This window comes from Hyla sarda, chromosome 1 (assembly GCF_029499605.1).
Source record: "Hyla sarda isolate aHylSar1 chromosome 1, aHylSar1.hap1, whole genome shotgun sequence".
NCBI classification, from domain to species: Eukaryota; Metazoa; Chordata; class Amphibia; order Anura; family Hylidae; genus Hyla; species Hyla sarda.
In genome coordinates, this window is record NC_079189.1 from 285,885,324 (window position 1) to 285,957,412 (window position 72,089).

General features: G+C 44.1%; 1 protein-coding gene across 1 annotated transcript; it reads left to right on the forward strand.

The window, feature by feature from the left end:
- The first annotated feature begins 558 nt into the window (after positions 1-558).
- Positions 559-39,303, forward strand: LOC130369308 (histone H3-like centromeric protein A). Its single transcript, XM_056574402.1, has 5 exons — positions 559-660; positions 15,095-15,286; positions 35,852-35,988; positions 36,066-36,143; positions 38,906-39,303. Exons 2-5 carry the CDS (start codon positions 15,106-15,108, stop codon positions 39,038-39,040), a joined length of 531 nt encoding a protein of 176 aa, XP_056430377.1. The 5' UTR covers positions 559-660; positions 15,095-15,105; the 3' UTR covers positions 39,041-39,303.
- Positions 39,304-72,089: the final 32,786 nt, after the last annotated feature.

A 72,089-nucleotide genomic window follows, 5' to 3' on the forward strand; every position in this document is an offset into this window, starting at 1 on the left:
GGTTGGGAACCACTAGCATACACACACATATAACAGGGACTACAACTCCCAGCAACCCCTGGTTGGGAACCACTAGCATACATACACATAACAAGGACTACAACTCCCAGCATTCCCTGGTTGGGGACCACTAGCATATACACACACAACAGGGACTACAACTCCCAGCATCCCCTGGTTGGGAACCACTAGCATACACACACACATAACAGGGACTACAACTCCCAGAATCCCCTGGTTGGGGACCACTAGCATGCACACATAACAGGGACTACAACTCCCAGCATTCCCTGGTTGGGGACCACTAGAATACATACACATAACAGGGACTACAACTCCCAGCATGTGCCCCCTCACATAGAAATCCTCCCCAGTCCCAGATTTATTCCCAGCCCCTGCAGTCTATAAATCTCCCCCTGCTGTGGCTTTTTTCATCCCGAGCTGAGGGAGGGGGCGTGTACTCTCTCCCCGTGCAGAACTGCGTAGCTGAGGGAGGGGACATGCACCTCCTCTCACCCCTTGCTCCGCCCTCCCCCAGCTTCGGTAATCTTTGGAGAGCTGGGGGAAGAGCAGACGCACATCTACACGGGGGCGCAAATTTTCACCTCATACCGGTACAGCGAACAGTGAAGTACGAGACTGGTACGGGGGTCGGTAGAGGTATGACCGCAGGGTGGGGAGCCCTGTATACGGTGTGACGGACTGACGAGCCGTCCTCCTACCTTACTACCCTGTAGAGCAGTGCGCGATTGTGGCACTACAACTCCCAGCATTACTCACGGGCCGAACGAGCACCGTACAAGGGTCACAGAACAAGGGTCTGCTCACAGCACGTGGCCTGCGTCAGCTACAGAGGGAGGAAAAGCGCGGGCTGTAAGACGCACGTGACCATTTTAGGGATCTTTTCTCTTTTTTTAATGCGCAATGGAAATCCTATCGGCCGGACATGAAGTTCCGGGCACCAGGCAGGTACATTAGCCCTGTATCGGGTAAGCAGGGCCGGTGTGAGGTGCAGAATGGACGCAGTTCTCTCATCACACCGGACCTCTAATTGTGAGACGCCGGCTCCTGACTCGTGCCCGCCCCATAGCCAGAGCCCCCAGCTCCAGCAAATAGTCCACTACTAACCCTTTACATCCACTATACTGTACAGGTAGCCAGGAGGGCTACCTCTCATCCCATGGATCTGGACCAGGCTCAATGATCACACAGATTAGTGGAGTTCTATGGAACTTCATTGTTCTGTATGAGGAATCTATTGATTCTTCCTTTAAATGACATCTGCAGCAAAAAAAAAACGTATCCCCTATCCACAGGATTGGGAATAAGTGTTTAATCGTGGGGGGGTCCGACTGGTACCCTGCAATCTCCCAAATGGGGCCCCGCATTGCTGCTCTATATGAGCGGCTAATGTTCTTAGTGTCGACCTCTCTGAGGTTGGCGGTACGCCCCCTCCCTATACAGTTCTATGGGAGAGACTGGGAGGCACGAACACTGCCTCTCCCATAGAACTACATGGAGGTGGTGTGTCGGCCGCAAGGTCACGCTACAGCCGGCATGCCTCCTGCATGAAAGGGCCTTGGCGGTGCCAGTGTTAGGACCTCCCACGATTGAACACTTATCCCCTATAGGGGATAAGTTGTTTTTTGCTGCAGATGTCCCTTTAGTGTAAAAAAAAAAAAAATAGATTTAACCCCTTAAGGACCAAGTCCCTTTTGACTTTAAAGGAGATATCCAGTGGTGAGAGATCGTGGAGGGCCCCAGCGGTTGGACCCCACACGATCTGAAACTTATCTCCTATCCTTAGGATAGGGCAGTGATGGCGAACCTTTTTGTGCCCAAACTGTAATGCATGTCAACTTTTTTTTTTACCTCAAAGTGCCAGCACAGCAATTAAATACTGAGGTTTAAGTTTAGAAAAAAACAATGCATACTGTTGCCATAACTAACTTATTTTGTTTTAAAAGAAGAACTCAACAACAGAGTTCAATGATCCAAACTTTTTTTTTTTTGATAGTTTACAGTTCCCCCACATTAGGTTGGCAGTACAGGTCCCCCACATTAGGTTGGCAGTATAGTTTCCCCACATTAGGTGGGCAGTAGCGTTGCACCCTTGTGTCTGTAGTATACACTAGGATGCAATGCTCTGCACATACCACCATGTGTATAGCAGTGTGCATGTAGTACACACTTACACTACTATACACATGGGGCTATGTGCAGAGCATTGCATCCTAGTGTCTGTAGATGATACTAGGGTGCAATGCTCTGCAGATCCCCCCCCCCCCGTGTGTAGAAGTCATTAGTAGCAGCCCCTCCAGTAGACTGCAGCCCCCACCCTTGTAGACAGCACTCACCTGCGGCTGTCCTCTGCCCCGTTCTCTCGTCCGCATCATGTCGTCCTATGGAGGAGCATGTGAAATACACGTCACTCTGCTTCCTCCTTAGCGTTACGCTGGGAGGAGGTGGAGTGACATGTATGTCACATGCTCCTCCATGGGACGGGAGAAGCTGGTATCGGGGACACTGAACGAGTCCTCGATACCATGCAAATTGCTAGTATTGGCCCGATACTTCCATTCACCGCCGCCCGATATATCCCTGCTGCTGCTCTACTGCTAGCGCAATTAGCGCAGTGCCAGGACATGTCTATTCTCTGCTGCTCATCTCCATCGGGTACAGAGATGAGCAGGAAAGAATAGACATGTCCTGGCGCTGCGCTAATTGCGCTAGAAGAAGAGCAGCAGCAGGGACATGTCGGGCGGTGGCGGTGAATGAATCCTACATGTGGGACATGTCAGCTTCATTCATTCACTGCCGCCACGGACAATGCATCGGGCGATTATTCGATAACGGGATTCGTCGACAACGAATTCAGTTATCAAATTTAATCGGTTTATCTATTAATCGTTGCAGTTCTACAGTATAGTTCCCCCACATTAGGTACAGTATAGTTCCCCCACATTAGGTGCAGTATAGTTCCCCCACATTAGGTGCAGTATAGTTCCCCCACATTAGGTTGTGGCAGTATAGTTCCCCCACATTAGGTTGGCAATATTTCCCCCCACATTAGGTGCAGTATAGTTCCCCCCCATGTTAGGTTGGCAGTATAGTTCCCCCCCCATGTTAGGTTGGCAGTATAGTTCCCCCCCCCATGTTAGGTTGGCAGTATAGTTCCCCCCACATTAGGTTGGCAGTATAGTTCCCCCCACATTAGGTTGGCAATATTTCCCCCCACGTTAGGTGCAGTATAGTTCCCCCCCACGTTAGGTTGGCAGTATAGTTCCCCCCCACGTTAGGTTGGCAGTATAGTTCCCCCCCACGTTAGGTTGGCAGTATAGTTCCCCCCCACATTAGGTTGGCAGTATAGTTCCCCCCCCACATTAGGTTGGCAGTATAGTTCCCCCCCCACATTAGGTTGGCAGTATAGTTCCCCCCCACATTAGGTTGGCAGTATAGTTCCCCCCCCCCACATTAGGTTGGCAGTATAGTTCCCCCCCCCCACATTAGGTTGGCAGTATAGTTCCCCCCACATTAGGTTAGCAGTATAGTTCCCCCCACATTAGGTTGGCAGTATAGTTCCCCCCACATTAGGTTGGCAGTATAGTTCCCCCCACATTAGGTTGGCAGTATAGTTCCCCCCACATTAGGTTGGCAGTATAGTTCCCCCCACATTAGGTTGGCAGTATAGTTCCCCCCACATTAGGTTGGCAGTATAGTTCCCCCACATTAGGTTGGCAGTATAGTTCCCCCCACATTAGGTTGGCAGTATAGTTCCCCCCACATTAGGTTGGCAATATGTTCCCCCACATTAGGTTGGCAATATGTTCCCCCACATTAGGTTGGCAATATGTTCCCCCACATTAGGTTGGCAGTATAGTCCCCCCACATTAGGTTGGCAGTATAGTCCCCCCACATTAGGTTGGCAGTATAGTCCCCCCACATTAGGTTGGCAGTACAGTATAGTTCCCCCACATTAGGTTGGCAGTATAGTTCCCCCACATTAGGTGAAAAATTGTTCCCCCACATTAGGTTGTGGCAGTATAGTTCCCCCACATTAGGTTGGCAATATTTTTCCCCACATTAGGTGCAGTATAGTCCCCCCCACGTTAGGTTGGCAGTATAGTTCCCCCCCACGTTAGGTTGGCAGTATAGTTCCCCCCATGTTAGGTTGGCAGTATAGTTCCCCCACATTAGGTTGGCAGTATAGTTCCCCCACATTAGGTTGGCAGTATAGTTCCTCTACATTAGGTTGGCAATATGGTGCCACACATTAGGTGCAGTATAGTTCCCCCCCACATTAGGTGTAGTATAGTTCCCCCCACATTACGTGCAGTATAGTTCCTCCCGCATTAGGTGCAGTATAGTTCCCCCCCACATTAGGTGCAGTATACAGTGGTCCCTCAAGTTACAATATTAATTGGTTCCGGGACGACCATTGTATGTTGAAACCATTGTATGTTGAGACCATTACTCTGGTAACCTGGTAATTGGTTCTAAAGGCACCAAAATGTCATCCAAAAATAGGAAAAAGTGATGATTGAAGAAAAATTAGTAGATAACTAATATAGATAAAGCAAGTCCTTACATATAAAAGTAAGACAGATCTGCTGGGAGCTGTAAATCACTGTCTATGTCAGTGTTTCCCAAGCAGGGAGCCTCCAGCTGTTGCAAAACTACAACTCCCAGCATGTTGTAGTTTTGCAATAGCTGGAGGCTCCCTGCTTGGGAAAGACTGGTCTATGTAGTAGGGATCGACCAATATCGATTTTCTTATCATGCCCGCGCGTCCTCCTCCTCGATGCTCCGCTCCACTCGGCTGTTGCTATGGGCGCACGCACAGGACGTCAGTGACGTCCCTGCGTGCGCTACCTCCCGGCGGCCCTGCGTTTTTAAAGTTTACACGGGGCCGCAGAGAGGTAACAGGGACATCCTTGTGTCCTGAAGAGATCTTTCGGGACACAGGGATGTCCCGAATGGGCTGGTGGCGAACTATGGGCATGTGCCCACAGAGGGGGCTCGGGTGCCACCTGTGGCACGCGTGCCATAGGTTCGCCATCACTGGGATAGGGGATACGTTTTTCACTACTGGACTACCCCTTTAAGGCCAATTTTACTATTGCATTTTTTGCTTTTTCCACCTCGCCTTCTAAAAATCGTAACTCTTATTTTTTCATCCACAGACTAGTATGAGGGCTTGTCTTTTACGCGACCAGTTGTCCTTTGTAATGAAATCATTAATTTTACCATAAAAAATACTATGTGTGGAGAAATTAAAAAGAAAACCGCAAATTTTGGAAGGTTTCGATTTCATGCTGTCCAATTTATGGTAAAAATGACATGTGTTCTTTATTCTTTGAGTCAATAAGATTTAAATGATACCCATGATTGCATACTTTTAGATTATTGTTGCACAAAAAAAAAGTAAACTTTTTAACCAAATTAGTCCTTTTAAAATATCTCTATTTTGACAACCTATAACTTTCATTTTTCCTTATAAGCGGCGGTATGAAGGCTCATTTTTTGCACGGTGATCTGTACTTTCATACCACATTTGTGTATAGAACGTTTTATAATTTTTATTAATTTCTTTTTTAAATAAAATTTGACAAAAAAGCTGCAATTTTGGACCTTTTTTTAATGTTCACGCCCATTCACTGTATGGGATCATTAACATAATAATTTAATAGTTCGTACATTCACGCATGTGGTGATACCAAATATGTTTATTGGGGGTAAAATAGGAAAAAGGGACATTTTACATTTTTATTGGGGAGGGGATTTGTCAAGTTTTTTTTTTTACTGCTTTTTATTTTTTACACTTTATGTCCCCATAGGGGACTATTTATAGCAATCATTTGATTTCTAATATTATTCAGTGCTATGCATAGGACTGATCGGTGTTATCGGCGATCGTCTGCTTGATCTCAGACTAGAGCAGAAGAAGGGGGTGGAGGCAGGTGAGGGGACCTCTGTCTGCCTTGTTAGCTGATCTGATCCCTGTGGCTGTGCCGCAGACGATCAGATCAGCATAAAATGTAGCCGCGCTGCCGCAGATGCCGTGATCTATATTGATCACGGCATCTGAGGGGTTAATGGCAGACATCCGGGTGATCGCGAATGTCGGCCATTACCGTTGGGTCCCTGGCTGCTATCAGCAGCCGGGATCTGCCGCACATGACCCGTTCATCCCTCTGATGCTCGTGGTCATGTACAGGACGTAAATGTACGTCCGGGTGCGCAAATTAACTCCACACCAGGACGTACATTTATGTCCTTGGTCGTTAATGGGTTAAAACACATACATTAACCCCTTCCATGATAAAAGTTCATATCACCCCACTTTTCACATGTTTCATATAAAAGCATGTAAACAAGATAAGAATAAACCTAATTGGTATTACATCATATATCCTGTAAAGTCAATGGCGTTAACGTAAGAAAATACCAAACTTAGAATTGCATTTTTTCAGAACAGAAAAAATTAAGTTAAAAGCAATCAAAAAATCCGATCAATACTAAAATGGTACCGATACAAACAGCAGATGGCAATAAAAAAATACAAATTTTAAAAACATTATAAACTTTTTAGTAACACATGACTGAAATGATACAAATGTGGTATTGCTGTAATCAAGTCGACCTAAAATATCACAATAACATGTTTGACCACAAGGTGAAGGGCGTAAAAAAAGGAAACCCCCAAATTAGCCAAACTACATTTATTCACGTCCCAATTTATTTTTATTTTTTCGGAACATATGTTAGGGAAAAATGAAAGATGTCATTACAGTTGGTCCTGCCAAAAAAAAAGCCCCATATGGGTCTGTAGAGGGAAAAATAAAACAGTTATGGTTATTATAGGGGGGGGGACTAAATAAACTAATAAAGACCTTATTTACTTGCTATTTTGGTTAAAATTCCTTTGTGTACTAGGACAAGTAGATTGTGCTCCGATTAGAGTGTTAACCCCTTATATAGTCTTTCTGTGTCACGTGTGGTGGGTGAGGCTGACGTGATAGGGTCCTGTGTACATTTATTTGTGCGCTCTGCTATGGTGCCACCATGACCAGTATCGCCCTTCATTCCCGGACAGACCACTGGAGAGACAAGGTTGCTATGGTCAATTGCTATTCAGTCTGGTTGCTATGGTGAATGGCATCACTCTTCCTCTACTCAGGTTTTGATAAATTTTCCCAGTGTTCTACTGTATTTCGTACAGGTGAACATTTCCAATACAAGGCTGGTGATGGAGAGATGCACCGTGGGGTTTAGGGGAGCTGGTACTAGAAATACCACTCTTACGTTGTCACATGACTCAACTCCACTGACCGCCTAATGGTCTGCTGCAAAGCCAGTCACGTGATGTACCTTCTGAGCAAAGTCAGGTTGTGAGGCAGCAAATAAAAACCTTTGTCTCGCTGCATTCTGACCCCAATAACTTTTCTTTTTTTTCATTTATAAGACATGACAGGTGTGATTGGTGATTTTATTTTTTTGTTTGTTGCCGTGATCTGTAGTTTTTACCGGCATCCTTTTGGGGTAGATGGGACTTTTTGATCATTAAGGCATTTACCATGTGAGGATCAATAATATTATATTTGAAGAGTTTGAAACCTTTGTACGTGAGGAGATATCAGATAGAAATGTTAATTTTATCTATTGTTTTAGTTCAAAAAAGGAGAAAGGGTGAGATTTTTAATGTTTTTTTTTCTTCTATAATATAAAAAAGGGAGAGAAATGTGTTTTTATTTTTTTATTTCTAATAGTGTATTTCTAATAGTGTACTTTTAAACCTCCAATCTCCTAGTACAGCCTGTGTAGAGCAGGAGATCTCAGTTGTACCCACTTTGTGATGATAGCGATAAGATCCTTGACAGGACTGACACCTCAGATAACCTCTTGGTGCTGCAGTTGCTACAATGTCATCTAAGGGGTTAACCTATAATAAACACCAGGCACACACCGCGTGTGGAGTGGGCTCAGCTTCTGCACCATATCACCCCTCTACACTTACCGGATCCTAATTGGTTGCTATGGATGACTGCTCCATTTTGCCTTTGAATCAGTTTTTACCCCTTCCCGACCCATGACAGACATGTACGGCATGGGTTGGGTGAGCGGACATGGCACGGGCCCACGGGTCTCTTCCCCGTCATAACTGGGAGATGGCCACTGCTATCAGCAGCTGTCACCTGCCGGTAATGACGGACCGCGGAGATCGCTCCGATGTCTGTCATTTAACCCCTTAAATATGGACCCATTTTTTACCTTAATGACCAGGCTCTTTTTTTTTTTTTTTTTGACACGTGTCACATTAAAGGAGTAGTCCAGTCCTGAAAAATGTATCCCCTATCCTAAGCATAGGGGATAAGTTTCAGATTGCGGGGGGGAGGGGGGGCATGTGTTGACCACTGCACAAAGCATTTTTATTAAAAAAAGTTTTTTCCTATGGTGTTCACTGTGCGATAAAAGTGATGTTATACTTATTACAGGTTAAATTATGCTGCAATACATTTGTACTGCAGCACAGTATGACCTGATCAGCTGCAAACAGTACAGCCTGTGGCTGGATTCCACAGGCTTCCGTAGCTAGCAGACAAGAGGTCATCATCTGACCACCTGCTGCCATAGCAACCAACGGCGACCTGCGATCTTATTGCAGCGCCGCTGTTGGTGAACAGGGGGAGCCCCCTTTTAACACCATACATTCTGTGATCACGGCATCTGTGGGGTTAATGCTGCTGGGACAGGCTTGATCGCGGCCCCGGCAGCTGCGGCGGGTCCACGGCTGTGATTGACAGCCAGGTCCCGCCAGCGAACTCCTAAGCTGCCCGCGTGGACATATGCATACGTCACAGTGCGCGAACATGTCGGTTGCTGGGACGTATGCATATGTCCTATAGCTGGAAGGGGTTAACTGATAAAATGCCGTAGTCTGTATAGAACACAGTGTTTAAACATTAAATGCTGCTGTTCCCTGGTGTCTAGTGGTCCCATAGCCCCCACCGCGAAGTAATCTACGGGTTGCTAGGGAAGCCCAAGGCCTTACCTGGTCTGTGTCTTCCCTGAATGTGTGATTGCTTAAGGCAGCCCTTAGCAATCGAGCACAGATTTCATGGAGCAATGCAATAGCATTACATTGATCTATGTAAGCCATCTAATGATGGCCAAAAAGTGTGTTGGAAAAAAAATGTTTTTAAAAATAAGATTTAATATATTGTCCGAATTACAGTGATCCCTCAAGTTACAATATTAATTGGTTCCAGGACAACCATTGAATGTTGAAACCATTTTAATGGAACCTGGTAATTGGTTCTGAAGCCACCAAAATGTCATCAAAAAATAGGAAGAAGTGAGGATTAAAGAAAAGTAAGTTGATAACTAATATAGATAAAGCAAGTCCTTACATATAAAAGTAAGAAAGAGCTGCTGGTGCTGTAAATCACTGTCTATGTAGAGGACAGGAGCTTCTTGGGATTTTCCCATAGCAACCAATCACAGCTCTGCTAATGAGCTTTGGTAATGTGAAAGCTGAGCTGTGATTGGTTGCTGTGGGAAAATCCCTCCACATTTTCTCTCAAACAGATGGATAAATCTGGGCCAGTGTCCTAAAAAGTAAAATGGAGCTGCCCTCACCTGGTGTCCAAAGGAGCAGCTAACTGTGGCATAGGTTAAAAGTAGTAGAGAACATGTAATACCTCCCTGTACTGTAGGAGGCGCTACCAGACAGGATTTCAGTGCATACGCTTCAGTAATACAGGTGTTTTATGAGTGAATTGCCATTCTAATTGGTTGGTTCTTCCAGCCACTTAGATGTTTCGCAGATCTAGACTGTCCGTAGCATTGTATGCTGAGTCTGGTCTCAAGTTACAATGGCCCAGAGTGTACAGGGTGGGCCATTTATATGGATACACCTTAATACAATGGGAATGGTTGGTGATACTGACTTCCTGTTTGTGGCACAATAGTATATGTGAGGGGTTAAACTTTTCAAGATGGGTGGTGACCATGGCGGCCATTTTCAAGTCGGCCATTTTGAATCCAACTTTTTTTCAATAGGAAGAGGGTCATGTGACACATCAAACTTAGTGGGAATTTCACAAGAAAAACAATGATGTGCTTGGTTTTAAAGGGGTACTCTGGTGCTTAGACATCTTATCTCCTATCCAAAGGATAGGGGATAAGATGCCTGATCGCGGGAGTCCCGCCGCTGGGGAACCCCGTGATCTTGCACGCGGCACCCCGTTTATAATCAGTCCCCGAAGCGTGTTCGCTCTGGGTCTGATTACCGGCGACCACAGGGCAGACGGCGTGTGATGTCACGCCTCCGCCCCCGTGTGACGTCACGCTGCGCTCCTCAATGCAAGCCTATGGGAGGGGGCGTGACACAACCATAATGTGGTGGTGCACCAACTTTCTGGAAAAACTCAGGGAACGTGCCGGGTCCGGGCATTCCTAGATGAACAGTTTCCTGGAAAGTGGATTGGTCATCGTGGGCCAGTTGAATGGCCCCAAGGTCTCCCGATCTGACCCCCTTAGACTTTTATCTTTGGGGTCATCTGAAGGTAATTGTCTATACTGTGAAGATACGAGATGTGCAGCACCTGAAACTACAGATACTGGAAGCCTGTGCTAGCATTTCTCCTGCGGTGTTGCTATCAGTGTGTGAAGAGTGGGAAAAGAGGGTTCCATTGACAATCTAACACAATGGGCAGCACATTGATCATATTTTATAAGTGGTCAGAAACTTGTAAATAACTCATGAAAGAATAAAGTTATGTTAAAACCAAGCACATCATTGTTTTTCTTGTGAAATTCCCAATAAGTTTGATGTGTCACATGACCCTCTTCCTATTGAAAAAACAAAAGTTGGATTCAAAATGGCCGACTTCAAAATGGTCACCACCCATCTTTCCCCCAAGTTTCCGCCCTACCTCACATATACTAATGTGCCACAAACAGGAAGTTAATATCACCAACCATTCCCATTTTTATTAACCCCTTAACGACGCAGGACGTATATTTACATCCTGCGCCGGCTCCCGCGATATGAAGCGGGATCGCCGCGCGATCCCGCATCATATTGCGTAGGTCCCGGCGCTCATCAACGGCCGGGACCCGCGGCTAATACCACACATCGCCGATCGCGGCGATGTGCGGTATTAACCCTTTAGAAGCGGCGGTCAAAGCTGACCGCCGCTTCTAAAATGAAAGTGACCCGGCTGCTCAGTCGGGCTGTTCGGGACCGCCGCGGTGAAATCGCGGCATCCCGAACAGCTGACAGGACACCGGGAGTGCCCTTACCTGCCTCCTCGGTGTCCGATCGGCGAATGACTGCTCCGTGCCTGAGATCCAGGCAGGAGCAGTCAAGCGCCGATAACACTGATCACAGGCGTGTTAATACACGCCAGTGATCAGCATGAGAGATCAGTGTGTGCAGTGTTATAAAAAAAAAGTGTTAATAAAGGTCATTTAACCCCTTCCCTAATAAAAGTTTGAATCACCCCCCCTTTTCCCATAAAAAAAATAAGTGTAAAAAAAAATAAAAATAAACGTATGTGGTATCGCCGCGTGCGTAAATGTCCGAACTATAAAAAATATATAATTAATTAAACCGCAAGTCAAAAAAAGCGCATTTTTTGGTCACTTTTTATACCATAAAAAAATGAATAAAACGTGATCAAAAAGTCCGATCAAAACAAAAATCATACCGATAAAAATTTCAGAGCACGGCGCAAAAAATGAGTCCTCATACCGCCCTGTACGTGGAAAAATAAAAAAGTTATAGGGGTCAGAAGATGACAATTTTAAACGTATAAATTTTCCTGCATGAAGTTATGATTTTTTCCAGAAGTGCGACAAAATCAAACCTATATAAGTAGGGTATCATTTTAACCGTATGGACCTACAGAATAATGATAAGGTGTAACTTTTACCGAAATATGCACTGCGTAGAAACGGAAGCCCACAAAAGTTACAAAATGGCATTTTTTCTTCGATTTTGGCGCACAATGATTTTTTTTTTCCGTTTCGCCGTGCATTTTTGGGTAAAATGACTAATGTCACTGCAAAGTAGAATTGGCGATGCAAAAAATAAGCCATAATATGGATTTTTAGGTGGAAAATTGAAAGGGTTATGATTTTTAAAAGGTAAGGAGGAAAAAACGAAAGTGGAAAAACCCTGAGTCCTTAAGGGGTTAAGGTGTATCCAAATGGCCCACCCTGTATGTTGAAACCATTGTATGTTGAGGACATTGTAAGTTGAGGGATCACTGTATTAAATTGTTTCTGATCCTGCATGGTGAACAGAAAAAATTCCAAACACCAAAATTGCTGATTTTTTGTTACATTACAACCCAAATAGAAAGTAATAGAGTGATCAAAAAGAACGAACTACACAAAAGTACTGTTAAAGAGTACCTGTCATCAAACCATATTTTCTAAACTAACTTGGATTATATTCCCTAACTTCTCCTAACATGCCTCCTCCCCTTAAATTTTTTTTCCAAGCTTTAAAGGGATATTCCAGGCAAAACCTTTTTTTTATATATCAACTGGCTCCAGAAAGTTAAACAGATTTATAAATTACTTCTATTAAAAAATCTTAATCCTTCAAATAGTTATTAGCTTCTGAAGTTGAGTTGTTGTTTTCTGTCTATCTGCTCTCTGATGACTCACGTCCCAGAAGCTGTGCAGTTCCTATGGGGATATTCTCCCATCATGCACAGCTCCCGGGACGTTACATCATCATTGAGCAGTTAGACAGAAAACTTCAGAAGCTAATAACTATTGGAAGGATTAAGATTTTTTTAATAGAAGTAATTTACAAATCTGTTTAACTTTCCGGAGCCAGTTGATATATAAAAAAAAAGTTTTTGCCTGGAATACCCCTTTAACTAACTCTGTAACATACTTATCTCCTTGCTCACAATGTGTGAGAGAAAGTGGGCGTTCCCCAGCAGGCACAACGTCATTGGGAGCTGAGCATCGCTATGCCCCTTACGCACTTGCCAGGCCAGGAGGAGACCAAACTAACGGTTTGACTTGTGGCAGGGAACGCTTTGCTACATTTCCAGAGACCTTATCTGTATTTTGGATAGCACCCCATGATAGGATCCACATTTGTTTAGGCCTTTCAGCTAGCTGGACGTTGGGTCAGGTGTACGGTGCTGGACTGGCTCTACAGTGTTTGTAGAAAATTTTTTGCTTGCGCCATCTTTTTCTTCAGCTATCTTCCGGCGGAATAGCGGTCACAATACCGGATGCAGAGAATCCCATTCAAGTGAATGTTATGCTTCCCGTTGGGCTCCGTCACACTAAGGAAAAATAAAAAAGCCTTAACGGCCGTTTGTGGCGGAGCCCAGCGGCAATGTGAAAGTAGACTTAGAAAGTAAGTAAGGAAAAACGTGAGCCAGAAAAAAAAGATTTTCCTGGTTATGAAGGGGTTAAAAATCTCCCTCAGATAAATCTAGAGTAATACAAGCTTTGGCTATCAGGTGTCACTGTTATTTATGCTTTTGTCTACTATATCTCAACCCTTTCCCTATCTACATCTTACAATAATCCTCGGGATCTCAGAGTAAAATCTAATACCTTGTCTCTTCTCACACAACAGTCTTTCTTAGAGAGAAGCTGCAGCTCCCTCCTTCCGTACCGTAATATTACAGATTGTGGTTACTGTTACTGAGGAGGCTTCAAAACATTTGCATAGTGAACTGCTTCACTGCAGTGTCAAATACCAAGCTGGTGCGCTGTGTGACTCTACCCTTAGGCAGACAGCTTTACTATGTTCCCTTTACTCCTTCTAACCTCATAGTTGTAGCCCATTGGTAGCTGGCATCTATGGCGGCATTGGGGAATGTTAAAGGAAAACTGTCACCCGTTCACCCACACTAAACCAGACACACCAAGTTATAGCGCGGGTGAACAGGAGACCGATGCAGGGTTTCTGACCTATATACATACCCTATATGAAGGACACACTTGAGCCTGCACACCACGCCAAGGTTTCTCAAATCGTGCGGGACCTATCAACTAACCTACCTGGCCAGATAAATAAAACCAGGAACCATATTACGGCAGCCATAGACCCGACTTGCAGATTGCTCCTCAGTCACCTCCAGTGTGACTCTAAGCACACATACAATGGGAGGGAGTAGACAAGCTACAAGCCCCACCCTGGTTGGTTCATTTATAGCAGGCCTCACAGGTGAAACCCTAATGCTACCCAGCAAGATGAAAGGGTGCATTAGTATAAGCCTTAAGCAAAGACATAACGGCTTATATTTGCATGAACATGGTTATTGCAGGAAAACTCAACCCCAAGTGCAGTTGTGCACCTTTGCTGGGGCGGAGGTCCTGCATTTGTAAACCGTTGCTAAGGGCGATCCCCAGCAAAAATTGGATACAATGGAGGATGCCTGCAAACGGTCACAAGTACCACAATGGCATCCTGACACCAGATAAATGTGTATATACGTACCTGCATTCCGGCACCCGCACTATAACCTGGTGTATCGGGTTAAGTGTGGGTGAACGGGCATCAGTTTTCCTATAACTGCCTGAATTATGTTCCCTCATCACATCCATTAGTTTTATTGCAACCACAGCTCCTCATATATAAACCCCAGCCACCTACAGTATGATGCTGCAGTTGAGGCATACTGAGGATTGTAGTTTTATGCAGAAATTTTTTTTTGCTTATTATCATATTTTCTCATGGAAACCACATTGGGTAGCCAGGACATAAATTATCCCTATTGTATTCTATATGGCTAATCCACAACTAAAACGGAGGCAAAATCTCTAACACATGAAAATCCACATCAGAAATCCAAGAGTCATTTCTGACACTAATACCCTACAGAAAATATATCTACATACAGGGCTTTATTTTGTGTATACATTCACTTCATGTGCTCTGTTACAGTCATCTCAATCACGTCATTGTGGGGTATTTCATGTGTGGGTTTTTTCTGCATGCTTTAGCGGTAGACATGAGGTTGGGAGCACGTGTCCTCTCAGTGTAACCTATTACTGATTTAGTTAAACTGTCCCTGAGTCTTACATGGCTGTACTTGTGTCTTAACAGATCTTTTCATAATGAAAGTGCCTGAAAAGCCCGCCTCCCGGAGCAGGAAGTCTAAGGCGCCACGGAAGAGGACTGCGGAATTGCCACCGCCACCACCAAAGAGACCTAGAGCCTCAGCAGCACCAAAGGAACCTAGAGCTTCGGCTTCACGGCAGAATCCTGGTCCGTCTCCCCGATCTGCGCGCACTACTGGTAAACAACTCAGCCCTGGTGCTACCCCCTCAACTGGAGAGAATGAGAAACAGCTGTGCTCCATGGAGAGGATGAAAACACTAATATCACCATCACCTCTGAAGGGTTAATATAAGTAATCCTTGCAGACCCCCTCCATACAGCTCTATGGGAGAGGCAGGGATGCACGAATGCTGCATATTCACCTCTCTCATAGAGATAAATAGAAGGGGGGGGGGTGTCGTCCGGGGCATTCTGCTGCGGCTGACACGCCTCCTGGACGGGGGGGGGGGGGGGGGCGCAGCAGAGCCAGGGCCTCATACAGGAGATCATGGGGGGTCCCAGTGTTCGGACCCCCCACCATCAGACTCTTGTGTCTAATTCTGCAGATCTCCTTTAATTATAATTAAACATGACAAAAAGGACATATAACACATTAAAAACTATTAAAAAGCTTCCACCAGCCTTACTCCACATCCAGGGGGCACATGCACCCCCAACCTCTGGTGCCCGTCCCATGTTGTAACTATACGCCTGAACAGAGAGTGTACAGAGATTTCAACAGGTGAAACACAAGAAAAGTGGGGGCTTACAGTATCCATAGGATATGTGAAATGGTGAACCAAAGTAGGGCATGTAGGTAGTACATTCTGTTCCTATCTGAAAGTGCAGGCAGAAATTTAAAAAGTATTTAAAAGTATTACTGCATACAACGTACCGTATTTTCCGTCGTATATGATGACCCCCAACTTTTACAGTTAAAATATAGAGTTTGGGATACACTTGCCATATAAAACTACCCCTCTACTGTGATACGGTACCTTACCATAGTTACCCCACACTAGGTTGTCAGCATAGTTCCCCCCACATTAGGTTGTCAGCATAGTTCCCCCACAATAGGTAGTTAGCATAGTTCCCCCACAGTAGGTTGTCAGCATAGTTCCCCCCACATTAGGTTGTAGTTCCCCCACATTAGGTTGGCAGTATAGTTTCCCCCACATTAGGTTATCCGCATAGTTTCCCCCACATTAGGTTGTAGTTACACCACATTAGGTTGTAGTTACACCACATTAGGTAGGCAGAATAATTACCCCCACATTAGATTGTAGTTCCCTCACATTAGGTAGGCAGTATAATTCCCCCATATTAGATTGTAGTTTCCCCCCACATTAGGTTGTAGTTCCCCCACATTAGGTTGGCAGTATAGTTTCCCCCGCTTCAGGTTGTAGTTCCCCCACATAAGGTAGGCAGTATTGTTCCCCCACATTATGTTGGCAGTATAGTTTCCCCCACTTTAGGTTGTAATTCCCCCACATTAGGTTTTCAGCATAGTTCCCCCCACATTAGGTTGTCAGCATAGTTCCCCCACAATAGGTAGTTAGCATAGTTCCCCCACAGTAGGTTGTCAGCATAGTTCCCCCTACATTAGGTTGTAATTCCCCCACATTAGGTTGGCAGTATAGTTTCACCCACATTAGGTTGTCCGCATAGTTTCCCCCACATCAGGTTGTAGTTACACCACATTAGGTAGGCAGAATTATTACCCCCATATTAGATTGTAGTTCCCCCACATTAGGTAGGCAGTATAATTCCCCCATATTAGATAGTAGTTTCCCCCCACATTAGGTTGTAGTTCCCCCACATTAGGTTGGCAATATAGTTTCCCCCACTTAAGGTTGTAGTTCCCCCACATAAGGCAGGCAGTATTGTTCCCCCACATTAGGTTGGCAGTATAGTTTCCCCCACTTCAGGTTGTAGTTCCCCCACATTAGGTTGTCAGCATAGTTGCACCCCACATTAGGCTGTAGTTCCCCCACATTAGGTTGATAGTATAGTTTCCCCCACATTAGGTTGTCCGCATAGTTGCCCCCACATTAGGTTGTAGTTACACCACATTGGGTAGGCAGAATAATTACCCCCATATTAGATTGTAGTTCCCCCACATTAGGTAGACAGTATAATTCCCCCATATTAGATTGTAGTTTCCCCCCACATTAGATTGTAGTTTCCCCCCACATTAGGTAGGCAGTATAATTCCCCCATATTAGATTGTAGTTCCCCCACATTAGGTAGGCAGTATAATTCCCCCATATTACATAGTAGTTTCCCCCCACATTAGGTTGTAGTTCCCCCACATTAGGTTGGCAGTATAGTTTCCCCCACTTTAGGTTGTAGTTCCCCCACATAAGGTAGGCAGTATTGTTCCCCCACATTAGGTTGGCAGTATAGTTTCCCCCACTTTAGGTTGTAGTTCCCCCACATAAGGTAGGCAGTATTGTTCCCCCACATTAGGTTGGCAGTATAGTTTCCCCCACTTTAGGTTGTAGTTCCCCCACATTAGGTTGTCAGCATAGTTGCCCCCCCACATTAGGCTGTATTGTTCCCCCCACATTAGGTTGGCAGTATAGTTCCCCCACTTTAGGTTGGCAGTATAGTTCCCCCCTCAATGTGTTGGCAGTATAGTTCCCCCACATTAGGTTGTCTGTATAGTCCCCCCCACCACATTAGGTTGGCAATATAGTTCCCCCACATTAATCAAAAAATCCCATAGACTTGAATGGGATTTTTTAACGGACGTTTTTAAGGGTTTTCTAAACGGGACATTGTAACTGGTCTTTAAAGGGTACCGATGATAAAAAATAAAAAAATAAAATAAAACTTTTTATATATTAAAAATCGAATCCTAATGAATAACTTTCTAATTGCTTTTAAAGGGTAGCTCCCACCAAGTACTATATAATCTAATATGTCCCTACCTAGTAGTAATCTAGCCCTACCTGGCTTCAAAAAAATGTTTAATCGCTTTAATAGAGCAGATTTAGTGCTTCTAAATCTGCTCTATAAAGCAGGGCAGGAAGCAGCGCTTCCCAGCAGGCGTGACGTCACTGATGCCCTGCTGGGCGCTTGCTTCCGCCCTCACATCGTCTATGCATGAGTGTTTTATTTATCTAATAGAGAGTCTCAGGGTACGGGAATAGATTTAAAAGCCTCGCACGCGGCTAACGTAGTACTGCGCAGGCACAGCACTACGCAAATAGCGTAGGGCTAACTTAGGCAGCGCTAGGAGCCTGGCGTTAGCCCTACGCTATTTGCGTAGTACTGCGCATGCGCAGTACTACGTTAGCAGTGCGCAAGACTTTTGAATCTGTTCCCGTACCCTGACAGGGACGGGAAACAGAGCCGCGCTCAGCATTCTTGTGACACCGCTAGTGGGCACAGGGACCCCGCTAGCGGTGATGGTAGCGGGGCCGTGCTTGTTTAAAATCACTTTTTTTAATTAAAGTATATTAGAGATATGTTGTAGTACTTAAGTACTACAACATATCAATTTTTTTACTTAATACAGTGCCCATTTAATAAAAAATTTTGGATCCCTTCATGTGTACTTTACGTTTAAAAAATTCACCACTAGGGGTCTCCCTAGCATTCCTGGATTAGGCTTTCTTTTAAGGGGTATATTGCGGAACACAATTTGGCCCCTATCCACAGGATAAGTATCGGAACACCCCACATTATTTCCTTAACTTTTTTTCTTTTTACCACAACATGTACTCCTTTAGGTTCGAGTATATAGAGAAGACAATAGGCCTCACCTTTTTTGTAGAACGGCCTGTGCACAAGGTGCTAAGCAGGCTTACAACCCTTAAACATACAAGAAAGGAGTTTGTCCTTAGTTATACATTATATAAATATACATTAATGTGAAAAAAGGACATACATGTTAAAACTGCTAGCATTTTAAGTACAGAGAGTGTACAGAGATTTCAACAGGTGAAACAGAAGAAAAGTGGGGGCTTACAGTATCCATAGGATATGTGAAATGGTGAACCAAAGTAGGGCATGTAGGTAGTACATGCATTCTGTTCCTATCTGAAAGTGCAGGCAGAAATTTAAAAAGTATTTGAAAGTATTACTGCATACAACGTACCGTATTTTCCGGCGTATAAGACGAACCACAACTTTTACAGTTAAAATATAGAGTTTGGGATATACTCGCCGTATAAGACTACCCCTCTACTGCGATACAGTACCTTACCATAGTACCCCCCCCACTAAGTAGGCAGCATAGTTCCCCCCACAATAGGTTGTCAGCATAGTTCCCCCACATTAGGTTGTCAGCATAGTTCCCCCCACAGTAGGTTGTAGTTCCCCTACATTCGGTTGGCAGTATAGTTTCCCCCACTTTAGGTTGTAGTTCCCCCACATTAGGAAGGCAGTATAGTTCCCCCACATTAGGTTGTCAGCATAGTTGCCCCCACATTAGGTTGTAGTTACCCCACATTAGGTAGGCAGTATAGTTCCCCCATATTAGATTGTAGTTCCCCCACATTAGGCAGGCAGTATAATTCCCCCCTATTAGATTGTAGTTTCCCCCCACATTAGGTTGTAGTTCCCCCACATTAGGTTGGCAGTATAGTTTCCCCCACATTAGGTTGTCAGCATAGTTGCCCCCACATTAGGTTGTAGTTCCCCCACATTAGGTTGTAGTTCCCCCACATTAGGTAGGCAGTATAGTTCCCCCATATTAGATTGTAGTCCCCCCACATTAGGTAGGCAGTATAATCCCCCCCTATTAGATTGTAGTTTCCCCCCATATTATCTATAGGCTGTCAGGGCATGCTGGGAGTTGTAGTAGCGAAACAGCTGGAGGCACCCTGTGTAGATAAACTATAAGTTAGTGCCATGCGGCGCTACGGCGCTAGCCCGTTCCCTCCGTCAAAGCCCCCCCATACCCCGTTCCCTCCATCATAAATGTCCGAACTATAAAAATATATAATTAATTAAACCGCCCGGTCAATGGCGTATGCGCAAAAAAAATTCCAAAGTACAAAATAACGTATTTTTGGTCACTTTTTATATCATGAAGAAATGAGTAAAAAGCGATCAAAAAGTCTGATCAATACAAAAATGGTACTGCTAAGAACTTCAGATCACGGCGGAAAAAATTAGCCCTCATACCGCCCCATAGGTAGTAAAATAAAAAAAAGTTATAGGGGTCAGAAGATGCCAATTTTAACCTGTCCAGGACCCATGTAGTACCTATACGTCATGGGACCCTGGTAGTTAAGGACCCATGATGTACATGTATGTCCGTGGGAATTTCGGTCCCTGCCGCGAAAATCCTGGATTCACTGAAATTGACTATTTCAGTTATTTTTTCAGTGACAGTTTTGACAATCTGATGGTGGAGCAGACGAATCTGTATGCCAGGCAGTTCATCGCCCACCACCCTGATTCTTTTTTGGCCAGGTCCAATGAATGGTACTCCATTGATGCAGCAGAAATGAGGACATTTTGTGGCTTCTTGCTGCATATGGGCCTGGTCAAAAAAGCCAAGTGTCAGACAGTACTTGAGTGGGGACATCCTATACAAGACCCTGCTTTACAGTATGGCCATGACACGGAAGCGGTTCGAGGCCATTTGAAAATGCCTTAATTATGCAGATAATGCGGCATGTCCACCCCGAAGTGATCACGCCTATGACCGGCTTTACAAGGTGAGGCCAGTCATCGATCACTTTGGGGCCAAATTTTTGGAGGCCTACGTACCGCTCAGGGACCTCTCTGTAGATGAGTCTCTTATCAGTTTTAAGGGGAGACTCAAATTCAGCCAGTATATTCCCTCAAAGCGGGCGCGGTATGGCGTGAAGCTTTATAAACTTTGTGAGAGTACCTCCGGGTACACTTACAAGTTTAGAGTAGGGATCGACCGATATCGGTTTTTTAGGGCCGATAGCCGATAACTTATACCGATATTCCGGTATAAGTTATCGGCTATTTAACCCCCTGCGACACCGCTGCAGATCATTGATTTAAAGCGGGCGCTTTAAATCAATGATCTACTGTGGCTTTTGCGGGGCCATAGACCGCCGCCGCCACCCGCTTCTCTCCCCTACCTGTCAGGGTGGTCCGGGCCATCCATCGTTCCTGTAGTGTCCGGGGGCGTTCCGGGTGGAGGGTGGTCCGGTCCGGGCTGTCCTTCTTCTCCGGCGGTCATCTTCTCCACTCCGGGCAGGCTCCGGCCTAGTACGCTGCATAGACGTCGCTGCGCAGTGACGCCCGTGCGCAGCGACGCACCTGACGTCACGGCGTAGCGGCGTCTATGCAGCATACTAGGCCGGAGCCTGCCCGGAGTGGAGAAGAAGGACAGCCCGGACCGGACCACCCTCCACCCGGAACGCCCCCGGACACCACATGAAGGAAGGATGGCCTGGACCACCCCCATTACGGGTAAGTTTAATTTTTTTATTGACTCGGAGGGTGGGGGAGGGGCCCGATCGGTATAGTGGTATGGGAAAAAATCCATACCGGTATACCGCCTAGCATCACGGTGGGGAGTGCGACGTGGGTCGGGGGTGCGGTGCGGCGGGTCGAGGGGGGTGGCGGTCGCGGTGCGGGGGGGGCGGGGCATTATCGGCTTATCGGCAAGATAATTGCCGATACCGATAATGCCCAAAATCGTGATTATCGGCCGATAATATCGGCCATACCGATAATCGGTCGATCCCTAGTTTAGAGTGTATGACGGACGAGATTCCCGTATTAAACCCCCAGATTGTCTCCCCACTCTGGGTGTCAGCGGGAAAATCGTTTGGGACCTTATGTACCCATTGCTGGATAAAAGTTACCACGTGTATGTGGACAACTTTTATACCAGCATCCCTCTGTTCACATCCCTTGCCGCCAGATCCACGTCTGCTTGTGGGACTGTGCAGAAAAACCAGAGAGGCCTCCCTCTAAATTTTCTGCAGACACCTATCCCCAAGGTTGAGTCCCATGCCCTTGCCCATGAAACCTGTTGCTGGTCAAGTATAAGGATAAGAGGGATGTCCTTATGCTGACCACTATTCATGGTAACGGCAGCTCACCTGTCCCTGTGCGAGGTACCACAACAACGGTCCTCAAGCCCGATTGTATTCTGGACTACAATCGGTATATGGGGGGAGTTGATCTTTCTGATCAAGTCCTCAAGCCATACATGGCCATGCGGAAAACACGTGTATGGTACAAAAAAGTTGCGGTCTACATGGTACAGGTTGCCATGTACAACTCTTTTGTACTGTCCCAGTACGCCGGCAACACAGGGACATTCCTTCAGTTCCAAGAAGAAGCATTTTTTGCAATTCTGACCACTGTCACTTTAAGCATTAATAACTGGGACGCTTTTACTTTTCATTCTGATTCTGAGATTTTTTTTTCGTGACATATTCTACTTTATGTTAGTGGTAAATTTTTGTCAATACTTGAATCATTTCTTGGTGAAAAATTTCAAAATTTGATGAAAAAATAGAAAATTTAGCATTTTTCTAACTTTGAAGCTCTCTGCTTGTAAGGAAAATAGACATTCCAAATAAATTATATATTGATTCACATAGACAATGGGGGAGATTTATTAAAACCTGTGTAGAGGAAGAGTGGTGCAGTTGCCCCTAGCAACCAATCAGATCACTTCTTTCATTTTTAAAGAGGCCTGTGAAAAATGAAAGAACTGATATGATTGGTTGCTATGGGCAACTGCACCACTCTTCCTCTACACAGGTTTTGATAAATCTCCCACAATATGTCTATATTTTCATCATAAAGTTGACATGTTTTTACTTTTGGAAGACATCAGAGGGCTTCAAAGTTCAGCAGCAATTTTCCAATTTTTCACAAAATTATCAAAATCTGAATTTTTCAGGGACCAGAAGTGGATTTGAAGGGCCTTCATATTAGAAATACCCCATAAATTACCCCGTTATAAAAACTGCACCCCTCAAAGTATTCAAAATGACATTCAGAAAGTTTGTTAACCCTTTAGGTGTTTCACAGGAATTGCAGCAAAGTGAAGGAGAAAATTCAAAATCTTCATTTTTTACACTCGCATGTTCTTGTTGACCCAGTTTTTGAATTTTTACAAGGGGTAATAGGAGAAAAATCCCCCCAAAATTTGTAACCCAATTTCTCTCGAGTAAGGAAATACCTCATATTTGTATGTCAAGTGTTCGGCGGGCACAGTAGGGGGCTCAGAAGGGAAGGAGCAACAATGGGATTTTGGATAGTGAAAATTTATGAAATGGTTTTTGAGGGCCATATCACATTTAGGAAGCCCCTATGGTGCCAGAACAGCAAAAAAAAAACACATGGCATACTATTTTGGAAACTACACCCCTCAAGGAACATAACAAGGGGCCCAGTGAGCCTTAACACCCCGCAGGTGTTTGACGACTTTTCGTTAAATTCGAAAGTGTAAATGAAAAAAAAAGTTTTTTTCACTAAAGTGCAGTTTTTTTTCCCAAATTTACCATTTTTACAAAGGGTAATGGGAGAAAATGCCCCCCAAAATTTGTAACCCCATCTCTTCTGAGTATGGAAATAGCCCATGTTAGGGCGTAAAATGTTCTGCGGGCGAACTACAATGCTCAGAAGAGAAGCAATCACATTTGGCTTTTGGAAAGCAAATTTAGCTGAAATGGTTTTTGGGGGGCATGTCGCATTTAGGAAGCCCCTATGGTGCCAGAACAGAGAAAAAACAAAAAACGTGGTCTACTATTTTGGAAACTACACCACTCAAGGAATGTAACAAGGGGTACAGTGAGCCTTAACACCTCACAGGTGATTGACAAACTTTCGTTAAAGTGGGACGTGAAAATGAAAAATTAGATTTTTAACACTTAAATGCTGGTGTTACCCAAAACACTTCATTTTCACAAGGAGTAAATCAGAAGAAATTGCGTTAGAAATTTTGGGGTCTTTTTCTCCTTTTACCTCTTGTGAAAATGAAAAGTATGGGGTAAATTTTTGACACACTAACATGCTGGTGTAGCCCCCAACTTTATCTTTTCATAAGGGGTAAAAGGAGAAAAATCCCCCCCAAGATTTGTAACGCAATTTCTCCCGAGTACGGAGATACCCCATATGTGGCCCTAAACTGTTTCCTTGAAATACGACAGGGCTCTGAAGTGAGAGAGCGCCATTCACATTTGAGGCCTAAATAAGGAATTTGCAATAGGGGCGGACCCGGTTACAAGGATGGGGCTTGTCTCCACCAAAACCCTACAGAAGTGTTTCCCAAACAGGGTGCCTCCAGCTGTTGCAAGACTCCCAGCCTGCCAGTATAGTCTGTTTCGTCCGGCAATACTGGGAGTTGGGGTTTTGCAACAGCTGGAGGCTCTGTTTAGGAAACACTGCCGTATGAGACGTTTTTCATTTTTATTGAGGGGGGGGGGGGGGGGTAAGGGGGTGTATATGTAGTGTTTTACTTTTTATTATTTGTTAGTGTAGTGCATTGTTTTTAGGGTACATTCACACAGTCGGGGGTTCACAGTAAGTTTTCCGCTGGAAGCTTGAGCTGCGGCGGAAAATTTGCCACAGCTCAAACTTGTAGACGGAAACCCACTGTAAACTTGCCCGTGTGGATGTACATTTAACCTTCAGTTGTTTCAAAATGACAACTCCTAGAATGCACTGACAAACCATACATGCTGGGAGTTGTAGTTTTACAACAGCTGTAGGCACACTAGTGGGGAACCACTGAGTTAGAAAACAGACTCTAGCTCAGTGATTCCAACCCGTGTGCCTCCAGCTGTTGCTAAACTACAATTCCCAGCATGTACAGTCTGTCGATGCATTCTGGGAGTTGTAGTTTTGCAACAGCTGGAGGCACACGGGTTGGAATCACTGAGTTAAGAAACAGACTCTAGCTCAGTATTTCCCAACCAGTGGCCTACAGCTGTTGCAAAACTACAATTCCCAGCATGGCCAGACAGACAGGGATGCTGGGCATGTAGTTCTGCAATATCTGGCCCTTCAGATGTTGCAGAACTACATCTCCCAGCATGCCTGGACAGTCTGGGCATGCTAGGAGTTGTAGTTATGCAACAAGTGATGAAGAACAGTTTGGAGACCGCTAAGTAGTGGTCTCCAAACTATAGCCCTCCAGATGTTGCAAAACTACAACTCCAAGCATGTCCAGACTGTCCAGGCATGCTGGGAGTTGTAGTTCTGCAACATATGAAGGGCCATATATTGCAGAACTACATGCCCAGCATCCCTGGCTGTCTGGCCATGCTGGGAATTATAGTTTTACCATATAGTGGTCCCCAAACTGTGCCACTTCAGATGTTGCAATACTACAACTCCCAGCATGCCCAGATAGTCAGTGCATGCTTTAAGTTGTAGTTTTGCAACATCTGGAGGACCACAGTTTAGAGACCACTAAACAGTTGTCTCCAAACTGTGGCCCTCCAGATGTTGCAAAACTACAACTCACAGCATGCCCAGACAGCCTTTGGTTGTGTGGGCATGCTGGAAGTTGTAGTTTTGCAGCCTTTAGAAGGCCACAGAGAAGATCACTTACCACGATCTTCACTGCAGCCTTCTGCACGCTGCACTTTCCGGCCGCACTCCTCCTGCGTCAATGCCGCTGCTGCTCCAGGATGCCGCCTCCGCCGGTCTGGGTAAGCCAGCCATGCTCCCCCTTCACCGCCTGTGTTACCCCCCATCAACCCTCCACCCTCAGCAGTCATCCCGGTCCGATCACTGCTCGGTGAGTGGCGGTGATCGGAAATACGGAGGGCGTATGGATACGCTCTCTGTCCTTAAGTGACGGGACGCGAGGGTGTATGCATACGCCCTCCGTCCCCAAGGAGTTAAAAAATGCTTCAGGGAGTATCACACTTCAATTCAGTACTAAATTTTCCCTATTCATTTTAATTTCCCATAATTTGACTTCAATGTACCAAGTCCAGAGTATATCCCAAATTTTAACCCCATAAAACCACTAAATTGCCCAAAAACTCTTTTATAAAAAAAAAAAAAAAAAAAAAAAACCTGATAAGACCTCTGGGGGTATTTTTTCCAAAAATGGGTCATGGGTCACTGAGTCACTATCATCGGGGACTGTTTATGTTGCATCAAATGCGCAGCGCTCTCTCCACCTGTGCGGGGTGCACATTTGAGGCAACAGGTTTGGGACGGCCACACACATCACATTCCCAGAATGATGATTCAGAGCATAGGGTTTGGGGTGGGCATATTTTTTAGTTTGGCTGTGCTCTGAGTCATCATTCTGGGAGCATAACCTTTTTATGATTTTGCATCCCACTGTACCCTATTTTAGTTATTTAGTGTACCCCATGTAATGCCCCTTGAGGGGGGGTCCCACTGTTCTGGCTCCATAGGCAGCAAGCTCAAGGCCCCTGAATGCGCTCCTGCTCCTCTGAGACCGGTGTGCACGCTGTTAATGCCTAGATATGAGGTATGTCCTTACTCCAAAGAAATGTATATACAAATTTACAGTGACATTTTCTCCTTTTACCACTTATGAAAATGAAAAATTTGGGGTAACCCCAGCATTTTAATGTAAAAAATCAAATTTTTCCTTTTCACATCCCACTTTAATGAACATTTATCAAACACCTGTGAGGTGATAAGGCTCACTGTACCTTTTGTTACATGCCTTGAGGAGTGTAGTTTTCAAAATAGTATGCCATGTGTTTTTTTTTCCGTACTGGCATCATAGGGGCTTCCTAAATGCGACATGCTCCCCCCCCATTTCAGCAAAATTTGCAAATGTGACTCCTTCTCTTTTGAGCAATGCACTGCGCCAGCAGTGCACTTGACGTCCACACATGGGGTATTTCCATACTCGGTAGAGATGGTGTTACAAATTTTGGGGGCATTTTCTCCTATTACCCCTTGTAAAAATGTAAAATTTGGGGGAAACCAGCAAAAAAAAAAAAATCATTTACACATCCAACTTTAACGAAAAGTCGTTAAACACCTGTGGGGTGATAAGGCTCACTGTACCCCTTGTTGCATTCCATGAGGGGTGTAGTTCCCAAAATAGTATGCCACGTCGTTTTTTTTCCCCTGTCCTGGCACCATAGGGGCTTCCTAAATGTGACACGCCCCCCAAAAACCATTTCAGCAAAATTTGCTTTCCAAAAGCCAAATGTGACTCCTCTTCTGAGCATTGTAGTTCGCCCGCAGTGCACTTGACGTCCACACATGGGGTGTTTCCATACTCAGAAGAGATGGGGTTACAAATTTTGGGGGGCATTTTCTCCTATTACCCCTTATAAAAATGTAAAATTTGTGGGAAAACCAGCATTTTAGTTAAAAAAAATTCAAACCATTTACACATCCAACTTTAACGAAAAGTCATCAAACACCTGTGGGGTGTTAAGGCTCACTGTACCCCTTGTTACCTGCCTTGAGGGGTGTAGTTCCCAAAATAGTATGCCATGTGTTTGTTTGTTTTTTTGGTTTATTTTTGCTGTTCTGGCACAATAGGGGCTTCCTAAATGCAACATGCCCCCCAAAAACCATTTCAGAAAAACTCACTCTACAAAATCCCACTGTGGCTCCTTCCCTTCTGAGCCCTCTAGTGCACCCGCCAAACATTTGACATACACATATAAGGTATTTCCTTACTCGAGAGAAATTGGGTTACATATTTTAGGAAGATTTTTTTACCCCTTGTAAAAATTCAAAAACTGGGTCTACATGCCAGAGTAAAAAATGAAGATTTTGAATTTTCTCCTTCAATTTGCTGCTATTCCGGTGAAACACCTAAAGGGTTAACAAACCTTTTTAATGTCATTTTGAATACTTTGAGGGGTGCCGTTTTTATAATGGGGTCATTTATGGGGTATTTCTAATATGAAGGCCATTTAAATACACTTCAAAACAGAACTGGTCCATGAAAAATTTCAATGAAAATTGAAAATTTTTTGAAAAATTTGAAAATTGCTGCTATACTTTGAAGCCCTCTGATGTCTTCCAAAAGTAAAAACATAGAATAAAAAAACAGCAGGAAGCGCTCCCTAGTGCGATACCGCAAGGTGTATAGGTAACGCAGAATGTAGATGTGCGCTTACCAGGAAGGGTTGTACTGCGTCCAAGTACAACCATGGATCAGAGTGCATGAAGTGTAGAGTTCCAGCAGCTGCTCCACCTTTCACAGATAAAGATCCAATCCAATTTCCTCCAATATAGGCAGTCAGAGAGGCGCTTGAAACCAAGGTAAGAGTAAAACTTTTACTTTATTCCCATAATGCAACGCGTTTCGCGGAGGTTCCGCTTCATCAGGCATGAGAACTAGAACACGGTGTACAGTTTATATAGGGAGAATCCTTAACCCTTTCAAGAGGGAGAAGGATTCATCCTTTACAATTTAGACTTAGACTGATATTAATTGCATCTAGAACATTGCAAGAATGGACACTAAAAATACATACTGAAATCAAACAAAGATATACATATGATCAATAACCAACATCTCAATAAGACAATAGGTCATACAAAAGGATATATATATATATATATACATATACAGTGGTCCCTCAACATACGATGGAAATTCGTTCCAAACGAGCCATCGTTTGTCGAATCCATCGTATGTTGAGGGATTCGTGCAATGTAAAGTATAGGAAGCTGTACTCACCTGTCCCGCCGCTCGCGATGGGGTCCCCGCCGCTCGCGATGGTGACCCCGGGCCTCCGCTGGGCTCTCCTGGTCTTCTCCAGACCTCTGCTCTCTTCTCTGGTCCTCTCCTGGTCTTCTCCGGTCCTCCGCTATCTTCCGCAAGGCCTTACTGGGCCTGCGTAGCGACGTCATTACGCCGCTGCGTACGCCATTCCTATTGGATGACGTGCGCAGCAGCGTATTGAAGTTATCGGAGAGGGCCGAGAAGACACCGGAAGACCAGCGCTGGACCCGGAGGGCACCCCGGAACATCTTGGAGGGGTAAGTAATACTCACCGCACCACACGGGGAACATTAAGCTGCTATCCGGCAGCAGCTTAAGCATTTTGCGCTGCCGGATAGCACTTAATGCGATGGCCCCGACATAAAAAAGCATTGTATGTCGATGCTGACATCGACATGCGATGGCCTCTGAGAGGCCATTGTATGTCGATTTGATCATATGTCGGGGCCATCGTAGGTCGGGGGGGTCACTGTACATATAAAAAAGATTATATATAAAATAATATAAAAAAATATATAAAAATGTGTATATATAAAAACATGTACTTATACACTATAAAAAACTATGATAATAGTATTAACCATAAAAAGGAGCAAAAAATATGTCTAAACGGGCATTTTCTAATGTTTCATTAAGACCATCTGGAACTAACGTGGAAAGAATAAAAATCCAAAAAGCCTCCCTGTTATTAACTTAACTTTCCCAATCGAATCCAAAGATTAAATAACAGGGAGGCTTTTTGGATTTTTATTCTTTCCACGTTAGTTCCAGATGATCTTAATGAAACATTAGAAAATGCCCGTTGAGACGTATTTTTTGCTCCTTTTTATGGTTAATAGTATTATCATATTTTTTTATAGTGTATAAGTACATGTTTTTGTATATACATATTTTTATATATTTTTATTTTATATATATATATATATATATATATCCTTTTGTATGACCTATTGTCTTATTGAGATGTTGGTTATTGATCATATGTATATCATTGTTTGATTTCAGTATGTATTTTTAGTGTCCATTCTTGCAATGTTCTAGATGCAATTAATATCAGTCTAAGTCTAAATTGTAAATGGTGAGGATTCTCCCTATATAAACTGCACACCGTGTTCTAGTTCTCATGCCTGATGAAGCGGAACCTCCGCGCAATGCGTTGCATTATGGGAATAAAGTAGAAGTTTTACTTACCTTGGTTTCAAGCGCCTCTCTGACTGCCTATATTGGAGGAAATTGGATTGGATCTTTAAAAGTAACAACATGTCAATTTTATCATGCAAATATAAAGTAGACATATTGTATATGTGAATCAATATATAATTTATTTGGAATATTCATTTTCCTTATAAGCAGAGAGCTTCAAAGTAAAAAAAAAAAAGCTACATTTTCAATTTTTTCATAAAATTTTTAAATGTACTACTACTGCCATTCCGCGCTCGGCCGGCCACCCACTTTTGTTATTTTACTGCTGCAGGCATGGCAACTCTGTCCTCTGAACTTTAGAGCTGCCGTGCCTGCCCTCTGCTAAGACTCTATGCACGCTCCCGAGAGGGATCGCAGCATAGAGGAGGAAGGGCGAAGTGAGCCCGGCCAGGCATCAGCTGACGTCACACCTGCCGGGACACTCCCCCTCCCTTTCTCACATACGGCCGGCAGAATTAGCAGCTTAGCTCATAGTAATAAAAGGTATTTTGGGTGGTTTTTCCCCCCAAAAAGCATGGATAGTGTCAGTCAGGGACAGCTGAGGGTGGGGGATTGAGAAAGTTTAGTTGTTAATACCGTATATACTGTATATATGTATAAGCCGACCCGAGTATAAGCCGAGGCCCTTAATTTCAACCCAAAATCCCAGGAAAAGTTATTGACTCGAGTATAAGCCTAGGGTGGGAAATACATCATCCCCCCTGTCAACATCGAGACCCCCGTCATTAACATCCTCATCATCATCACCGCCTGTCATCATCCAGACCCTCATCATCATCACCTGTCATCATCCCCTTGTCATCATCCCACACCCCCCCCTTCATCATCCCCTTGTCATCATCCCCACCCCCCTTCATCATCCCCTTGTCATCATCCCACACACCCCTTCATCATCCCCTTGTCATCATCCCCACCCCCTTCATCATCCCCTTGTAATCATCCCACACACCCCCTTCATCATCCCCTTGTCATCATCCCCACCCCCCTTCATCATCCTCTTGTCATCATCCCACACCCCCCCTTCATCATCCTCTTATCATCCGCCCTCAGTGGTCTTCAACCTGCGGACCTCCAGAGGTTTCAAAACTACAACTCCCAGCAAGCCCGGGCAGCCATCGGCTTATACTAGAGTATATACGGTAGGTACTCTTTAAAACGGAGCAACGGAATAGTGTGAAAGGAGCCTTACCTGACCATCTCTTTGCCACTTAGTAAATATCTATTCATGCATTTTATTCTGTGTTTTTCTTCCATGGGTTCTTATTACTAGTAGATTTATATGCTGTAATACTTGTGACCATTTCTGCCTGCACTTTAAGCGGCAGATTGGGGGTCTATCTACAATCCCCTACAAGACATCTTTTAATTCCACTTTGGTTTATTTGAGGGTTAATAAACTTTATAAATGTCATTGTGATTACTGTGAGGGGTGCAGTTTATATATAGGGGACTCTAACATATAGGCCCTTCAAATCTCCCTCAGAACTGAACTGGTCGATTAAAATATCTGAGTTTGAAATTTTCTCGAAAATATAAAAAATTGCAGCCAAATTCTAAGGCTTGTAACGTCCTAAAAAATTAAAAGGGCATTTAACAAATGATGCCAATATAAAGTAGACATATTGTAAATGTGAATTAATAACAATGCAGGGCTTTAATGTACGCCCTTGGACTTAAAGGGGTACTCCGGTGAAAACCTTTTTTCTTTTAACCCCTTAAGGACTCAGGGTTTTTCCGTTTTTGCACTTTCGTTTTTTCCTCCTTACCTTTTAAAAATCATAACCCTTTCAATTTTCCACCTAAAAATCCATATTATGGCTTATTTTTTGCGTGGCCAATTCTACTTTGCAGTGACATTTGTCATTTTACCCAAAAATGCACGGCGAAACAGAAAAAAAAATCATTGTGCGACAAAATCGGAAAAAAACGCCATTTTGTAAATTTTGGGGGCTTCCGTTTCTACGCAGTGCATATTTCGGTAAAAATGACACCTTATCATTATTCTGTAGGTCCATACAGTTAAAATGATACCCTATTTATATAGGTTTGATTTTGTCGCACATCTGGAAAAAATCATAACTACAAGCAGGAAAATGTATACGTTTAAAAATGTCATCTTCTGACCCCTATAACTTTTTTATTTTTACACGTACAGGGCGGTTTTTTGCGCCGTGATCTGAAGTTTTTATCGGTATGATTTTTGTTTTGATCGGACTTTTTGATCACTTTTTATTCATTTTTTAATGGTATAAAAAGTGACCAAAATACGCTTTTTTGGACTTTGGAATTTTTTTGCGCGTACGCCATTGACCGTGCGGTTTAATTAATGATATATTTTTATAGTTTGGACATTTACGCACGCGGCGATACCACATATGTTTATTTATTTAATTTTTTTTTACACTGTTTTATTTTTTTATGGGAAAAGGGGGGTGATTCAAACTTTTATTAGGGAAGGGGTTAAATGACCTTTATTAACACTTTATTTTTTATTTTTTTTGCAGTGTTATAGGTCCCATAGGGACCTATAACACTGCACATACTGATCTTTCATCCTGATCACAGGCGTGTATTAACACGCCTGTGATCAGTGTTATCGGCGCTTGACTGCTCCTGCCTGGATCTCAGGCACGGAGCAGTCATTCGCCGATCGGACACCGAGGAGGCAGGTAAGGGCCCTCCCGGTGTCCTGTCAGCTGTTCGGGGTGCCGTGATTTCACCGTGGCGGTCCCGAACAGCCTGACTGAGCAGCCGGGTCACTTTCACTTTAGAAGCGGCGGTCAGCTTTGACCGCCGCTTCTAAAGGGTTAATACCGCACATCGCTGCGATCGGCAATGTGTGGTATTAGCCGCGGGTCCCGGCCGTTGATGAGCGCCGGGACCGACGCGATATGATGCGGGATCGCGGCGCGATCCCGCTTCATATCGCGGGAGCCGGCGCAGGACGTAAATATAACCTGCGTCGTTAAGGGGTTAAATCAACTGGTGGCAGAAAGTTAAACATATTTGTAAATTACTTCTATTAAAAAATCTTAATCCTTCCAGTACTTATTAGCTGCTGAATGCTACAGAGGAAATTCCTTTCTTTTTGGAACACTGATGACATCACGAGCACAGTGCTCTCTGCTGACATCAGATGTATGCTAAGGACAGCATGGTGGCTCAGTGGTTAGCACTGCTGCCTTGCAGTGCTGGGGACTTGGGTTCAAATCCCACTAGGGACAACAATAAATAAAGCGTTATTCTTATTATAATAATGTCAGTAGAGAGCACTGTGCTCGTGATGTCATCAGAGAGCATTCCAAAAAGAAAAGAATTTCCTCTGTAGTATTCAGCAGCTAATAAGTACAGGAAGGATTAAGATTTTTTAATAGAAGTAATTTACAAATATGTTTAACTTTCTGCCACCAGTTGATTTAAAAGAAAAAAGGTTTTCACCGGAGTACCCCTTTAACGCACCAGGTTTTAATAAATCTCCCCCATGTTCTTAAAGGGGTATTCCAGGCAAAAACTTTTTTTTATATATCAACTGGCTCCGGAAAGTTAAACAGATTTGTAAATTACTTCTATTAAAAATCTTAATCCTTCCAATAGTTATTAGCTTCTGAAGTTTTCTGTCTAACTGCTCAATGATGATGTCACGTCACAGGAGCTGTGCATGATGGGAGAATATCCCTTGCATGATGGGAGAATATCCCCATAGGAGCTGGACAGCTCCCGGGACATGAGTCATCAGAAAGCAGTTAGACAGAAAACAGCAACTCAACTTCAGAAGCTAATAACTATTGGAAGGATTAAGATTTTTTAATAGAAGTAATTTACAAATCTGTTTAACTTTCCGGAGCCAGTTGATATATGAAAAAAAGTTTTTGCCTGGAATACCCCTTTAAAGAAGATGTCCAGTGGTAATAAACTTCTCACCTATCCGCAGGATAGGAGAGAAGTGTCTGATTGTGGGGAGTTTGACCACTGGGACCCCTGCGATGTCCTTTACGGGAGCCCCGGCTTTGCTCCGTTAAAGCGCGTTTCATACTCAGCACGTCCAAAGACGTCCCTCCATTCATCTCTATGGGAGAGGTGGAGACATACAAACGCTGTGTCTCCACCTCTCCCAGAGAGATAAATGGAAGAGGCGTGTTTGGATAAGCTGACCTGCTTTGTGTTAAAAGCGTCACACACAAGAGCTGAGATGGGACCCACAACGGGAGAGCGCGTGAGGTCCCAGCGGTCGGAACTCCTGTGATCAGACACATCCCCTATCCTGCGGATAGGTGATAAGTTTATTACCGATGGACATCACCTTTAAAAGAAAAAAACTTGGGGTCACTAACATGAGAAAGGACTTAGAAATTGAAAGGAGTACTGTAGTGTAGTACAATTTATACCATATCCAAAGAACCCCCCGCAGTCTCATCCACGGGCGCTATACTTTTATATCTCCGGCTCTCCTATAGAGATTAATGCAGGATATCCACTATACTTTGGAAAGGGGATAAATTGTCCTACACTGCAGTACCCCTTTTAGTCAACAGTAAATTAAGCTAGAGGGACAAGTGTCAGGCAGCTGCTGCCAAGGCAAATTATATCATAGGGTACATTAAAAGGGGCATAGATGGACTGGACAAATAAATAATTCTACCACTGTACAAACCACTGGTCAGACCAGACCACACATGGAATACTGTATACAGTACTGGAAACCAGTGTACAAGAAAGATATAGTGGAGCTGGAGAGGGTTCAATGACGGGCAACCAGAGTAATACGGGGAATGGGAGGACTACAGACTACAGTACCCAGAAAGATCATCAGAATTAGGGTTAAGTTTAGAATTAAGACTGCTTAGGGGAGACTTAATAACCATGTATAACTATATCAAGGGGCATTACCGAGCTCTCTCCCATGATTTATTTATACCCAAGACTGTATCTATAACAGGGGGGCAGAGACGGGGGTACTTATTGTAAGAACAGTGAGAGTATGGAACTCCCTGCCAGAGGAAGTGGTCAAGGTGAGCTCAATAAGAGTTCAAAAGGGGCTTGGACGTGTTTCTGGAGAAAAATTACATTACAAGTTATTGATACTAGATTTATAGGAACAGAACATTGATCCAAGGATTTATTCTAGTTGCCATATTGGAGTCTGGAAGGAATTTTTCCTCCTTATGAACTATGCAATTATACGTTGGGTACCTGCATTCCATTACACGTTAGTATAAGACATTCTGAGATTTACATCACCCCTTACCTTGGGGCTCTTACAATAAGAGAACACATTCATTTAGGTACTAGAGGCTTCCATAAAAATGGGGGCTTAAGTTAACACAGCAACTAACATTTCTAATAGAAAAAAAAACATATATCGCCACCTTTTGTCCACAATCTATGGCCTAAAAAACACATCGGATGCCTACCAAATTTTTAATTAAAATATTTTTACTTAATATGGAAGATTGCCACTATTTTGTACCTTTCCTATCAGAACCTCTGATTTTATCAATACAAGTAGCTTAACATTAGACCTCCATATAGGTAGTTTCTCCCCCCTTGCAGGTACTTCCCACCTGTATACTGTATAGTCTTCCCCCCCCCCCCCCCCCCCAAACAAGCAGACAAAATAAGAACATACCAAGGCTTCAAACATACCTCTGGCTCCTCTTCTCTATTCCACTGCTCTGCAGCCTGTTTTCCTGTGCGTGCAGGAAGACAGGCTCCAGACCTCTAGTGAAAGCTGTGAGCAGCCACTGTATGTAGCTATGGGCATGTTATGAGGACGCGCTTAGAGCTAAATACAGTGCAGTCCACTCACACACCCCACACCCTGTGGGTTGTATGACTATAAAGGGACCTCCCTCAGTGGCCTTTTCTAGAAGATTCTATTATAAGCTGTGCTTTTATTTTTTTCATTACAGAAAGACCAGAAACCAGTCGCAATGAGACCACACAAAAAACAAGGCGCTATCGCCCAGGTAGCAGAGCACTGATGGAAATAAGAAAGTACCAAAAAACTACCAATCTACTCATCCAGACAGCTCCGTTTGCCAGACTGGTAAGTGGAAGTGTTCTGTGCGCCCCCCCCCATCTTCAGTAATCTATGGGTTAAAACGTATCTTTTAATTGTTGCAGGTTAGAGAAATTTGCCTGAAGCATACCCGTGGTGTGTCATTCCTCTGGCAAAGCATGGCACTTAAGGCTTTGCAAGAGGTCAGTATCCTGGCACTTTTACAAGTTAGGTAATGCTTCAACCTGCTGGGCCAACCAGGGGCAGAACTGTACTTTACAGTGGATGGGATAATAGAGGGAGGGAGCAGAGTAGGAGACCCCTTTTATTACATCCATATGCTTTACTGGCATAAGAATTGCTTTCTACTGTAGAAGTCCTGGAGGCCTGACCTTCCACATCAATTTTATTGACAAGTGAAAGAATTAAAAAGCTGTCCAACCCTCTTCAAAGGGGTTATTCAGAAAGAAGAAACAACCTGTGTATTGTGTGAAAAAGTATAGTAAAGCAACTTACTAAATATAATGTTATTAGCCATAGTGCAAAGATCATCCATTTGAGCCATGTCCTCTCCGTTGTAAGCTGTGACATCATGTCACAGGCTTTCAATGCTGAAAGTCATTAGTCTAATGAGCAGTAATACCAGCTCCCCCCTTCACTTTACTGATCTCATTCCAAACTGACAGGAGGGTAGGGGGAAGTAAGGAGCTCCCTGCAGTAGGAGCCTGTGACATAACGTCACAGCACAGCTTACAAGGGAGCACTATGGCTAATAACATATTAGTAAGTTGCTTTGTTTAATTTTTCACACCATACACAGGTTGTTTGTTTTGCCAGACAACCCTTTTAACCATTAAAAAAAATTACATGCTAAGGCTAGGTTCACGTCCATTGTCCCTGTTCCTAAACGGAGCATACTACTTACGGATGCACACTGATTCCATTTAGTGGTATCCTTTTGCATCAGTTTTTCATTCGTTAGTATGAAATGTCAGCAACCTATGTACTCCCACAGATGTATAGCGCTATATGCCTGGCCCTCCGTAGCACTTCCATATACATATGGCTCCTTCAGTACTATGTGTCAAATGATTTTATCAGCAGGCATCTCCGGCCGAGGAATGCAGCGCAATGCCGCCTGCTTCCCCGTCCAGTCCAATTGTGCTGCTGATACAATCCTTTGGACACATAGATGGACATTTATCAAGGGGTTTAGTGAGGTTTTCTTTACTATAATTGTTGCAAAATTGTCGCAACTGCGACTACGTGTGTTTTCGTGCGACAATTTGCATGAAGAACAAGAAAAGCAAGAAAATTCAAACTTGCTTACGTAGTAAATTTTTCAAAATGGATTTGCTTTATTCGGGTATTTATCAACTGCGACAGTTGCAACTGCACAAAAAAAAGTCGCAACAAGGTTCAAAATTGACTCAATTTACTCCAGCTCAAACATGGAGCAGAAAAAGCTACTACCAAAGTAAAAAAGAAGAAATTGCTTACATGAAAGAAAATTATCAACAGGCTGAAAGCAGTTGATAAATAAGTCACACATAAGTAAAGAAAAAAGTACTAAAAAAAGGAATTCATAAGCAAACATTGATAAATGTCCCTAATAGTGCTGGGGGGGCCATATGTATACAGAAACGCAGCGGGGGCAAGATATATATATAGCTTAGCAGGGCGGGGGGGAGACATATAGAAGCACTGCGCGGGGCTAGACATATAGCGCTATATGTCTGCCCCCCTCTGCTGTGCTCCTATATGTCTTGCCCCACTGCTGCGCTTCTATATACATATGGTCCCTGCAGCGCTATGTCGATCTTCACTGATTGACTTTAAAAACCTTGCCGGGAGACCTGAATGCCAGCCATTCAGGGATCCCGGCAGGGGTTTGTCTTGTTCATTCATTTCCATAGTATACATGGCAGGGGAGCGGAACATGCCGCCCACTCCCCTGGTTAATAGCTTTTGATCGCATCGGGTCTCAGAAGTGAGACCCAGTGTGGTCAATCCCTCAGCCCCCTGTATGTTCAGAAGTAATAACTGATCAAATACAGATATTAAAAATCGGGTGCAAAGGGATGACATGAAATCTAACATTGTAGTTTATGGCAAACTGATAAGCCTTTATAATATCAGGTTTCATTGTTATTTGTGACAGGAAAACAAATACTGTATGCAATGTCTTTTTGCCATCAAAAATAACAGATTAGGAACCAAACAGGTGCAAGCGGCTTGCGAAGTACAGTACTGTAATAAAAATCCCATTGACATCAATGGGATTCATTTACAGCCGTTTGCAAAAAAATCTGAACAGATTAGAGAAGTATGAATTAACGGGGACTGACGTTAATGTGAACGAGCCCTAATTTTATTCTGTGGGTAAATATGATTAAAAATAGTAAAAACAGCTGTATTGCTGTAATCCAAATGTTTTTGGAGCAGAGGTGACCAAAAAAGCAATTCCGGCGCTGAGAATATTTCTGTACAGTCATGGCAGACCTGGAGGTCTTCACTAGGTCCTTTGCTTTAATGACAACCCAGCAACAACCTGTGATTGCGATATGCAGGCCTCTCCCCTGTCTGTCACCACCCAGATGCTGCAGTTACTATTGCGTACATTATCTAGGGTGTTCTGGGGGTTACTCAGGATTAATAAAACTGCAGCCCAGTTACATTGAAGGAAATGGAGCCAAGTCGTAATAACACATACAAAATAAGGACAGGTGTTTTGAAAAAGAATGATCCCAGTTTTTCTATTCCTGTATAATCCCATTAAACAGCCTGGGATCAGTCACCTGTGATCTTGGCTGCTGGCGGTGGTGTGTCAGCTGACACCTGCTGTGTATGGAGTGGGCTTTTCTACTGATAGGATTTAATGGGTCATTGATGTATTAGGCTACACAGGAGAAATACTGTTGCTTTAAGAAGGACGTAATGTGCTGATGTCTCCTTGTATCCACAGGCATCTGAGGCCTTCCTTGTGTATATACTTCAACATGCCTACCTCTGCAGTATCCATGCAAAGAGGGTCACTCTCCGTAAGGAGGATATACAGCTTGCAAAGAGAATCCGAGGCATCGAGGATGGACTTGAATAATGCTTTGTGAACAAGTTATGTTTTATTTAAATTTTATAGACTTTAATGTTAATGGGGATGTTTTCTTGCAAAGTTAGGAATTTTGGCTTTAGTGCCTCCTCCTGAAGGTAGTTACATTGAAGATCTGTGACACCTTGCAGAGTTTAATGGCCTTCTTGCCTCATGTTATTACCCCGAATATTCAGTCTTAAAATGCTCATACTGTTATCTGTTCATTTTATCTGAACATTTATGTATTTTATAATAAAGGAATTTATGGTTTTCATACTCTGTTTGGTTAGGATACATCTGTAACTTTGGCTTAGCTGCATAGTCATATTAGATCAGGAGGTATTTTATTTGTCCTCCCTCAGTCTTCACATTGCAGCTCTGAACTATTAGGGAACGCCAGCTGAGCTCCCTGGTTTTTGGTGACCATACACGTAAGACAACCTCTGTCCCAATACCAACATACATATGAACGACTGACTCGTCTGAGAGTTCATGTGCGCAGAATAGAGCGTGTTCAGGTGGGGAGGTTTACATCTGACAACAGAGGAGTCTACAATAACAAGAGGATGGAGTCTTTAATATTTAAACATACCTGATCCTTTCTTCCCCCAAGAGTCGGGAGGACCCTACACACATTAGATGGTCGGATGGTCTCTTCAAAACTGTGGGGTTCAGTAGAAACCTGTATATGGGTCCTTTAGGCTTTTGTTCTACCCCTCTTCTCTGCTTTACACTAAAACTCTGCTTGTTCAGATTTGATGCCATGGTGTACAGAGAGCTGGTGTTCTTTACGGTAAGAACAGGACAGTTGTACAATGTAGGCAATTTAACCATAGTAACTTATGGGAAGCTTTTGGTTAAAGAGGCGAATCGAAGTTAAGCCCATTCACACTATGGAATTTCTGAGTGCAATAATTCTGCTAGGAAATTTCAATGTAGCTGCTTCCACTGTTTTTAATGAGACTTTGCTGCACCGCACACACTGCAGAATATCCTCAGCAGAAAATTCACATCTGAACATGTAATTCTCTGAGCGGAATCTGCTCGATAATGCATTGCAGTCAATAGAGAGAGCTTATGTCCCACCTGTTCCTGCTCCTGTGCTGTTATTTCAATGGCATCCTGCTCATCCCAGTGATTGACTGGGAAGGGAACATCATCAAAAGGAGGGAAAACAGCACAGGGACCAGGAGCATTGGAGGCAAGTATGCCAGCTAATCTTTTACTGCACAGAGAGCTAGATACCCAACTATTAGTTTTGCCTGGAAAACCCAGTTAAATGCACATATAGCATATATGCTGGGATTTTTGTGCATGTGGAAAAGCTTCAATGTATTAACACAAAGAACAAGAGCAAAGAAGGAACAAAAGTCGCACTCACCTGAAGCGTATTTGATCCAAATATAGAAGCTTTAAAGGGGTACTCCGGAGGAAAACTTATTTTAAAATTTGAAATCAACCAATGCCAGAAAGTTAAACAGATTTGTAACTTATTTCTATAAAAAAAAAAATCTTAATCCTTCCAGTACTTTTTGTGGCTATATACTGCAGAGGAAGTTCTTTTATTTGGGGATTTCTTTTCTGTCATGACCACAGTGCTCTCTGCTGACACCGCTGTCCATTTTAATAACTGTTCAGAGCAGCAGATATTTGCTATGGGGATTTTCTCCTGCTCTGGACAGTTCCTGACATGGACAGAGGTGTCAGCAGAGAGCACTGTGGTCAGACAGAAAATAAAAGAATTTACTCTAGTATACAGCAGCTGATAAGTACTGGAAGGATTAAGATTTAATAGAAGTAATTTACAAATCTGTTTAACTTTCTGGAATCAGTTGATTAAAAAAAATAAAAAAAAAAGTTTTCCACGAGTTCCCCTTTGAGAGAATATTTTACATACATCAGGTTACTGCAAAGAAATCGCCAAAAACTTCCTATTGCAATACAATAGCTTTCACGCACCACACATAAAAGATAACATCCCTTAAACTGGCTCCAGAAAGTTAAACAGATTTGTAAATTACTTCTGTTAAAAAATCTTAATCCTTTCAGTACTTATGAGCTTGTGAAGTTTAGGTTGTTCTTTTCTGTCTAAGTAATCTCTGATGACACATGTCTCGGGAACCACCCAGTTTAGAAGACGTTTGCTATGGGAATTTGCTTCTAAACTGGGCGGTTCCTGAAACACGTCTCATCAGAGATTACTTAGACAGAAAAGAACAACCTTAACTTCAGAAGCTCATAAGTACTGAAAGGATTAAGATTTTTTAATAGAAGTACTTTTAATAGAAAGTAGAACTTTCTGGAGCCATTTCATATATATAAAAATGTTTTTTCCTGGAATACCCCTTTAAAGCCAGTTTCTTTGGTTAAAAAAGGTTAATAGCGATCATAAAACTTTTCTTGAGCAAGCAGATGCTCTTACCGTTCGCTTACTCGAGTGTGGTAATCCTCAATCTATTATTAGAAAAGCTTTTCAAAAAAACTGAAAAAAAAACTGAGGAACTATTAAAACCTTAGAAAAGAAAACCCTTCTAAGGCTGGGTCCACACTACGTTTTGTCCCATACGGGAGCGCATACGGCAGGAGGGAGCTAAAACCTCGCGCTCCCGTATGTGACCGTATGCGCTCCCGTATGCCATTCATTTCAATGAGCCGACCGGAGTGAAACGTTCGGTCCGGTCGGCTCATTTTTGCGCCGTATGCGCTTTTACAACCGGACCTAAAACCGTGGTTGACCACAGTTTTAGGTCCGGTTGTAAAAGCGCATACGGCGCAAAAATGAGCCGACCGGACCGAACGTTTCACTCCGGTCGGCTCATTGAAATGAATGGCATACGGGAGCGCATACGGTCACATACGGGAGCGCGAGGTTTTAGCTCCCTCCTGCCGTATGCGCTCCCGTATGGGACAAAACGTAGTGTGGACCCAGCCTCACACACGTTTTACTTTCTCTTGCTAATTCCCCTCTTTATAATTAAAACCCGATACTTAATTAGAAGTAGCAAGAAAGAAACCCATCAATACATTTAGAAAATCAACAACTATTGGAGATTATATAAAAAATATAAAGAGAAAATGGAGAACACTAATTGGTTAAAGGAAAATGAACCCAAGGGTGGATCCATGCAGGAACTGTAATTATTGTCAGTATAATTTAGCAAAGAGGAATTTTATCCTTGGAGGAGTTAACATTTTCCTAAACCATTTTATTACATGCAAATCTACCTATGTTATTTACTTTCTAATCTGTCCGTGCAAGTTTTTTTAAATGTTAGTAAAATCAAAATGAAAAGTATCCATCCGAATAAGAGAACATCTCTATTCTCTTCGGACAGGCAAGGTTTCCCCCCGGTTTGTTTCCCATATGGCTGAATGAGTGGGTTTGAACTTTGCAGGTCTAGAAACGGACAGACAGGTTTCCTCTAGGTGAGGATCGGCATAGGTACTTGCTTTGGGGGGGGGGGGGGGGGGGGGGGGGATTTATCAAAGTTGTCTATTTCCCACATCAAAATAGACCAAACTACAGAGCGTTAGGCCGGTCTATTGTGCGCCTAATTTATCAAAAGTAGCACGGCTCTTGATAAACTCTGCTCGCAGACTTTGGGGTCTACGGTTTAGACTATATTTAAACCTGCTTCAGTATGGACTGACATTTCAGCGTACTTTCGGCCAATGTGACTTTTCGCCGAAAAGTTGCTATTGCTAAATTCAGCGCCAATTCTAAAATATACTAGAATGCATCATATTCTAAAAACCCTCTAAAGCAAAAGTCGCTAAAAAGTCACACATATTTAGACTGCGACTTTCTGTGTGACTAATTTACACAGGAAAAACCAGTCTAAGGCTGGGTCCACACTACGTTTTGTCCCATACGGGAGCGCATACGGCAGGGGGGAGCTAAAAGCTCGCGCTCCCGTATGTTACCGTATGCGCTCCCGTATGTCATTCATTTCAATGAGCCGGCCGGAGTGAAACGTTCGGTCCGGTCGGCTCATTTTTGCGCCGTATGCGCTTTTACAACCGGACCTAAAACTGTGGTCAACCACGGTTTTAGGTCCGGTTGTAAAAGCGCATACGGCGCAAAAATGAGCCGACCGGACCGAACGTTTCACTCCGGTCGGCTCATTGAAATGAATGACATACGGGAGCGCATACGGTAACATACGGGAGCGCGAGCTTTTAGCTCCCCCCTGCCGTATGCGCTCCCGTATGGGACAAAACATAGTGTGGACCCAGCCTAAGGGTACGTTCCCACACGGCGTATTTTGCTGCGTATTTGGTGCTGCGTATTTTCCTACCCATTGACTTCAACAGAGAAAATAAAATACGCAGCAGCAAATACGCCGTGTGGGAATGTACCCTAAGGGTGCGTTCACACGCTAGTAACTAGCAGCCGATTTTCCGCTGCGGGAAATTTGCTGCGAGTTACGCTACCATTGATTTAAATGAGTCCACAGACAGTCCGCAATAGTGTCAGATTTGCGGACTGTCTGCGGACCCATTCAAATGAATGGTAGCATAACTTGCAGCGGGTTTCCCGCAGTGGAAAATCGGCTGCTAGTTACTAGCGTGTGAACGCACCCTAAATCCTTTGATAAATCTCCCCCAAGCTCTATGGATCATTAGGCTTAATGCTACTGGTCCTTTAGGATTAAATGAACTTAAAGGGGGTACTCCGGTGGTTAAGATTTTTGGCTATATTGCATCTTCTTTTAATGGTCATGTTTTTTGCAATTGACATGTATTATATGTTTGTGTAGCATGTGTCTTTTTTTCTTACCTGTTTGTGGGCCAGGAAGTTGTGTAGTTCTGTGTTGGATCTCTGACTGTTGTCCACATGTTAGGATTAGGCTGTGGACAACATGTCAGGGCTTTTCTATCCTCTGTTCTTTCAGAACTGCATGAGAGAAGCCACGCCCCTCATCTCCCCCTCCCGGAGGACGCAGGTATGCATGAGAGCAACAAGCCAGAGCAGGGGAGAGAGAGGACGTACACAGCTCCACATCTCCCCTCCCCCTGCTTTGTCTTCTGAGGACGCAGGTCTCCACTGAAAGAAGACAGAGAAGATAAGAGTGTTATCTGAATGGGAGGATAACAAAGTGCATGGGCTGTGGATGTATAGACTGCAGGGGAATAAATCTCATACTGGGGATGATTTCTATGTGTGAAGGGGGGGGGGGGGGACTCCTGAATGACACATGCTGGGAGTTGTAGTCCCTTTTATGTGTGTGTATGCTAGTGTTAAAAAACCAGTGTGCCTCCAGCTGTTGTAAAACTACAACTCCCAGCATGCCCTGACAGCCTTTGGGCATGCTGGGAGTGTTAGTTTTGCAACAGCTGGAGGTACACTGGTTGGGAAACACTGTCCTAGCCTATTCAGCATACACATCATGTTACACCAGTGTTTCCAAACCAGTTTTCATTCAGCTGTTGTAAAACTACAACTCCCAGTATTCCCTCACAGCCTTTGGGAGTTGGTCTTGCAACAGCTGGAGGCACACTGATTGGGAAACACTGGCCTAGCCTATTCAGTATATTACAAACAAAGTGCATTGTTTCCCAACCAGGGTGTCTTCATCTGTATCAAAACTACAACTCCCAGCATGCCCTGACAGCTTTTGGCTGTCCGGGCATGCTAGTAGTAGTAGTTTTGCAACACCTGGAGGCACCCTGTTTGGGAAACACTGGTGTATGCCCTACAGAGGTGTGGTGAACTACAACCCCCAGGAGACTACAGAGGCATCATGCTGGTGTTATACCACAGACTGAAAACTCCTGAATGACACATGCTGGGAGTTGTAGTCCCTTTTGTGTGTGTATGCCAGTGTATCCCAACCAATATTAGTGTGCTGTGTATAAGGGGGTGCGACCCGGGAAAATAGCAGGATGGGTAAAGGGCGGACAAAAAAAAAAAAGGAGCCGCCCCAAACCAGCAAGGCATGTGGCATGCTGGGATTTGTAGTTTTCAGCACAGCAAGAAACAGGAAATAGAAGCAAAGATAGGAAAACAAAGTGGGGGATAAAAAGACAACAAAAAACGGAAATAGAGTCGCCTAAACAACAAGAATAGAAATGAAACAAAACAAATAGGGTAAGTCAAAAACGGAAAAACACGTTGACCTCCAGAGTACCCCTTTAACAATCTGTCATCTTTTTTGTGAGTCTTGCTTTTCTATTAAAGTGGTTTTAATATACATTTTACGTTGCACTTTAATTTTTTAGGATCAAAACCGGTCCAGAGGAAAATTTGCCCATAGCAACCAATCAGCTTGCTTCTTTCATTTGTAACAACGCCTCTGCCTATAGTATTAACCATGCGGATTCAATTTAAACAATGCAAGTAGTAGTAGCTCCCTGAAGGCATAAGGTTCCTCAAGAGCAGCCTAAAATGGTACCTGTCACAATCAATGAAATTTAATATATTCGAGATTAGCATTTGAATATACCTCGTTATATGTTATGTTTTACTTTGTGTTGAATTAACCCATAAAAGATTGCCTACCAGGGGTCTTCCTTCTGTTCCCGTCTGCAGTCCTACTAGCAGATTACTAGAGACAAAAGTCAGGAAATTCCGGTGGGAGCTCAGCACAGTGTATAGAGCTGTGGGTGGACAGGGGTGACAGTGAAGGGGGTACAGTACCTTAAGTAAGCCGGCTTGTTCCGACATAATGTCTTCTGCAGGGGGAACAGGAATTTGGTGCAGCTTCCATGGTGAGTTCTTCCCCTTTCCAGTGTAGCAGGGCACTATTTTCTTCAACACATCGGCCTGCGTGTCGGTGACACACTCACTTACTGCGCTGTGTGAGCAGTGCACATGCAATGCACACACGGGCTTCCCTTCCCCCCTGCGGCGCCGTGAGTCACAGGCCGGGGCAGCAAGTCATTTTCTTTTTTAAATTGTCGGTGCCTTCTTTCCCACCAGAACATTGTTGGTCCCCGGTTGGGAATCACTGGTATAGAGTGTTTAGATAAAAAATAGATTACTCAGTCCTCAGCAATACCACTCAAAAAACGAGTGTAGGATGGATGTATGGTGCAAATGGAAAAGAATAGTAGACTTCCAGACCAATATAAAAACATAAGATTTAATACAAAAAAAAAAAAATTAAATAATAATAAATTATACTATAATGAATTCATATAAATTAGAAAGTTACAGCCGCAGGGCTGGACTAAACGACCTCTTAAAGTCAGGATTTCGGAACACGTATATAATATTAAAAAAGGTTGTCTGAAACACTTATTATCCAACCATTTCTCTCAATTTCACAATAAAGATCTCTCAGGATTGTTTTTTGCAGGTATCATGGTCATTAGGAAGGACTGGCAGGGGGTGGAGGGTCTTTTTTGGTTAGGATGTCCAAGGCTGAAAGCCAAAACATTTTTGAATTTGACAGTATGGAACCCAGAGGGCTCAATTCCAGTCTGGAACTCTGGGTTCCTATAGGTGCCTCCTCTCTTTTTTTCAATTCCCCACGTCTTCTTTCTTTTGTTGTTTATTTTATTATATTTTTTATATATTTATATTTGTATTTTTATTTGTATTTTCATTTTTATTTATTTTTATATCATATTTTTATTTCATTTTCTTTTTATCTTTATTTATTTTTACATTTACTTCTATTTTTATTTGTATTTTCATTTTTATTTATTTTTATATCATATTTTTATTTCATTTTATTTTTATCTTTATTTATTTTTACATTTACTTCTATTTTTATTTTATTTCATTTTTATTTATTTTTATCTTTATATATTTATTTTAACATTTACTTCTATTTTATTTTATTTTTACATATATTTTTTCATGTCTATTGAATATTATTGGATAATATATTTGTTGTACTTTGGTTTATATGTGTTTTTTGTCACTATTATTACTTCTGTCCCTGTATCTCCTTCATTTATTATAATTGTCTATGGATACAGTTTCCATGTTTTATAATTCACCAAATCCATCCCACACCTTGTGAGAAATTTGAAACAAGTTACAGGTGTTGTACTTCCAGACCATATATAACCACAAAGAATTTACCATTTCACCATATCATTCAACTCTGAGGAAGGGTTAGAACGGTCTATGTTCAGTTATACACCCCAAAAACGCTTTTGGTGTTTCATTTTGTTGTGCATCTTTAGATCTTGTGGTCTTAATTTTAAAGCCTTGGAGAGACTTTTACTAGCTTGAAACCATTTCGGGAAACATTTTCAATCCCTAGGATCATTGCCCATTTGCCATTACCGGATTACTGGATTTATCCATCTATTGCCAGATCACTGGATTCATTTGATTCACTGGATTCATTTGTTCCGTTAGAGGGTACCCTACCAATAGGGAGGGACTTGTCTATAAAGTGGACATTTCATTTTTCATAATTTTTCATTTCTCATTACCGCAACGGTTATACCGGACTATTGGACTTACCATACAGCGACTACATCACAGGGATCCATCTGTGCAGGGTTCTATTGGTTGCCATCCACACAAGCACTCAACCATTGCTGCAATCATCGCATCACTGTGAAGCAGGCTGAATCCATCTAACCAGCTGACTGCCAGACACGTGACCATCCACCTGCTAAGTCAGATGCCGGGAGCTCACGGCGGCGGTTGCACTTGCCGGTGCTCCAGCCGTTCTTAGCTAGAGCAGGACAATCATCGGTACCGGGTCCAGCGTGGAGTGGGTGAGTGGCACGCAAGTGTCTTCTCCCTATAGGAATTACATCGGCACAGCAGGTTTTTACCAGCCGGGCTTCCAGTTTCCATATCCAGCAATAGGTGTTTACCCCCCCCCCCCCCCCCCGCACAGAACTATCAGATACTTCTCTGTGATAGCACACATATTCACATATTGTCTTGTCTTTTCACTTTCTTTACAGGACTGACGCTGATACCCTCAAAGAGCAATACCTTTATTTTTTCCTCTACAGGTTTAGGATGATACAGTTGTTAGTCTATATAGCTATATTTCTACATTTTACACTGCTACATTTATATTATTCTGCATACAACTTTACACATTTCATTCCCGAGGCTTATATTGGTGATAGAATTTTATATAATAATTTTGCTTATTTTACTGTATTGTTGTACAGCCGTAGGGCCCTGCAGCTGTAACTTTCCAATTTATATGAATTTATTATAATGTAATTTATTATTATTATTACTTTATTTTTATTTATTTTTTGGTATTAAATCTTATGTTTTTATATTGATCTGGAAGTCTACTATTCTTTTCTATTTGCACCATACATCCATCCTACACTCGTTTTTTGAGTGGTATTGCTGAGGACTGAGTGATCTATTTTTTAGATGTTCTTTTTCTATTAATTCTCTGCTGGGTGTGAGAACATCTCGGTTAATCTCGCATACTTTTCTGTGAGCTACACTTATCCATATTTTTTCCATAGAGTGTATAGAGCTGAATACTTCAGCTTCCTTCCCCTTTAGGCTGAGCTGGACTGTGGAGCAGGGTTTCCCAAGCAGTGTGCCTCCAGCTGTTGCTAAACTACAACTCTCAGAAAGCCTAGACAGTCAAAGGCTGAGAGTTGTAGTTTTGCAACAACTGTAGGCACCATGGTTGGGAAACACTGCTGTAGAGTCATGATGTCTTCAGTGCATAGTGCTGAATATTGCAGTAAACATTGTGCTGGATATTTCTGCTCCCTTTTGCAGCTGCTGGGCAGAGCTCAGAGACTGTAGAGTTCAGAGCTGAAGGGGGTGTGTACTGTCACACACTAAACTGCTCTAGGCTGTATGTTCAGAACAGCAATTCAGAGAGGGCTTCAGATGATGTCATGCCTGCTGGGGAACTCACCTTCACAGTAATAAATAAGTCCTCCTTCAACCATGCCAGAGACTCTTCTGCTATCTAGTAGTACCAGGTGAGGACTTCCAGGGAGTGGTGGGTTTCAGCAGCGCTGACAAGGGATGGACACGTCAGATAAGTAGAAAGGAATTTATTTAAAACAATGCAACGCGTTTCACCTTGCTTGCGCGGTTTCATCAGGTGGTGAAAGGTGTTGCATTGTTTTAAATAAATTCCTTTCTACCTGTCTGGCGTGTCCATCCCTGGTCAGCGCCGCTGAAACCCACCGCTCCCTGAAAGTCCTCACCTGGTATTGCTCGTTTGGTTGGGGAGGCTACAGACCGGGCCTCTCACTCTCCCATGCTGACCATTGTGTGTGAGCTCACACAACCGCCTATGGTAAGAGTTCCTCCAAATTACAATTGATCCCACCCTGGCGGTTCTACGCTATGGAGCGCTCTCTTTCTCCTTTAAAGACTTCTGTCTAGTAGGACAGCAGTTCCCAACCTGGGGTACGTGTAACCCCAGGGGTACTTAGCAGATCTCTTGGGGGTTTGTGAAAATGTTGCTGGACAGAAAGGCAGGGCCGGCATCACCTATAGGTGAGGTAGGCATTGGCCTAGAGTGGCCTTTTGATTGTTTGCCTTATTATTTCATCCCATTATGTGGATATTTATTACCAAACATTGGAAATAAAAGTGGGTACAGTTGGTATGAGGCCTGTGGAGGTGAGAGGATCAAGAAATTACAAATGTGTCACTAATATGGGGGGTTTGTAAATGGGGCGCCAAGGGATACTTGGGGAAAAAAAAAAAATAATAGGTTGGGAACCACTGTAATATGCTTAGCTTGTATTGACAACAGGTCCTGAAATTTCTTTAAAAACTATCCCTGTGTATAACATAGAATAAGGGATAACTGCCTGATTGTGGTGGCTCTGACCACTGGGACCTCCTGTAATCTCGAGAACTGAGACCCCAGTCTCCCATTGGCATTGAGAGGTGGGTCGCTCATGCATGCTGTTGCTCTATTTATTGTCTGTGGGAGCTTCTGGAGGTGGCAGTGCTGTTCCAATTCTTGAAATCACAGGTGGTCCCAGTGCTAGCTTTTTGACTGTTTAAATGGTGCTGACAGTGGCATTTAAACAGTACCTAGGTTGCAGATTAGTGCTATATGGATGTTTGTTGCTTTTTTTTTTTTTTTTTTTTTTTTAGCTGGCAGTTACATAGAGGGAAGTATGGGATGCGTGCTGGGCTGTGAGTGTGGCTATAAAAGGTTTAGGCTGGGCTTTGTGCCACAGCACTGCCACTCACCATACAGTTAATATAGAAAATAAAAAAAAGACACCAGGGTGCGCCCCTAGTGAGGACCGCTAGGTAACAGAGAAACAGTAAGAAAGTTGGACTCCTTACCCCTAGGTGTTGCGCTTAGAGCACAACACCTACAGTTAAAGTTTTGACAATGAAGATACGGGCAGCCGCAAAAGGGAAGTTCCGGTGATGGCGGTAGTCAGTCCGGTATATTCATGAAAATCGGAGAGAAATAAAATCTTTCTTCCCTAGATGAAGACGCTTGTCCCAGGGTATATGATATAACGTTTTATTATGTCAGCAACGCGTTTCAATCCTGAACCAGGATCTTCGTCAGACATACATAAATTACAAACCACAATAAAATGTATACATGTCATAGTAAACACTTCCGGATAACAGGTAATTGAACGTGTGTAAAGGCCCAAATGAATGTAATGTAAAACAAAGGATATATGATAATACTTAAAATTAGAATTGCCAACAAAACAAGAATGACTAATAATGAAATTACTATTTTTACATCTATGAAATTGTACATCGGTAAAGCACACTTAATATCTGCTATTAAGAGAATTGTCAGCAGGTGGCAGTAAAAACACATTTTGCTTCTGCAAAGAAACTTCACAAGGTAGCCACCAGATGGAAGCATACCCTGTATACGCTATTACAGTTTTACAATTTTTAATGAAACATTCAAAATTCCCAACAGAAAAAAAGCTCTAACAAAATTATTTTCATCTGAAACACACAGTAGTATGAGAAAGTACGTGAGACTCCCCTATTAATGCCGATTTGGCACACTAAAATTTTTTGTATAATATTACATAAAGTGCATTTACAAATTTCTCCAAAACCAATGGCTTTAGCCTTTGGATATTCAGAACCATTGAACAGAGAGCCATGGAATAATCAATGTATTCAAAATATATTTTTTTTATATATTCTCTAGTTTTATAATTGAGATAGATATATATAATTTATAACTCCTTTGCTTATTCTAATTTTGTAGTTTTTATTCCTCCTCATATGCCCATTCCCCACCCCTTATTTTATGTCCACTGTTTGAACATGAAATGGAGAGAAAGTAAGTTAATTTCTCCTCCATTTCATGAACCATACCCACCAGCAATCTACTTTGCCGTTTCTAACTCTTGACAAGCGCTGGAGTCCCCTGCTCAGCGGACCACTATTCAATGAGTAACTGCCACAGCGCGAGGAAGTGGCTGCAGCGAGTGATCTGCATATCCCCACTCCCACGATCCCACATCCCCGCTGCTGTCAACTCATCCATCCAGGGCCGGACACAGCTCCGAGCCACCTGCCACCACAGCCCTACGTGCCAGGATATCCACAACAAAGATGGAACAAACACCTAAGAAGACTGCAGGTATTTCTACCAGGCCGGGTGCGCTGTGAGCACCAGCACCCGTGCCAATCTGCACAACGCTATATTTCATCGTATTCATTCCTTACGCATTAGACTGCTACAAACCACAATTGTATTTACAGCGCTGCTACTATTTTTTACTCTATTTTTATTATACATCATTTTACAAGTGATTCTTACTTTTTCCTTGTCAAAGCCTCATACCATCATTTTAAAACCATTTTTTATGTTGCATTATGCTATACTGCTTTTAACCTATATATATCATTATCTCTGTAGCAAGGGCCCAGAGACTGGATTTTATTACCGACTGTATTGGCAAAATATTTGAATAAAGCACATTGTTTGTAGATACCAGCCACATCTCCCATCTCATTTTTTCCCCCACACACACACTAGCACAAAATACTAACTTTGCATAGAGGTCTGAATTTCTCAATTTTATTACTATTTTCTCCTATTACCCCTTGTAAAAATGTAAACTTTTTTCATTTACACATCCATTTTAAAGAAAAGTCGTCAAACACCTGTGTGGTGTTAAGGCTCACTGGACCCCTTGTTACGTTCCTTGAGGGGTGTAGTTTCCAAAATAGTATGCCATTGTTCCCCCCCCCCCCCCCCCTGCTCTGGCACCATAGGGGCTTCCTAAATGCGACATGCCCCACAAAAACCATTTCAGAAAAACTCACTCTTCAATATCCCATTGTCGCTCCTTCCCTTCTGAGCCCTCTACTGCGCCCACCGAACACTTGACATACACATATGAGATATTTCCTTACTCGAGAGAAATTGGGTTACAAATTTTAGGGTGATTTCTCTCCTTTTACCCAATGCAAAAACACTTCATTTTGCTGCTATTACTGTGAAACACCTAAAGGGTTAACACACTTTCTGAACCTTATTTAGAATACTTTGAGGGGGCAGTTTCTATAATGGAGTCATTTATGGGGTATTTCTAATATGAAGGCCCTTCAAATCCACTTCAAAACTGAACTGGTCCCTGAAAAATTCCAATTTTGAAATTTTTTGGAAAAATTGTAAAATTGCTACTGAACTTTCAAGCCCTCTGGGGTCTTCCAAAAGTAAAAACATATCAACTTTATAATGGAAACATAAAGTAGAAATATTGTATATGGGAATCAATATATACTTTATTTGGAAGGTCCATTTTCCTTATAAGCAGAGTTTCAAATTTTAGAATTTTTCACCAAGAAATGATGCAAGTATCAACGAAAATTTACCACTGACATAAAGTAGAATATGTCACGAAATAACAATCTTGGAATCAGAATGAAAAAGTAAAAGCATCCCCGAGTTATTAATGCTTAAAGTGACAGTGGTCAGATGTGAAAAAAATGCTCGGGTCCTTAACCTGTTGGGGACGAAGGGCGTATGCATATGCCCTTGCGTCCTGGTACTTAAGGGGACCAGCGCCGAAGATCCACTTACCGGTCCGGAGGCTGCGGGCGACGGTGATCGGCGGGCGGCGATTACATGCGGCAGAAGAGGACGGCTCCCTGGATCCTACGGAAGCCGGTAAGCTGCCTAGCAACATCTGGAGGGCTACAGTTTGAGACCATTATACAGTGGTCTCTAAACTGTATCCCTCCAGATCTTTCAAAACTACAACTCCTAGCATGCCCAAACAGCTGCTTGCTGTCTGGGCATGCTGGGATTTGTAGTTTTGCAACATCTAGAGGGTCACAGTTTAGAGATCACTGTGCAGTGGTCTATAAACTGTAGCCCTCCAGATGTTGCAAAACTGCCCAAACAGCATACTGGGAGTTGTAGTTAAGTACCTCCAGCTGTAGCATAACTACATCTCCCAGCATGCCCTTTGGCGATCAGTACATGCTGGGAGTTGTAGTTTTGCAACAGCTGGGCGCACACTGGTTGGAAAATACTGAGTTAGGTAACAGAACCTAACTGAAGGTTTTCCAACCAGTGTGCCTCCAGCTGTTGCAAAAGTACAACTCCCAGCATGCACGGTCTGTCAGTACATGCTGAGAGTTGTACTTTTGAAACAGTTGGAGGTTTGCCCCCCCCCCCCCCCCCCCCCCCATGTGAACGTACAGGGTACATTCACACGGCAGGTTTGCAGTAAGTTTCCTGCTTCAAGTTTGGGCTGTGGCAAATTTTTCGCCGCAGCGCAAACTCCTAGCGGGAAACTCACTGTAACATGCCAGTGCGAATGTACCCTAAAAACACTACACTAACACATAATAAAGAGTAAAACACAACATATACACCCCCTTACACTGTCCCCCCCCCAATAAAAATGAAAAACGTATTGTATTGTATGGCAGTGTTTCCAAAACGGAGCCTCCAGCTGTTGCAAAACAACAACTCCCAGCATTTCTGGACAGCCACTGACTGTCCAGGCATGCTGGGAGTTTAGCAACATCTGGAGGCACCCTGTTTGGGAATCACTGGTGTAGAATACCCCTATGTCCACCTCTATGTGATCCCTAATTTAGTTCTCAAATGCGCATGGCGCTCTCTCATTTTGGAACCCTGTCGTATTTCAAGGAAACAGTTTGGGGCCACATATGGGGTATTTCCGTACTCGGGAGAAATTGTACTACAAATTTTGGGGGGCTTTTTCTCATTTTTACCCCCTTATGAAAAGGAAAAGTTGGGGGTTAGTGTAAAAAAAAAAATGTTTACACTAACATGCTGGTGTTGCCCAATACTTTTTATTTTCACAAGCAGTAAAAGGAAAAATAGACCCTGAAAATTTGTAACGCAATTTCTCCTGAGTACGGAAATACCCCATATGTGGGCGTAAAATGCTCTGTGGACGCACAACAAGGCTCAGGATTGAGAGCACACCATGTACATTTGAGGCCTAAATTGGTGATTTGCACAGGGGTGGCTGATTTTACAGCGGTTCTGACATAAACGCAAAAACATAAATACCCACATGTGACCTCATTTTGGAAACTACACCACTCACGGAACATGACAATGGGTATAGTGAGCCTTAACACCCCACAGGTGTTTGACGAATTTTCATTAAAATTGGATGGGGAAAATGAAGAGAAAAATAATTTTTTTCACTAAAATGCTGGTGTTACCCTAAATTTTTCATGTTCACAAGGGAAAATAGGAAAAAAGCCCACCAAAATTTGTAACCCCATTTCTTCTGAGTAAGAAAATACCCCATATGTGGATGTAAAGTGTTCAGTTAGCCTTAACACCCCACAGGTGTTTGACGACTTTTCGTTAAAATCGGATGTGTAAATGAGGAGAAAAATTTTTTCACTAAAGTGCAGTTTTTCCCCAATTTTACAGATTTTACAAAGGGAAATGGGAGAAAATGCCCCCCAAAATTTGTAACCCCATCTCTTCTGAGTATGGAAATACCCCATGTTAGGACGTAAAATGCTCTGCAGGCAAACTACAATGCTCAGAAGAGGAGCGCCATTGGGATTTTGAAGATAAATTTTGTCCAGAATTGAAGGCCACGTGTGTTTACAAAGCCCCCATAGTGCCAGAACAATGGACCCCCCCCCCACATGTGACCCCATTTTGGAAACTTCACCCCTCATGTAATGTATTAAGGGGTACAGTGAGCATTTACGCCCCACAGGTGTATAACAGATTTTTGGAACAGTGGTCCGTGAAAATGAAAATATTAATTTTTCATTTGCACAGCCCACTGTTCCAAAGATCTGTCAAACACCAGTGGGTCGTAAATGCTCACTGTACCCCTTAATACATTACATGAGGGGTGAAGTTTGCAAAATGGGGTCACATGTGGGGGGGGGTCCATTGTTCTGGCACCACGAGGGGCTTTGTAAACGCACATGGCCCCTGACTACCATTCCAAACGAATTCTGTTTCCAAAAGCTCAATGGCGCTCCTTCGCTTCTGAGGATTGTAGTTCGCCCACTGAGCATTTTACGTCCTATCATGGGGTATTTCCATACTCAGAAGAGATGGGGTTACAAATTTTGGGGGGCATTTTCTCCCATTACCCTTTGTAAAAATGGTAAATTTGGGGAAAAACTGCACTTTAGTGAGAATTTTTTTTTCATTTACAAATCCGATGTTAACGAAAAGTCGTCAAACACCTGTGAGGTGTTAAGGCTAACTGGACCCCTTGTTACGTGCCTTGAGGGGTGTAGTTTACAAAATGCTATGCCATGTGGGGTTTTCTGCTGTTCTGGCACCATAGGGGCTTTCTAAATGTGACATGCCCCCCAAAAACCATTTTGGCAAAATTCACTTTCCAAAATCCCATTGTCGCTCCTTGCCTTCTGAGCCCTCTACTGCGCCCGCCGAACACTTGACATACACATATGAGGTATTTCCTTACTCGAGAGAAATTGGGTTACAAATTTTTTGGGGGGGGGGATTTTTCTCCTATTACCACTTGTAAAAATTCAAAAACTGGGTCTACAAGAACATGCCAGTGAATGAAGATTTTGAATTTTCTCCTTCACTTTGCTGCTATTCCTGTGAAACACCTAAAGGGTTAACACACTTACTGAATTTCATTTTGGATACTTTGAGGGGTGCAGTTTTTATAATGGGGTCATTTATGGGGTATTTCTAATATGAGGGCCCTTCAAATCCACTTCAAAACTGAACTGGTCCCTGAAAAATTCTGATTTTGAAAATGTTGTGAAAACTTGGAAAATTGCTGCTGAACTTTGAAGCCCTCTGATGTCTTCCAAAAGTAAAAACACGTCAATTTTATGATGCAAACATAAAGTAGATATATTGTATATGTGAATCAATATATAATTTATTTGGAATGTCTATTTTCCTTACAAGCAGAGAGCTTCAAAGTTAGAAAAGTGCAACATTTTTGAATTTTTCACCAAGAAATGATGCAAGTAACGATGAAAATTTACCACTACCATAAAGTAGAATATGTAATGAAAAAACAATCTCGGCATCAAATTTATAAGTAAAAGCATCCCAGAAATATTAATGCTTAAAGTGACAGTGGTCAGATTTGCAAAAAATGCTCCCATCCTTAGGGTCATAATGGGCTCCGTCCCCAAGGGGTTAAAGGGGTACTCCACTGGAAAAGGTGTTAAAAAAAATAAATCAACTGGTGCTAGAAAGTTAAACAGATTTGTAAATTACTTCTATTAAAAAATCTTAATCCTTCCAGTACTTATTGGCTACTTTGTGATCCAAAGGAAGTTCTTTTCTTTTTGAATTTCCTTTCTGTCTGACAGTGCTTTCTGCTGACACCTCTGTCCATTTTAGGAACTGTCCAGAGTAGGTGCAAATGCCCATAGAAAACCTATCCTGCTCTGGACAGTTCCGAAAATGGACAGAGGTGTCAGCAGAGAGCAATGTGGTCCGGCAGAAAGGAAATTAACCCCTTAAGTGGTACTCCACCCCTAGACATCTTATCCCCTATCCAAAGCATAGGGGATAAGATGTCAGATCGCCGCGGTCCCGCTGCTGGAGACCCCCTGGATTGCTTCTGCGGCACCCCGTTGTCATTACTGCACAGAGCGAGTTCGCTCTGCACGTAATGACGGGCAGTACAGGGGCCGGAGCATCGTTACGTCATGGCTCCGCCCCTCGTGACATCACGGTCCGCCCCCTTCAATACAAGTCTATGGGAGGGGGCCCCTGCCGTAGACTTGTATTAAGGGGGCGGGCCGTGATGTGATGAGGGGCGGAGCCATGACGTCACGCTGCTCCGTCCCCTGTATCGCCCATCATTACGGACAGAGCGAACTCGCTCTGTGCAGTAATGACAGCGGGTTGACGCAGCGGCAATCCCGGGGGTCCCCAGCAGCGGGACCGCGGCGATCTGACATCTTATCCCCTATCCTTTGGATAGGGGATAAGATGTCTAGGGGCAGAGTACCCCTTTAAGGACGCAGGGTTTTTCCATTATTGCATTTTCATTTTTTCCTCATCACCTTCTAAAAATCATAACTCTTTAAATTTTGCGCATAAAATTCCATATGATGGCTTATTTTTTGCGCCACGACTTCTACTTTGCAGTGACATTAGTCATTTTACCCAAAAATCCACAGCGAAATGGAAGAAAAATTCATTGTGCGACAAAATTGAAGAAAAAATTTCAATTTGTAGCTTTTGGGGGCTTCCGTTTCTACACAGTGCATTTTTAGGTAAAAATAACACCTTATCTTTATTCTGTAGGTCCATACGGTTAAAATGATACCCTACTTATATAGGTTGGATATTGTCGTACTTTGGAAAAAAATCATAACTACATGCAGGAAAATTTATATGTTAAAAATTCTCATCTTTTAACCCCTATAACTTTTTTATTTTTCCGCGTCAGGGCCGATATGAGGACTAATTTTTTGCGCCGTGTTCTGAAGTTTTTATCAGGCTTTTTGATAGCTTTTTATTCATTTTGTCATGATTCAAAAAGTCACCAAAAATACGCTATTTTGGACTTTGGATTTTTTTGCGCATATGCCATTGACTTGCAGTTTAATTAACTATATATTTTTAGAGTTCGGACATTTCCGCATGCGGCGATACCACATGTTTATTTTTATTTACACATAGGGGGCTATAGCACTGCACACACTGATCTTTTACCCTGATCCCTGCAAAGCCATAGCTTTGCATGGATCAGCGAGATAGGGGCTCGATTGCTCAAGCCTGTAGCTCAGGCTTGGAGCAATCAAATGCCGATTGGACGCGATGGAGCAAGGTAAGGGGGTCTCCGCTCGCGTCCTAGCTGATCAAGACATCGCAATTTTATCGCGTTGTCCCGATCAGCCCGACTGAGCTGTCGGGAATAGTTTACTTTCATTTTTAGACGCGGCGATCAACTTTGATCGCCGCGTCTAAAGGGTTAATAGCATGCGGCACAACGATTGGTGCCGCACGCTATTAGCCCAGGGTCCTGGCTATCGTTAGCAGCCGGGAACGACCCGGTGTGATCCCGTTTTAAACACCGGGACCAGGCGAGGGGCGTACAGGTATGCCCTTCGTCCTGAAGAAGTTAAAAAAGAAAAGAAGGTGGCGTGGCCTAACATGTGAGACAGCCGGACAGCAATGGGGAACTAGCTGGAGAAGAGGCCACCATGAAACCAGATACCCCAGTGGGATGTGCAAACAGGCGCCTTACACCAGTCCCTGGATCACAGTCTCCTGCCCCTACTATGCTGGGGCCCGAGCGCTGTCCCAGTGGTCCCACCCTAGGACTGGATAATCTGTCTGGCAGTATCCCATTTCCTCTTGCCCAACCGGCCAGCCTGCTGAATGTTGTATCCTGCCCTGAGGATCTGCTCATATCTTCTCTTCCCCTCCCTGACCAAGCGGTGGCCCTCCTGAAAGATCACCCGGAGCTACGGGCTCTCCTGGCCCGACGAAAGCAGATATGTCGGCGCTGGCCATGGATATGAGGCACGCTTGGCGTCATGATCTCCAACCGGTTCATAAAGAGGTGTCAGACCTGAAGGAGAGAATGGGAATCATGGAGGACTTTTGGGTGTCAGTGTCGGAGACAATTGCAACCCTACAGGAGACCATTTCCACTCATACACACATGAACTAAGCTCTAGCGGATCACCTCGATGATGTGGAAAATTGGAGCAGGATTAACAATGTATGCCTTCGGCGACTCCAAGATGCCACTCGCTCACAAGATCTGTTTCCCACTGTTATGGGGATATTTAACATGATATTAGGTAGGCCTCCTGAATCACCCATCGAGATAGACCGGATTAACAGATCTTTGAGAGAGACGTTATTTGCTGTATCCACCGTTATGTTCTCAAGGAACAACTTATGCAAAAAGTGCGCCCAAGAGGAGACCTGGACTTTGATGGTGCCACTATACAAATCTACCCGGACTTGTCTAGATGCACTCTTCGACAGAGAGCTCTTCTCCGACCCTTACTTTGCATACTACAGGACCGCCATATCCCTTATACGTTGGGTTTTCCCTTCGCACACCATGTGACGATGGGGGACTCTTTAGCTAGCCTCCGAACACCCGAGGATTAGCCCCGCTTCCTGGATGCCCTCGGACTTTCACCCTTGGCACTACCTGAGTGGACTACATTTATTCAAGACCCATATTCTGCCCTCCCTCAAACGGAACTGTCACAAAGAACGACTGCCCTGATGGGGAGTCGACAACGTCGACGCCCTGATGGGCCACAGGCGGAACACTGATTGGATGGACTGCAGCCTACCAGACTTACTGTGGACTCTGTATTTCTGTTTAGCCTTTCTTATAGTTCATTGACCCATAGTCCCCTTCCCTGGCCCTCAGATAGCTTTCATTTTCTATATCCCCCTATCCTATAATTTTCTTTTTTCTGGCCTCCTCCAGAGACCAGATCCTTATTGTCCATGGCCGCGGACGGTCCTCACGGTCTACTGAAGATAATTATATCCTCTGTCTACCTAGTATTGAGTGTTAGTATAATTACCGTCCTAACTTTCCCACATATCATACCCTACCCCATTAGGGCAGGTGTGTGTTCAGCTGTGCAGTATCCAACGCCTTCTCACTCCCTACAGCTCTGTGATGCTTGGCGTCTTCATCATCAAACCGGACGGGATTATACTCACTTCTCTAGTATCCACGGGACGTATAGCAGAATCGATTATATATTCCTTCCTCACTACTACCTCCCCCGCTTGACCTCCGTTTCCATTGGGAACCTATATCTGTTCGATCACGCTCCGGTATATTGCTCTATTCATATCCCCTCCTTAAGCACACCCCACTTTAGGTGGCGTCTTAATGAATTCCTTTTGCTTGATTCTCTGTTTGTCTGAACTAAAAACGGAGATTTCATATTTTGAGGCTGATCATGCAGGAGACAATACCCCCGTTACCCATACAGTGGGAGGCCCTTAAGTGTGTCCTGAGGGGGGTGCTGATTTAAACATGGCTCTCGCCTGAAAAAAAGCGAAAGCAGAAAAGCTGAAACATCTGCTCGAGACGCTGACGGCTTTGGAAACTTTACACAAAGCACTCTACAGGAAAATACTCTTCGAGACCTAATTAAGGTACACCATGACATCAGCACCCTTCTGAACGACACTTACAGGAGATATAAACAAACCTGCTCCCGTGCCTTTTACGAATGGGGGAACAAACCAAGGAGATACCTGGCTAGGGCACTTAGAGACAGGAGAGCAGCACTGTACGTTCCCTCTATTGCGACCCCCGACGGCAAACAGAGCTTCCTTACATGGGACATTCTGAAGGCCTTTGAACAATATCACACTAGATTGTATAATCTCCCAACTCCAACTGCAGGCTCGCCTTTCATGGATTCCCCACCTTTGCTAGGACACTACACACGAGACCCGGCCCTCCCCACTTTATCAGAGGACACTGTTGCAGAATTAGAGGCCCCATTTACTGATGAGGAGATAGCAGGAGTCATAACCAATCTCCCGACGGGCAAGAGTCCGGGCCCTGACGGCTACACAGGGAAGTTTTTCAAAACATTGAAGGCCGAACTGACCCCCTTCTTATGTCGTAACTTTAATAGTATCACCGACACAACGGGATTCCCCCCCCCCTCACTTTCTGCCCATATTACAGTAATACCCAAGGAAGGTTGTGATCCTAACCAGTGCGCCAGTTACCGCCCCATATCTCTCCTAAATGTAGACACAAAATTGTTTGCCAAACTGTTAGCGAATAGGTTAGCAGCAGTCCCTGGACCTCTGATTCACCCGGACCAATCCGGCTTTGTTCGTTCACGTGAGGCGCGTGATAATACAGTGCGTGCCTTCTCGGTGATACACAGAGCTGTAGCCCAGAATCAACCGCTGATGCTCCTCTCTTTAGATGCCAAGAAGGCATTTGGCCGGGTGAGTTGGAGGTTCATGGAGGCATCTCTGGCCCAGATAGGTTTAGGATCCACTATGTAAGGTAGAATTATGGCTCTTTATAAGAACCCCACAGCGCAAGTAAGAGTTAATGGTTCACCGTCCTCTCCCTTCCCCATCCGGAACGGTACACGGCAAGGATACCCGCTCTCCCACCTACTTTATGTATTATGTATGGAACACCTTCTGAATGCTCTGAGGAGAAATCCGACTATTACGGGTCTCTGTGGGGGGGGGGGGGGGGCGAGCACCTCTGTTTGGCGTTTGGAGATGACCTCCTCCTATTTGTTTCCTCCCCTACATCCTCCCTACCTGCAATTACTCAGACCCTACACACATACTCTCCAGCTTAGCAACCACAAAATTAAAATGACCTAGAGCATGGCCCTGAACATCACGTTGCCGGCCACTGATATTGACCATACAGACAGCTTACCAGTTTAGATGGGCTTCTAAATCCCTTAAATATCTGGGTGTGTGTGTCCCGGCAGATCCCCGAGAGAGCTACTCACTTAACTTCCTGCCCCTCTTTGCTAACTTAGAAAGGGACCTCTCGAATTGGACGGAGGGGATGTTTTCATGGTTGGGCAGAGCGAACATCCTGAAAATGAATGTCCTTCCCTGCCTGCTCTACCTTTTTCAGGCGTCCCTCTCTCGCTGCCTCTCACATTCTTCCGAAAGCTGGAAGTTGCATTTTGCTCCTTTGTTGGGGCGGGGCGGCCCTCGAGGATAGCCAAACGAATTCTGACTAGACTGAAGCAAGCGGGTGGACTTGCTGTCCCCGATTGCAGAGCTTATTATATCACGGCTTCTCTGACGCGGTTTTTGGACTTCTTTGGGGGCCGTTCCTGGAAACGTTGGGTGGAAATTGAGACAGTGGGGACAGATTTGGTGGCCACGTCTGTTCCCTGGTTGCCTAGGGGGACTATCTCACCTCAGAGACTTCGTCAGTTGCCATGGGTGACCAGGGAGCTGATATACACCATCCAGAGATATCTATCTAAAACTCAACCCTTCTCTCCTGATGGGCCAATGACACCGGCCTTGGGGAATCCACACTCCCCCCCCCCCCCCCGGGCTTATATAGTTCCTCCTTTCTAGGGATTTTAGACCCTCCGACGTTGCTGATTCACTTATTTCTAAAGGGGACTTTACTTCGCCCTTATGAAACATTAGTCCCGGAACATCTCCGCAACCCCACCAGACATCTGCAATATCAACAGTTAGCACACTATGTGAGAAAAGAGCAAACAGACCTTAAATTTGACAGACCACTTCTCCCTTTTGAAAAGCTCTGCACTTTGGCCTCCCCGACTCCAAAAGCTGTATCTGTAATTTATGGTCTGCTCATGGATGAAACGGCTCAACGACCCCCGACATGGGAGGCGGAACTGCAGATCTCTATCGCCCAGTCCGACTGGTCCAAGGCATTCACAATGTGTCATAAACTCTCAATATCCTGCAGAGCGCAGGAAACTAACTTTAAGCTCCTTTACCGATGGTACAGGGTTCCTGTGACACTACATAGAATGTTCCCGTCAGTGTCCGACTTATGCTGGTGATGTGGGAGGGAGAGGGATACGATGTCACACATTTGGTGGTCGTGTTCTTTGCTTTCCCCCCTCTGGGCCGAGGTGAATGTTTCAATACGAGCTATCTCAGGGGTGTGTTATCCAAATGATCCTAAGGTGCTACTTCTAACTATCATCCCACTCTCTCGCAAAACTCCTTCTAAAGTTCTGGCTCACTTCCTCTTAATGGCAGCTCGCACTGTCATCCCCAGATGCTGGAAGTCTACGAGACCTCCAACGATCAAGGACTGGTACTCGGAAATTTTATTTCTGTGTCAGATGGAGGAGCTGATGGCAGACTCCTCGAGTCGAGCGATCTGGGCACCCTGGTTGGCTTTTCTGGAAACCCCCCTCTATAGGAATCCCCCCCGCCCTTCCACCTCCACTTCACCCCTGTCTCAATGATGGGCCTCAGTGGGGCTTACTGTTTTCCCGATCGTGGGATGACGGGTGACTGTGGGGATTGTGGACTCTACAGCGATCAGGAAATCACAGGTCAGGGACTCTCTAGCTCTCACCTCTCCCCTTTCTTCCCCCCTCCTTCCCATCCCCCTCCTTCTCCCCATTTCCCTTTACCACTCTAAAACCTTCTCTACCTTTAGTTTGCTGTTCTTTACCTTATTTCTGGTTTATGTTCAACACTGGAGAAATCTTAAGGTGTAGAGCCTACTACGTTAAACTTTGAATGCTACCGATAGTTGTCTTCTGATAACTATGACGAACGTAGATGTTACCTGATGATAGCTCTATTGGACATGTTGATATGCTTTCTATTGTATCTACTTTTTGGACATGTATGTTGTCTGTTTTGTTCTTGCTTAATAAAATTCACTTTGAATATGGAAAAAAAGAAAAGAACTTCCTGTGGATAATAACAGCAGCTGATGAATACTGGAAAGATTAAGATGTTTAAATAGAAGTCATTTTGAAATCTGTTTAACTTTCTGGCACCAGTTGATTTAAAAAAAAAATGTTTTCCAGTGGAGTACCCCTTTAAGGTGAAAATGGAAGTCCTTAAGGGGTTAAAGGGGTATTCCAGGCAAAAACATTTTGCCATCATTTTGCGGGTGCTGCAGGGAGATCGCGGGGGGTCCCAGCATACCCCAGAATACCTCTTAACGACCACGGACGTAAATGTACGGCCTGGTTTGGCGGGACTTCCTGCACCAGGACGTACATTTAGGTCCTGTGTATGACTGCGAGCATCGAAGCGGTACTCGCGTCATACACAGCAGGTTCCGGCTGCTATCAGCACCCGGGGACCCGCCGGTAATGGCCGACATCGCGCGGATGTCTGCCATTAACCCCTCAGATGCCGTGATCTGTACAGATCACGGCATCTGCGGCAATGCGCATAATAAAATAGATGATCAGATTGCCTGCAGTGCTGCCGCGGCGATCCGATCATCTGTAATGACGGACGGAGGTCCCGTCACCTGCCTCCGTTCGTCTCCCGGCGTCTCCTGCTCTGGTCTGAGATCGAGCAGACCAGAGCAGGAGATAGCCGATAATACTGATTAGTGCTATGTCCAATGCATAGCACTGAACAGTATTAGCAATCAAATGATTGCTATAGATAGTCTCCTATGGGGCTATAAAAAGTGTAAATAAATAAATAAATAAAAATTAATTTAAAAATTAAAAGTAAAAAAAGCGAAAAATCCCCTACCCCAATAAAAAAAAATTGTCAGTTTTTCCCATTTTATCCCCAAAAAGCGTAAATTTTTTAAATAAACATATTTGGTATCGTCACGTGCGCAAATGTCCAAACTATCAAAATATAATGTTAATGTTCCCGTATGGTGAAGAGCGTAAATGTAAAAAATTTCTAAATCCAAAAATGCTGCTTTTTTTTTTGTCACATTTTATTTAAAAAAAATAGTAAAAAATTATATAAAAGTTTTATATATGCAAATGTGGTATTGATAAAAAGTTCAGATGACAGCGCAAAAAATGAGCCCCCATCCCGCCCTATATACGGAAAAAGTTATAGGTGGTCAAAATAGGGCAATTTTAGATTACTGATTTTGTACAAAAAGTTTTAGATTTTTTTTTAAGTGGTACAAAAATCTAAAAGTATCATTATAATTGTATTGACCCACAGAATAAAGAACACATGTCATGTTTACCATAAATTGTACAGTGTGAAAACGAAACCCTCCAAAATGTACAAAATTGTGGTTTTCATTTAAATTTCCTCCCTAAAAAATTTTTTTTGGGGTTCGCCATACATTTTATGGTAAAATCAGAGGTTTCATTACAAAGTACAATTGGTCACGCAAAAAACAAGCACTTATATGGGTCTGTAGAAGAAAATATGAAAGAGTTACGGATTTTAGAAGGCGAGGAGGAAAAAACGAAAACTAAAAAATTAAAATTGGCCTGGTCCTTAAGGTGAAAATGGGCTTGGGCCTTAAGGGGTTAATAACTCTGAGATGCTTTTAACTTTTATTCTGATTCAGAGATTTTTTCATGACATATTCTACTTTAACATAGTGGTAAATTTTTGTTGTTACTTGCATCCTTTCTTGGTGAAAAATGCCCAAATTTCATGAAAATTTTGCCTTTTTCTAACTTTGAAACTTTCTGCTTGTAAGGAAAATGGGTACTCCAAATAAATTATATATTGATTCACAAATACAATATTTCTACTTTATGTTGGCATCATAAAATTGACATGTTTACTTTTTGAAGACATCAGATGGCTTCAAAGTATAGCAGCAATTTTCAAAATTTTCATGAAAAATTTAAAATCTGAATTTTTCAGGGACCAGTTCTGTTTGAAGTGGATTTGAGGGGTCTTTCTGTGAGAAAGACCCCTAAAATTACCCCATTATAGAAACTGCACCCCTCAAAGTATTCAAAATGACATTCAGAAAGTGTGTTAACCGTTCAGGTGTTTCACAGGAATAGCAGCAAAGTTAAGGAGAAAATTCAATATCTTAATTTTTTACACTCACATGTTCTTGTAGAGCCATTTTTTTTAATTTTTACAAGGGGTAAAATAAATCCCACCCAAAATTTGTAACCCAATTTCTCTTGAGTAAAGAAATACCTCATATGTGGATGTAAAGTGTTCTGAGGGCACAGTAGAGGGCTTAGAAGGGAAGGAGCGACAATGGGTTTTTGGAGAGTGAATTTTTCTGAAATGGTTTTTGGGGGCATGTTTAATTAAGGAAGCCCCTATGGTGCAGAACAGTAAAAAAAAAAAAAAAAAAAAAAAGGTTTTTCACTAAACCCCCAAATTTTACATTTTTACAAGGGGTAATAGGAGAAAATGCCCCCCACATTTGTAACCCCATCTCTTCTGAGTATGGAAATACCCCATGTGTGGATGTCAAGTGCACTGCGGGCGCACTACAATGCTCAGAAGAGAAGTCCCATTTGGCTTTTGGAAAGCAAAGTTTGCTGAAATGATTTTTGGGGGGCATGTTGCATTTAGAAAGCCCCCATGGTGCCAGAACAGCAAAAAAAAAACACAACATGGCATACTATTTTGGAAACTACACCCTTCAAGGAACGTAACAAGGGGTATAGTGAGCCTTAACACCCCACAGGTGTTTGATGACTTTTCTTTTAAAGTCGGATGTGTGAATGAAGAAGAAAAGTTTTCACTAAAATGCTTTTTTTTCCAAAATTTTACAATTTTAAAAGGGCTAATAGGAGAAAACGCCCCCCAAAGTTTGTAACGCCCATTTTTTCTGAGTATGGAAATACCCCATGTGTGGATGTCAAGTGCTCTGCGGGTGAACTACAATTCTCAGAGGAGCACCATTGAGCTTTTGGAGAGAGAATTTGTTTGGAATGAAAGTCGGGGGGCAATGTGCATTTACAAAGCCACCATGGTGCCAGAACAGTGGACATATGAACCCATTTTGAAAACCACACCCCTCACAGAATTTAATAAGGGGTGCAGTGAACATTTACACGTCACTGACGTTTGACATTTCTTTGGAACAGTAGGCTGTGCAAATGAAAAATTTTATTTTTCATTTTCATGGACCACGGTTCCAAAAAGCTCTCATTCACCTATGGGGCATAAATGCTCACTGTACCCCTTATTACATTATGTAAGGGGTGTAGGGGTGTAGTTTCCAAAATGGGGTCACATGTGGGGGGGTCCATTGTTCTGGCACCATGGGGGCTTTGTAAACACACGTGGCCTTAAAGTCCGGTCAAATTTTCTCTCCAAAAGCCCAATGGTGCTCCATCTCTTCTGAGCATTGTAGTTCGCCCGCAGAGTAGTGTTGCTCATGAATATTCGCAATTCGAATATTCATCGCGAATATTACGAATTTGGCGATTAAAGTTCGCTATTACGAATATTCGTCTTTTTTTCAAACTGTTTTAAAAACTGAGCACATTGTAGGGATCTCCTTCGACTGATAAATGCAATGCTTGTATTATTTCATTAAAGACCCAGGGATGAGACTGAGGCGAAAGGTTTATGCATGCGAATATTCGCATTGCGAATATTCGCAATACGAATATTCGACACGGGTGACGGGGGGGTGGACACGGGTGACGGGGGGTGGACACGGGTGACGAGGAGGGTGGCCACGGGTGATAGACATGGGTGATGGGGGGGGTAGACATGGGTGATGGGGGGGGTAGACATGGGTGATGGGGGGGTGGACACGGGTGACGGGGGGGGTGGACACGGGTGACGGGGGGGGTGGACACGGGTGACGGGGGGGTGGACACGGGTGACGGGGGGGTGGACACGGGTGACGGGGGGGTGGACACGGGTGACGAGGAGGGTGGCCACGGGTGATAGACATGGGTGATGGGGGGGGTAGACATGGGTGATGGGGGGGGTGGACACGGGTGACGGGGGGGGTGGACACGGGTGACGGGGGGGTGGACACGGGTGACGGGGGGGTGGACACGGGTGACGGGGGGGTGGACACGGGTAACGGGGGCGTGGTGGAATGGGTGACAGACAGACACGGGTGACGGGGGGTGGACACAGGTGATGGGAGGGGGTGGACACGGGTGATGGGGGGGTGGACACGGGTGACGGGGTGGACACGGGTGACGGGGGGGGGGGGTGACGGGGGGGGTGGACATGGGGGGTGGACACGGGTGATGGGGGGGTGGACATGGGGGGTGGACACGGGTGATGGGGGGGTGGACATGGGGGGTGGACACGGGTGACGGGGGGGTGGACATGGGTGACGGGGGGGTGGACATGGGGGGTGGACATGGGTGACGGGGGGGTGGACATGGGGGGTGGACATGGGTGACGGGGGGTGGACATGGGGGGTGGACATGGGTGACGGGGGGGTGGACATGGGTGACGGGGGGTGGACATGGGTGATGGACACGGGTGACGGGGGAGTGGACACGGGTGACGGGGCGTGGACACGGGTGACGAGGGGGTGGACACGGGTGATGGACATGGGTGATGGGGGGGGTGGACACGGGTGACGGGGGGGGTGGACACGGGTGACGGGGGGGTGGACACGGGTGACGGGGGGGGTGGACACGGGTGACGGGGGGGTGGACATGGGTGACGGGGGGGTGGACATGGGTGACGGGGGGGGGTGGACACGGGTGACGGGGGGGGGTGGACACGGGTGACGGGGGGTGGACACGGGTGACGGGGGTGGACACGGGTAACGGGGGCGTGGTGGAATGGGTGACAGACAGACACGGGTGACGAGGGGGGTGGACACGGGTGACGGGGGGTGGACACGGGTGATGGGAGGGGGTGGACACGGGTGATGGGAGGGGGTGGACACGGGTGACGGGGTGGACACAGCTGACGGGGGGGGTGACGGTGGGGGGTGGACATGGGGGGTGGACATGGGGGGTGGACACGGGTGATGGGGGGGTGGACATGGGGGGTGGACATGGGTGACGGGGGGGTGGACATGGGGGGTGGACATGGGTGACGGGGGGGTGGACATGGGTGACGGGGGGTGGACATGGGGGGTGGACATGGGTGACGGGGGGGTGGACATGGGTGACGGGGGGGTGGACATGGGTGATGGACACGGGTGACGGGGGAGTGGACACGGGTGACGGGGCGTGGACACGGGTGACGAGGGGGTGGACACGGGTGATGGACATGGGTGATGGGGGGGGTGGACATGGGTGACGGGGGGGTGGACATGGGTGACGGGGGGGGTGGACATGGGTGACGGGGGGGGTGGACATGGGTGACGGGGGGGTGGACATGGGTGACGGGGGGGGTGGACGTGGGTGACGGGGGGTGGACATGGGTGATGGACACGGGTGACGGGGGTGGACACGGGTGACGGGAGGGTGGACACGGGTGACGGGGGGGGTGGACACGGGTGACGAGGGGGGTGGACACGGGTGATGGACATGGGTGACGGGAGGGTGGACATGGGTGACGGGGGGGTGGACATGGGTGACGGGGATGGACAGGGAGGTGGACCAGGCGGACATGGATGACTGGGGGGTAGAGGGTGGACCTGGGTGACGGTGGGGGTGTGGGGGTTTGGACTGGGTTGAGAAGGGGTAACAGAGGGGTGGAAAGAGTACAGTGCCTTAAGCAAGCCGGCCTGCGCAGCTTACAGGTCCACGGCAGGCACGGGAGTCTGGCGCAGATGAAGCTCGTTCCGCCCCAGGGCTCCATTTTCGGCTCACTGCGCCGCAAGGTAGAAGGGGGGATGCAGTGGGATGCAGGGGGGAGGGGGACGCTGTGTGGATAGTGCGCACGCAGGCTTCCCTTCCCCCCAGCGCCGCCAGTCATAAGCACGTAGGCCGGGGCGGGATAGTTGAAAAAATATATAAAAAATCACAGCAAAATCCAGCGCCACTACGGTCAGTGGTGAACGCACACAAGTGTGCCACGGCACCGCGGTTGGGAATCACTGGCTTACAGGGTTGCTGATACTTTTGCTAAATACAGTTGGTTTTAATTTACTTTAACTAGTTTATATATATTATAATTATTTTTTTTTTTTTTTACATCCAGATAGCATCTTCCCCAGGAAACTATGTGGTGAGAGAGTTATTTATTTGCTTTTTATTCATGTTTTGGGCTGGCTCCATCCTTGTAGCACTTACTGTAATGCTTCATATACTGAATGATACAGTATTTTATAAACACGATATAGTGCCTCATTTATCAAAAGTGCCTAACAGAAAAACTGACCATGTTGCTCATAGCATCCAAACAATGGAGCAGTTTTCTTCCATTTCTTTGGAAAAATGAAAGCTGCACTGTGATTGGTTGTCGTTTCTAATTGTGGTGTCTACAAGAAGTGTAGAGGGTTATGATGGGTGTAGTAGTCTCTAGTACCTGATAACTCTTTTTTGTTATTTTGGCCATAATTTGTTCCGTTTTAAGTCCACAGCCCTATAAAAGCATTCTTGCTTGTGTACCAGCCTTACCGGTTGGCATTATCTATTTCATTCTATTAATTGTATCATACCAATAACTACAGGGTGGGCCATTTATATGGATACACCTTAATAAAATGGGAATGGTTGGTGATATTAACTTCCTGTTTGTGGCACATTAGTATATGTGAGGGGGGGAAACTTTTCAAGATGGGTTGTGACCATAGCGGCCATTTTGAATCCAACTTTTGTTTTTTTCAATAGGAAGAGGGTCATGTGACACATCAAACTTAGTGGGAATTTCACAAGAAAAACAATGATGTGCTTGGTTTTAACATAACTTTATTCTTTCATGAGTAATATACAAGTTTCTGACCACTGACCAAATGTGTTCAATGTGCTGCCCATTGTGTTGGATTGTCAATGCAACCCTCTTCTCCCACTCTTCACACACTGATAGCAACACCGCAGGAGAAATGCTAGCACAGGCTTCCATTATCCGTAGTTTCCGGTGCTGCACATCTCGTATCTTCACAGCATAGACAATTGCCTTCAGATGACCCAAAGATAAAAGTGTAAGGGGGTCAGATCGGGAGACCTTGGGGGCCATTCAACTTGCCCACAACGACCAATCCACTTTCCAGGAAACTGTTCATCTTCGAATGCTCGGACCTGACACCCATAATGTGGTGGTGCACCATCTTGCTGGAAAAACTCAGGGAACGTTCCAGCTTCAGTGCATAAAGAGGGAAACACATCATCATGTAGCAATTTCGCATATCCAGTGGCCTTGAGGTTTCCATTGATGAAGAATGGCCCCACTATCTTTGTACCCCATATACCACACCATGCCATCAATTTTTGTGTTCCAACAGTCTTGGAGGGATCTATCCAATGTGGGTTAGTGTCAGACCAATAGCGGTGGTTTTGTTTGTTAACTTCACCATTCACATAAAAGTTTGCCTCATCACTGAACAAAATCTTCTGCGTAAAATGAGGGTCCTGTTCCAATTTTAGTTTTGCCCATTCTGCAACACCTGAAACTATGGATACTGGAAGCCTGTGCTAGCTTTTCTCCTGCGGTGTTGCTATCAGTGTGTGAAGAGGGTTGCATTGACAATCCAACACAATGGGCAGCACATTGAACACATTTTATAAGTGGTCAGAAACTTGTAAATAACTCATGAAAGAATAAAGTTACGTTAAAACCAAGCACATCATTGTTTTTCTTGTGAAATTCCCAATAAGTTTGATGTGTTACATGACCCTCTTCCTATTGAAAAAACAAAAGTTGGATTCAAAATGGCCGACTTCAAAATGGCCGCCATGGTCACCACCCATCTTGAAAAGTTTCCCCCTCACATATACTAATGTGCCACAAACAGGAAGTTAATATCACCAACCATTCCCATTTTATTAAGGTGTATCCATATAAATGGCCCAGCCTGTATTCTGTTTGTGTCTTTACTTAGGGTCCTCCTGGTGGTGGGGGCCCACCTGGCACACCTATAATGCCAAGTCCTGGAGATAATCCTTTTTGAAACCTAATTTTATAAACTACTTCTCATACAAATGCAATTTACATTGAGATCATGGGTGGAACGTGTTGTTAAGTGTACATAAAGACATTACGTCTACAATACAAATTTAGTTTTTTAGTCCAATGATCGCTCAATATGTGGTCAAAGTTTTTGGTAGTAGCTGCATCATTCAGCATACTGTATGTTAAGTATGTATGTTAAGTATGCTGAAAGATTGTAATGAATTTACAACTGTATTGAGCATTATTTCAAGCCTAGTAGTTGAGCAACTGACCTACAGTTGTATTTCTGTCATATTTTT

Bases quoted from the DNA above. Each gene is read 5' to 3' on its own strand.
- LOC130369308 (XM_056574402.1), top strand. From the start codon at position 15,106: ATGAAAGTGCCTGAAAAGCCCGCCTCCCGGAGCAGGAAGTCTAAGGCG. The intron at 15,287-35,851 runs GTAAACAACTCA...TTTTCATTACAG, and splicing joins CCGATCTGCGCGCACTACTG to AAAGACCAGAAACCAGTCGC. The intron at 35,989-36,065 runs GTAAGTGGAAGT...TAATTGTTGCAG, and splicing joins CAGCTCCGTTTGCCAGACTG to GTTAGAGAAATTTGCCTGAA.